The sequence below is a fragment of the Parasteatoda tepidariorum genome, chromosome 10 (genome assembly GCF_982258835.1).
Source record: "Parasteatoda tepidariorum strain Cologne lab strain chromosome 10, Ptep-v5.0, whole genome shotgun sequence".
Lineage (NCBI taxonomy): Eukaryota > Metazoa > Arthropoda > Arachnida > Araneae > Theridiidae > Parasteatoda > Parasteatoda tepidariorum.
The window spans coordinates 46,185,719-46,257,807 of NC_141764.1; the positions used below are offsets into that span (position 1 = coordinate 46,185,719).

Sequence of the window (72,089 nt, forward strand, 5' to 3'; positions counted from 1 at the left end):
AAGATATAGGGGGTAGCCTCAATCAGGGAAATATGGTCCCTATAGTTTGGTCAAGAGAGTAGTCGAAAATTTAATTGTTATTTTTTTCGTATTACGTTAAATCTCGAATTTTTTAAGCGAACTGAAAAAATACACACTTTGTTTAACCAATTATGCACTTTGTTTGTTTGTATACATGCAAAAAAAATTTATAATTATTTATTATTTTTATTATTTTATTTAATAATGATCGAAAGATTTCTGAGTTATAAGATATACGCAATTTCACATCATTTTAAAGAACGTAATTTATATGGGGAAATGCAAAATTTGTATGAAATCGGTCCCAAGAAATTGAATTTCAGAAATGTCAGATATTTAATAAACAAGATATAAAGATATTTAAGAAAGTGCCTGATTTCGTTACTTAAAATATATCATACATTAACTAGTTAGCATGCTTGAAGTTTTTTTCTACAATGGGAAAATCCGATCATTAGATCAAAAGTTATTCAAAATGTTTCGTTTACATTCTTGCACTTGGTGCAACTGCCACACTAACTATGACATAAATTAATACGGTTGACTCTAGGCATAAAGGGTACACGAAATTCAAAAAATATATGTTTTTTTTTCTTAGAATGTGACCATCATAATCGAAATTCTGCTAACAGTGAATTACAAATGTATATATTTTAGTAAATACATACAGATAAATTAGGTAAGCCAACCAGAAACTGAACATACCCCAGTGAATGAACAGTTAATGAATATTTATTTTAAAAAAAAGATTAAAATCTTTTTCAAAATTAATCAATTAATCAAAATTTTTTTCAAGAATTATTGGGAACTGTACTTTACAGCCTTTCTTTTGGAAGACACCTGACACTGTATTAAATTTTCTAGCCACGTGGCCTTCGCTTGAAAAAATTTTTAGTTTTTGTGTGAAGCATTTAGAACAACAAAATTATAAGCTGTACGTTATGTAGTTTCCTGTTTTAAGTACAATAGATAATTTTTTATAGATTTATTTTCTCATCATTTAAAAGAGAAATTAAACGGTTGCTAAAGCTAAGTTTTTCTTTTCAATTTTTAAGCATTACAGCTTATGTAAATTCTTAGTTTAGGGGGAGTCTATTAGCTAGTTTATCAAGTCGTGACAAATCAATAAATTGCTCAATCACTGGGATTATTCTATATTGTTGAAAATAAAAGGCAAATAATAAATTTAAGGTATTTTTACTCATAATAGGTATCAAAATTCAAGTAGATATGCAAAAAGCACCTCCTAACCACTGACTAGCCACTGTTGCTCCTAGTGAATGAACAATTTTTGATTATAACAATTTTATGCAAGTCAACATTGTTAGAAGTCAACAAGGCATCAAAGAGACTATAACGAAGAGATTATAAATAGAGACTATTAGTCAGGCTAAATTAGATTAAAAACTAAACTGCTACTTTTATAAGTTATCGCATTTTACTAATGAAATTTTAATTAAATTAATTATTCATCTTTCTTTCTTTTATATAAGTCACACGGGCTATTGGTGACGGTCTGAGAAACATTCCTGAGGATGATCCGGAGACAACATACATACTTCACATCCCGTTTTACAGGGAGGACACATTCATACACCATCCACCCGCAAATCGTAATTTTGACCTGAACCAGAGCACGAACTTGGAGGACTTTGCGACCACGACAGATTTAGCGTGCACCAGTAAATATTTTGTACACGGCCGGTGGAGATCGAACTCATGATGGCTCGAGCATGGGCCCAGCGCCCTACCAGCCTGGCTATCCCGGTCGCAATTTTATTATTCAAATGAACTATCTCAAAAGTAGTGTTGCTTCTGTTGTATTGATAATGCTTTCTTAACGTTCTTTATGTAATCAATGATTGAAGACTTCTGATTATATCTGGACAAAGCCAATTCTTGAAATAAGATATTTGATTTAGAATATAGATATGGATTTAGATAAAACATGATTTATCACGCTTAAAAATTATTAGTCTCTTTCAATTTAGCTATAAAAATTCCTTGGATAATTTAAGAAAAAGTACGCACTTCTGTTCCTAACGCATGTTCATAATACTCCCTTATGGTAAAAGGAGTAATGAGTCGTATAGTATATAGGAACAAATATTGATTCATTTAAAAATAATTAATGCAATGTATTGTGCAATTTCTGAGAGAGTAATGTTCTTTACAGCATCAAAACCCAATTTGTTAATCAGGGGAATGCTAATGAAGGCTCAATATTTAATCTTAATATGGCCTAGCACATTGTACATGCAAAACCAATGACAGATCTTTTTTTCCACAAGAAAACATTCTAAGCATCCCGTAAAAGCAACGCTCTTTACAACATTAAAATATCAATTAAATTAAATTCCTAAATAGGATTTCTCTTATTCCTTTGTTGCCAAGGCAACTAGAGTTTGTTTCTTAATGTCAAAATTTAATACGCTATGCAACGTAGGCTTTTAGTTTGTATTTTTAGATTAATAACACCCCTAAATCACAAAAAATAACATTTAGGTAATAAGCAAGTCTGTATACAGACAGTTATAATCAAGTTCAGCCTCGTTAATTCAATGCCGAGTTGTAGACAAGTATAAGTAATTTTAATACTTAAACAAAAGTAATTTTGATACTTATTTATACAGTACTTATTTATACAGTACTTATTTATACAGTACTTATTTATACAGTACTTATTTATACAGTATATTTTAGTAAATCCCTATATATTTTAAATACATAGAAATTTTGGTAACTCTTTTAACTAGTCATGTCATCGATAAGGCATTGGTTGCCTTTGATTCAACGTAAAAAAAATACCTCGGAAATAATATCACAATATCTAATATCTTGTCTGATATAAGTATGTAATTTTCACCCTTTTCATACTTCTCCCACTGTGAAGTCAAGAAAATGACCACCTTTGGGGAAAGGAAAAACACCAAATACAAGTATGGAATCTAACTCACAACTTAGGAAACTTTTTCCAGCTTTCTCCTCATTATTTCCGCTCTTAACTACTCAAGAATTGGACGCAAATTTAGAGCCTCATTAAGTAAAAGTTGATTAAGTTAATAGAGATCTGTAGAGTTTATTTTGTTTCAACTATACTTAAAACTTCATTTCCAGTTAATTTCATAACTGCTCACTTTTACTCATTGCAGTTAATTACTATTGGCACAATAGTTTTTCTTAAATTTATGGTCGCGCGAAAAGTACACCATACACATTTTGACTTTTATTAGTTATTACTCCCTTTGTTTGCGTTCTCTGAAATATATGAATTTTTGTGGTACGCTGTTGGCGCAAGTAGAGTTAGACGGTCAAAATTTAGGAAAAAAGCTTTATTTAGTTTTAAAAAAATTTATAACAGTCGTTGAACGAGCGGACCCAATTTTGAGTTTACGACTACCAATATTCAACTCGTGTCCTTGTAATTTTGCACCCAATCCAGAAGACAAGGAAACTTCTGGATCAAGTGAAATTTACCTTCATGAATTACTTTTTGAGGGAACTAACCCGCATTTGAAACACGAAAACTTCCCATGATTAGCCCGACGGTAAGGGGACTCTAACCCATGATTCGTATACCACTGAGGATATTATACGTCATCTCTGTGGTTGGTGCGAGCCGGATGCGGAATTCATGTCGACCAGTCACCGCTGGGATTCAAACCCGGTTCGACTCATTGGAAAGCACCGTGGGCCACCACATCTCTCTCATAAAATTTTGAATGAACTTTTGTGCTAAGAGCTGTCCATAGTAATTTATGTTCTAATAGTTTGCAGAAATAGTAATGTATAAAAATACCAAATCCGTGATTTAATTTTGCCACGAAAGGTATTATTATTAATTGATGGGTTTTTTTTATAAAATACCAAGAAACCTCCGGTCTCAATTCCTCAAAACTTTAAGGAATAAATTGTAAAAGCAAAACAAACACACGTCCATAAAGAAAAGTTTCTAAAAATGCCACGCATCTAAATTTGCCTGACTAAAGAAAACGGCTCTTGACTAAAATAAATAGTAATAGTATATTTATAGTACTATAACTTTTTTTAAAAATTTAGTCTCGTTTAATCATTTTTCTTAATATTTTTGTTGTTAAAATAAAATTATGTATATATATTTCTTTTTTAAAAAAATATGTGTTTGATAATACTTTAATTTACCACAGCATAATACAGTGTTTTCAATTTATGTATAAACATTTTAGTATATAAGATGTTTATTTTGCTGTTTCTCATACATTATTCAATAGCGTAATATATTTAAGATTCCTTACAAAACCAAATATTATTTTCATTAATTCCATTTACACTGTTATTGACTTCCAGTTTCCAAAGTACCATTCTTGTGTACGATACACATTGGCACTATTTTGAAAAATACCTCTTCCACTTCAAACATTTTTCTTTCATAGTCTTTTACAGAAAAACTCACCATGAATAACTTTTGGTATCTTTGTCATCTTAGACCTGAATAGGCGAAATTGAATTTGACTCGTTCATGAAAGAGGTTGTGATAACCTCATCGATGGAGTTATAGATGAAAGGCTTCTTTGACTCAAGAGTTTAAAAAGAGCTTATATTGAATTTATGAATAAAAGCTAACATTCCTTTATCTTCCATATGTAATAGGTTTTTAGATTAGACTGTTTTAAGAATGTTAGACATAAAGAATGTTAGAAAGAATGCTAGACTTAAATATAAAACTCAGTTTGTGAAGAAAATGCTTTTGTGTTCTTACAAATTCTAATTTATTATTGATTTATTGAAAAAAATGGCATAGAATAATACGTTATTCCTTTATTTAGTTAAGAATGGAGGACTTGGAATGAATAGTTAACTTAGTAGTAAATAGATCATGAAATATGAAGAAATGGAGAATCGATAGAAAACAATTTGCTATTCTATATGGAACTATAAAGCCTTTTATCTACGGAAAATAACTATTTTATACCTGTTAAATATTTTTCATTACTGTCAAATAAAGTTTTTGAATTATCTTATTTACACAGAAAATTTCGTAAAGACCACTCTTATTATATATTTCTAGAACCCAGATCAAATTTTAAATAAAAAAAATTAAACGCATTTGGGCTCGCTAATTTAAATATAGCAATTAAACGAATTAAAATAGAATAAGCTCTTGTGATGATGGCGGGGTTAAAAACGTAAAAATCTATTTGACTGCCTCGTAAAATTTTGAGATATTTTTAATAATTCCCTTTTAATTTCTCTTCCTTTTTTCCTACTATCAAATTGACTCAATTAGATAATAATTTGAAACACTTAGCATACATATTTTTTTCAAATCATTTTTTACAAGCCTTCGGAAAATAAGTATTAGAAATCGTAATAACCGAGCACTCTGAATAATTGATGAATAGTTATAAAACGTTTATATAATACATACATTATCTTCCATTAAATATTTGGACACCCATGTAAAGGAAGATAACTGTTGTCCTGATCTACGTCACGCTTTTTGAATTTCAATATCGTGTAAGATTCGTCGCGTACAAGATGCCTCTGAATTCAAAACTGTCTAACTTCAAGAAAGGCGTGTTTTTCTGATATCACAAAAATGGCCGATCCTTAAGGGACATATCTAGTGGACATATCTTACATTCCAAAACCGACATTTGCCTTTTGTGATAATGAAGTATGCTTCGACCCAGCATGCCTACAAAACTAACAGATAGAGGCTGGTGGTGAGTGCTGTACGTAGAAATTCGAAAGAAAACCATCCCAAACCGATGACCCACATACTCCAGAAGTTCCAAAAAGCATCCGGTATTGATGTTTCGAAAAATATCATCAGCATGGAAGCACATTTGCTTGGTTTCAATGGACGTGCGCTACCTATAAGCCTTTGATAACAAAATCCAACAGCGATGATTGGGTTGAGGTGGGGCAAGGCACGTCGAAATTGGACCGTAGATGACTGGAAACAGGTTCTCTGGAATGATGAATCAAGATTCAATCTCTAGTAATGGGAGAGTCTGGGTATGCCTGGAGAACGCCTTTTACCAGAATGTGCCTAGAAATTCGGAGGAGGAATTATGGAGTAGGGATGTTTTTCAAGGTATGGACTGCGACCTTTGATCCCAATTCTTGGTAAGCTCAATGCTGACTTCTACTCTACTATCCTAGGCAACAATGTGATTTCTATGATGTGGCAATTTTACAGATTGGATCATTGTTACAACGCCACTTGCCATGTTGCGAGATGGATTAATATGAGACAATTGGATGAACAGAATAAATTAGCCTGCCCAGATTCCGGACCTGAATCTTATAGAAAATCTATAGGATGCGTTGGAACACCGAGTTCAAAGTTAAATCTACTTACGTGTCTTCACCAAACCGAGTGGAAGAAAATACCACTGTCCATCTTCCGAACACTTGTGGAAAGCGTGTCCTAAAGAGTTATGTCTATAATTGCCTCGGGTGGAGGCTCTACTAACTATTGAATAAAAGTAAATTGTGTTTATCTCTTTTATCACATGCGCCCGATTACTTATTGGTAGATGTCCCGCAGTGGACTGATCGTTAAGACACGGTTTCCAGCAGATCACCGAAGTCAAGCATCACTGGCTGCGGTCAGTGTGCGGGTGGGTGACCACTTGGATCAGTCTGCGTAGGGACCGAGGGTGTGCTGTATTGGTCCTCGTTAAAGTGTTCTACCGTGAAGTGCTCGACTTCACGTACAGGTCGTCGGGCTACTGAAGCGGGTGTGCCATCCCCTCTGCAGAGGATCGAAATTATGATGGCATGTCTTCGGATCATCCTCAGGGATGTTTCCCAGACCGTTGCCAATAGCCCATCGTGCAGCTCTAGTGCTACGTAAATGAACTACAACTTATTGGTAGATAGTGTATAATAGTATAAGTAATATCATATATAATGTTATATATAATATTATAATCGTATTTATAATATGTTTTTATGAATATTAAATTGTTCATTGTTATAAATCATTTTTAGTTATTGTAACAACAAGTGTTCTAATAAACTTTTAAAAATTTTATTGTATGTGAAATTACAGAAAATAAATAATTTTGTATTATCGTATCCACTCCCATATAGAAAACAATAGAGTGATAGTATCAAACACATTACATATATTAATTATAGTAACTTAGGAGAACCTAAGTATTGAAAATACTTTAATTGTTCAACAATAAAAGAAATTAGTTTAATTATTACAATAAAATTCTGTTTATAATTATTGAAACTAGAAGCGAAACGGTTGCAATTCTTAATATAAAACAGGTTTTTATACCTAAAAATAACAAATGAAAACATCCTGATTGGTGGTACAAAACATAATCAAAATTTACACCCAAAATTGTTTAAAAACTGAGCTCACTGCGTGTTGCCAAAAGCTCATTAGAGTAACCCTATTTTCTACATTAACAATGAGAGAAACTATCTTGTATCCCAAACACGATTGACTGATTTTGAAAACCAATAAAAAAAAGAACAGAACATGATAAAAATGTATGATTTGAGGCATTATGCTTGGGAGGCTAGGCATTTCCAATACCCCACCAAATTGCACCTTTAATAAATTTTCTGCCACGCTACAGTCATGCGAGAACTGCAGAGAAATTGAAATCTCCAATCAAACTTTAACCCCACAATCAACTAGTGAGCGCTTGTAAAAGTTTTTGATGAGGATTCAACGTTAGAGGGGGGGGACAATTTTGGAGTGTCACTGCCTAGATTACAGCTGGGTAAAGACCACATTCTGGTTACACTTATTCTGCAACGCCACCTATTGGTGGAAAGTTTAACTAAAAGTAAAATTTGGTGCGAATGATTTCTCTAGCTTCAAAAGCACAGTGCCGCAAACAATACATTTTCAGAGCAGTCTGCTCTTTCCTTTCTTTAATTTTCAAAATCTAACAGTCATTTTGGGATCCCCGGTATATGCTCTGTACTACAAATACTACTTGTATAACCAAACCGGATAAAATATCTAATCCACGTGGTGCTATTTCATAAAAAAAGCATAAACTAATCTACTAGTTCAGAAGCAAAAGCAGAACGTTGAACATTTGTACGAAGTACATTGAAAAGTACATTGGCAGTTGCATAAAAAATTATCCCAAGATCGCAAAATCTGCATTTTTGGAAAAGATTTTACGTATACATCCTTACGTTATTGATTCAAGTCTATTGTGTAAAACCTGTAGATGCAATTATTCTTTAAAACAATGAACTGAATTTCTTCACCAAGCACTTAACTCCTTAACGATCGGTTAATTTTCAAGAAAACGGTCATAAAAGTGCCTATTTTTTCACATGTCACAAATACACGTATATGATTAGTGCTGACATCTAGTTTAAAATAAACTAACAATCTACAATTGCTTTAAAAATATCCTGGTACTGCCATCTAGTGTGTAAAATGAGAAATAAAATTTTTCCGGGCAAAAGAAATGAATTAGTTTTACTCTTATCGGCGCGTTACTACTAAACACTCCAGCCCGGAAATATCACGGGAGCGAGAAATAGAGGACGAAACCTCACTCCGTCATTTTCACGGGAGCGACAAGGACAACAAACTAAATCTCACCACCGAAATGATGATGTCATTATGCCATAAGTGTGTCTTAAAACTTCCTGTAGTAAAACAACAGTAAGTTCCAAACGCTATTGCTTATATAGATTTTTTAAAAATGCATTCATCACACAGCTTCTTTATTTATTTTAAAAAAATTCAAAAAACGATTCTCTAAATCGGATATAAAGAAGATGTCTATTGATATTTTTTGGATTACATCACTACTGATTCGACGAAAATTATCAACAAAATACAGATTCAAAAATCCTAGTGCTAAGTTTATATTAATGGTTGAAACATCGAGACGTCAACACATATATGGAGACACATTTTTTTGGAACTTAGTTCCATAGTGAGGTTGCAATTAATTTGAATGATATTATGGTACGCCCTGCTCAAAAATTTCGAAAATTGTAGCTTTTAAGGCTTATTAAGGTATTCTTGTCAAATTTTAGTTCTTATAATCATTCTTATTTTAAATTCATCTTAATTCTTAGGAAAAAAATAATTCAAAATATAAAAATCTAACAAAAGTAGAAAGATTTTTGATGCTGAATCAAAATATGCTAATTTCCTAAATTATATTAATCAAAGTTGTGAAATTCCTTTACTACAGACATTTTATGCATGTTGATTAGTTACTCTACAAATCAAACAATTCTCCTGGAATTTCCCTTCATTGCCAACTAAAGCAAATCCGCTTTACTTCTGATATTCATCAAAACTCACCTAAATTGGAGCTCTAACTTGAACAAACCAGGTTTCAACACCCCAAATAAGACCTTTAAATCATCTCATTTTCACTCCCCTTAACTCACAACATCGCCGAACTTCCCCATATGCATAATGAACAATCTAAATTTGTTTCACAAACCCTTCTATTAGAGAGAACCTATACTCCCATCTCTTGCCAACAAATATTCGTCAGACCGGATCGCCACGGCCCTATACATATTTATAATAGAGACAACTCTAGCCTGTGTAGGAATGAGAGTGTGTTCGAAGTTTCTATCTTCCCCTTTTCACCAATGAATGGATAACCCTAATGCAAAATTCTAGAACTCTCCTTCTAGAACACCATTATCAGCTAATCCCCTGACCGCCCACGCTCCAAATATCATTAAGTGCAGACAGAACTAGAGCACGTATTAAAAGCTCACGTAATCCTGCAGGGTCCCCTTTAGCAAAATTTATCGAAAAGATATAAAATCTTGATGAGTCCATCACCAATAAGTTAAAAGCTAAATGACGTCTTTATTAACAGCCTTGAAAGATAAATGGGATTTTAAATTCGAGTCAAATTAATAAAACCATAAGCATTTTGAAATAATGTGTATACGGGCTACGTGCCTAATGAAGCAACGCAACAAATAGTAAATGATTCCTTTTAAAAGCGTGAATTATGTATCGATGTATTATTTATTAATATTTCTCATTTTTAAGTAATTTTAAAATGTTATATATATATATATATATATATATATATATATATATATATATATATATATATATATATATATATATATATATATATATATATATATATATATATTCCGATGTTCTAATAATTGCATGTTGTATACGACATTTTCAGGCCTTAGCTCACCACCATATATGTGTTTAATTCTCTGAGATTGAAAGCAAGCAACGAGCATATGGAACCTCATTTGTAAATTATAAATAATAACTGTTTATTATTATAAAAAGTTATTCACTTGACTAATATGTATTTATTTAGTACACTTATTATGCTCGAAGCGCATAATTCCAGTATAGGCATTTTTTGGAACCATTTTTTTTTCTTCAAAAATTAAAAACCCACTTTTACTGAGTGCGTATGTCAATTTTTTTTAACATTCCGAATAGTACATTGCGTGTTATGGAGTTCTAAACACCTCACGTTATTTTATATGCATGCATCGTTCGTGTGTGTTTATATATATATATATATATATATATATATATATATATATATATATATATATATATATATATATATATATATATATATATATATATATAGATAGAAGAAAATATGTATATATATATATATATATATATATATATATATATATATATATATATATATATATAGAATAATATGAAATAAAAATAAGTTATTGCCTCATAAGAGAACTAAAAGTATCAACACCTGTAGAAGAAAACCGAAATCCTTAACACGAAATAACACGCTAAGAAACATACTTTATATCCCCTGGTGAAAGTTGTACAGGAACAAACAAAAAGGAAAAATATTAAAGAGAAATCAAAGTGGAAGCACTGACATACATGGCAACATCCTAAGGGGCATTACCATGCAGCCAGCGCAGGAGCAGTTTCAGCGGTTGGTTGTATAATACCGCAAACAGTCATGCCTCCTACTGCCCCAGGAGAAGGCAAAATAAACCGAAAGCAAGTCAGAATATTAACTGTTTCATTTTTTTCTTCAGAAATTAAAAACCCATTCTTTACTGAGTGCGCATGTCAATTTTTTTAACATTCCGATCACTACATTACGCATTATGGAGTTCTAAACACCTCACGTCATTTTTTATGCATGCATCGTGTGTGTGCTTTAATATTATATACTGCATATGGCTAAGTATATTGTATATATTTGTAATGATTTATACCTGCCTAGATTTATTTCTTATTTTTGTTCTGATCCATTAAACTCAAAACTAATATAATAGTTATGCGCTTAATGAATCAGAGTAAAAAATGAATTATAAATTCATATTATACGCATGTCTCATATTTTTATTTCGAGATAAGAAGGGTTTTATTCTCTTCCCGTCGCCGCTCATCAGTCTTCACAAATACTTTACAATAATTTTCTTCTTCACGATAGAAAGATTATCCTTTCTTCAATCAAATAAAATCAGAATCCACATAAAATAATCAAAATAAAATATTATCCAATTAAAAACTCCCAATATTTTTTGTTACTAACACACGTCTTATTATATAACCACTAATATATGTCCCGATTTTATTGGAATAGAATGTAAATTTAATTAATTTTAATCGCTTTCCATTCAACATAACAGTCTCAAATTTCAGTTTATTTTTTTAGTTTTCATATAGCGGTTCCAGGATTTTTTTTTACCTAACCATAGTTTAAAGAATTAGTCTCTGATTGGCTCAGCGGTAAAATTTACAGAAAAGCAACAAATAATAATTTCCTAAAAACGATAATAAATTTTTGTTCTGCTTCTTATCTATTATGCGGCAAAGCAAATCTTAATCCACAAATTCTTAAAATTATAGGTATGTATAATTTTTTCTTGATTTTAAAAATAATTGTAACTAATCAAGGAATCTATTATAAGCAAGAATTAGTGTTAAGTATCCATATATTCTGTGAAATAATTATATTTTAAAAAGTATGTTAGCTGTACTTTCATAAAGTTATTTATATTATTTTAGCCAAAAAAAACTGGAATTTTTTAAAAAAGAAATGAAGCTAAGAAGTTACTTCGATTTCAAAATAATTTTTACTCGCAATCCTGAATATAATTATTTTGAAGCTGTTTTTCAGAATTTGCTTGAGTAAACTCTGGGCGATTCTAGGAAAATAAACAGTTCCTTCCAGTTTTTTAATCATCAAAGATAAAAAATAAATAATTTAACATTTAGCAAGATTTTTCTTATTAAAATTCAAATATTGAAATCAACTTTTGATCTTTCCCAAGGAAAACTCCAAATACTAAAAAAGGGAAAAAACAGAATAAAGAGTTGAATCAAAAGTTGAAAAGAAGAATGTGAAAATAGTATTGTGTTACAAAATTCATGTCGAATCTCAGTAAAGCAAAATGCATACTCCTAATTAGAATGAAAATTACATCCTGGCATACCATTTCTAATTAAATATAGCACAAAAACGTTGCCAGAATATTGAGAATTATTATTAACGAAAAAAGTTTAAAAAGAATCCAAACAGATTTGATTATGAGAAGTAACTGAGGATGGGGAAATTTATCATTAGAAAAATCTTCAAACTTAATTTTGTTATTTATAATCGAATCTCTATCAAGAGTGAGTCTTCAGATTTTCCTTGCTTAAATATAAATTTTTGATTTTTTTTTCCTTCTTTTTTCAAAGATTCTAAAAGCATTAATCACAGAACATACTGCTAAAAAATACTAAAAATAAAAAATTCATAAGAAAAATTTTTATCCGGTAAATAAAATATAAAATATCTGATTAAATCATGAAAATTTCATAAAACAAATATACTTTATGACTACAACAGTACCCTTTTATCGATTTCATTTGACGTCATGCTAATAAATTTTTGATTTTTTCCTTATTTTTGTCAAAGATTCTAAGAGCATTAATCACAGAACATACTACTAAAAAATACTAAAAATAAAAAATTCATAAGAAAAAATTTTATCAGGTAAATAAGATATAAAATATCTGATTAAATTATGAAAATTTCATAAAACAAATGTACTTTATGGCTACAACAGCACACTTTTATCGATTTCATTTGACGTCATGCTAATAAATTTTTGATTTTTTTCCTTATTTTTGTCAAACATTCTAAGAGCATTAATCACAGAACATACTACTAAAAAATACTAAAAATAAGAAATTCATAAGAAAAATTTTTATCAGGTAAATAAAATATAAAATATCTGATTAAATTATGAAAATTTCATAAGACAAATATACTTTATGACTACAACAGTACCCTTTTATCGATTTCATTTGACGTCATGCTAATAAAAGATTCAATCACTTCTGAAAAACTCTCCAGACCATTTGCCAAAAATAGAAATCAAATCATTATTTTTCAACTAAAAAAAATCTTCTAAATCATTCCGTGGAAATTTTTACGTTCGTAAAGTACTTCTGCAGTGCATACTGCGTGTCAAACATGAATATAAATGCCATTACTTATCCCTTTCTGTGTAATATTGAATTTTCACAAAGCCAACTCAAAGAGACGAATAAATTATTCATGCTGGAGCAGAACTCAATTGAATTTTGACAGCCATTAATCAGACGGTCCGTGTCCAGTACAATGATAGTAGGGTTAATCGATTCAAGGACCATTGGATTTCATTTGATAGGAGCTTACTCACATGCTTGTATTTTGATATCGAAATGAAAGGCAATTTATTCTCGAAAACGCATAAAAGAATTCTCAATGTGTAACAATCAAAACGTGGTGTTATTGTCTGATAATCGATGTTAACCAAGTTTTCTTCGTTAGTTTTAAATCTATAAACTCACTCCGTATTTGTGTTCCATGGTTACTAAGAAGAAAATCCGGCAATGGTTTAATCAATTCTAATTAAATTGTTTTTCAATTAAGTTTTTTAGCATTCGTAAAGAGATTCGAGAGATAAGTTTTTTAACATTCGTAATTCGAGTTTACTTGTATTTTGTATTTATACGAGTTATTTTACTTTAGTTACTTTACTTGTATTTATACGAGTTTTTGAGTATGCTTGTATTTTGATATCGAAATGAAAGGCAATTTATTCTCAAAAACACATAAAAGAAATCTGAATGTATTGCAATCAAAACGTGGTATTATTGGCTGAAAATTGATGTTAACCAAGTTTTCTTCGTTAGTTTTGAATCTATTAACGTACTCAGCATTTGCGTTCCATGGTTACTAAAAGGAGAATCCTATAATGGGATAATCAATTCTAGTTATAGTTTCAGTTCTAGTTTGTAGTTCAATTAAGTTTTTTTTACATTCTAATGCCTAATACGCAAAAACACGCACACTTTATTTGTCACTCTTCTATAAATATCCTGATATAAACAACATCATTACTCGTTTGAAATGTTATATATGTCTATAGAAAGTTCAAATGAGTGTAAGGAATTATAGATTTCGCCATAAAAGTAAAAAATCTTTATTTTTCCAACATATCGTTTTTTTAAATAAAAAGCAAAATTCTAATTTTTTTCTCCATTATCAGGGAAGAAGTTGCTCGAAAAAATGTAGGTTCATTTAATAAAAAAACAAACTCTTGTGTCCGATTTCAAATTAATTAAGAATAATTCATTAAATTTGCACCTTGTTCCATGTTATATTACATGAAAATCCGATCAATATATATTAAGAAGGGAGCAAACATCAATTTGTTTACACTTTTTTCCTCTGGAAAACATAAGAGGACGTTAAAAACGCAAACAAATACAAACGGTTACGACAATAACAAACAAGATGTAAATTAGTGGAAAGCGAACTATGATTTTTGTTATCGATCACACAGAAATTATAATTGTATTTGATGTGATTCCAAATTAGCGCTTATTTTAAACGCAATTAATACTGTCTTAGAAACTTAAGTGAAGCGAACAGTGGGAAATTTAACTAAAAAATAACATTAATTTACTTTACCAAATCTTTGAATTTCGCAAATCGCAGTGAGTGATGTTAGTAACTGATAACACTGGAAAACAAAGTTCGTAGTTGCATATGTATAAATTTTTATGAGTGTCTGATTCAGGTCTAGGGATTTCAAACCTGAAATTAGGTCCACTTTTAAATCTACATATTTTTAAATGGCATTTTTAGTCTATTTTCTTTTCAAAATATACAAAATTAGAACGTTATATACGTTAGAAACGTTATAGCAGAGGATTGCGTAAGCGTTGATGTAAACTTTTAGGGCAGTTAGGGCACATCATGAGGATTAAATTCGCATTGGAATCCAAGTCTGGAAATGGCGTCTTAGATGGCTAGGATCGCTTCCCTACCATGACCTGTTCAGAAACACAGGAAAAAACAATACATAATAGGGAAAGCGCCCCTAGTGGCGTACTGTTGATATTTCTGGGCAGGGGTTCCTATGCAATTTTTGTGTCCTGATGATGTTCCTTAATTACCCTAAAAGTTTGTAGCAGCATTTATCTGATCCCTGTTATATATAAAGTTTCTTAATTTGCTCATTTTGACAAAAAAAAATTGGCAAAAAATGTTAGATTAAAAAAAACTGTAGCTTCGAGAGAAAAACTGTAGTTTTAAAATCTGCGGTACGTATATAAAGTCTATTTAATAAATATCATGCGACAGAAAACAAAAAAGAAAACTTGTTCCCCAGTGTAATCTTTAATATCTTAAAGTTGACGTGTGAAAGCTTATTCCTTGACAGTAAATTTTAACGCCAAACTTACAATCGTGATGAGATGGCGAAAATATTTCGAAAGATTTTACCAATTAGAATTTTGTGAACAGGAAATAAAGTTATGGCGGCATCTATTTTTTTTTTCATTAAATAAGCATTAAAGCTATCATTTACTCAAATTCACTAAAATGTTTTATAAGACCTTCTCAAATCTTTAAATCTCCGACAATCACTTTCACTAGTTCAAAGTATATAAAGAAAAATATTAAAAGAAGAAGCACTGTTAGGGAACAAATTAAAAATGGGAAAAATAAACTATATCTTTCTAAAACAATCCTGTCTACTAATGCAACTGTTTTTTTTTTTATTGTCTAAACTTTCATTTCATTTCGTAATTCGAGTTAGTAAATAGGCGGTTCATATAAGTGAACAACAGAGTAAATATCTGCTCCAGATCTATTGTAGGGCATAAATCTTCAGTCGCAAGCGCAAACAATGTCACAATTCCAAAGTACCCCTCATCCTTTTATTAGGAATGTTTTTTTGTTCTTCCCATTCCATTTGCATGCAGGAGATTCGAATGGATCTCTGGAGATTTTAACCTTTTTTTCAGTTCCGCTTTTCTCGAATCCTTTTTATCTCCGTTTTTCTTTTTCCTTGGATTTCTAGAGAGTGTTTCCACAGTGTTTTAATTTCCTGACTTTTCGCTTAAAAGAAAAATATTGCTTTCCACCTTACACCACCGCCTTTTGTTTGTTTTTCGTTTAGAAGAATTGGATGTACAAAAATAAGCTGTTAATTTAAACTGAAAATTTAGTTTTCGTTCTTTCCAGCAGAAAACGGAATGGTTCCTAATATCCTGCGGGATTACTCGGGTTCGTTAATGTGTAATTCAAGATGTGAGTCAAAAAGTGGCCGTTCGTAATTGTTTGCGCCTTTAACGTCCTCTTATGTTTTCCAAAGGAAAAAACAGGAAACAAATTAATGTTAGCCACGTTTCTCGATTTTCAATGCTCTGTTATGTCTGTTGTATTATAATTGCATGCAGAATTTGTAAAAACATGTTTTTCTAATGTGTTTATTTAAAACTAATAAAAAAACATCTTTTAAGTGGGCTAAAAAGTAAGAGTAATAAATCTGAAACAAAAGTTGATTGAAAAAAGAATATGCTTAAACTTTTATAAGTGCGTTTCTTTTATTGTCTGATTTTCAACATTTTTTAATGATCGTCGGTTTATATTCCCTAAGTTTATTGCTTCATTTAAAGTAGTTTCATAATTGCACATATGAGCTCTCGTTTGCCATATTTATATACAAATTTTTATTTAAAATTATTCACCAATATCTACAATACTCAAAATAAAAAATTTAGTACTCTGGATAATTTTTGATGTATTGATCGGCTTTTAATAAATAGAGTTTTTAAGTCGAACTATTAAAAAATTTCATATTTCTTAGTAGCTAGGCGAGTAAATTTTGAACCAGAACTACACTCAACTCCAGAAATCACTAGAAACTCCAATCAGTTCTCTACCACTTTTTGAAGCAGTTTAAACATTAAATAAAAGCGTAAATTCATCAATATTTTCTGTTTCATTTTCAGAAGTATCTCTAACTTAGTAGTTGTACTTAAAACAGTCGTGTGCGACAAAATCGGATTGAGAAAATTCTTTGGCGTTCAATTAAAATAATTAAAACCACGTTCTCTAAAATTTTACTTTCCAATTCTACACAAATAAAAGTGTTAAACCGAAGTAAATAATACAATAATAATTATTATTGAATGCTATATATTATGCAATAATTTCAAAAAATAAGATTTAAAGCCGTTGTTATTCTATCACCACGACATTTTTGTTTAAAGCAGCTAGTTTTTCATACTTTTGCATACTAAATAAGCTAACCATAAGAATGCTAAGTAAGCTAACCGTAACATTAACTTAGCGGCTTGATGTAGAATGCGCCAAAAAAACGGACCCCCCTAATGACTTTTGATCTAATGATTAGATCTGCACATTCTAGGACTTAATCTTAATGGTTTGATAACTTCAAATATGCTAATTAGTAAGTGCAGCCAATGTTTTAAGTTACGAAATCCGACGCAAAAACGTACTTTCTCTGAATGAAACTACATTTTTCCCACGGATTTCGATTTCTGTCTCCCAAATGTAGGGGTAGCCGCAATCTGGGAAATATGATCCAATTAGTTTGGTCAAGAGAGCGCTCCAAAGTTTGGACACCTTAATGTTAATTTTACTTTTTGTGTATTTCGCCATATCTCGAGACCTTTTTAAGCGAATTTAAAAAATTTTACACACAACACTAAAATTCATTTTTCCAAAGATAATTCAATATAAAAATAAATTTTAGCAAAAAGTTTTTATTTTTTATTATTTTATTAAATAATAGTCGGAAAATAGAGCGTTAGCGAGCAGGGGGCGCAGCCCACTAGTATAACTAATTAGACTTAAGCTTAAAATAAACAATTTAGCTTTAAAAAAAACTACAAGATATACAACTTCAGCGTTACTTTGAACATCTGAAAGTAGTTCCAGCTCGTTTTGAACTTTACGCATGTTGTTCAACGGGGAAATAATCCGTTGCAAGGAAACTTTATCCTTGTGCACAGTGGGCCAGCATCCAAGGTTTCTTGGCCGAAATTAGTATTTCGATAAAAAAAAGTTTCAAAATTTGTATTTGGGGTTTTTAATTTGTTGGTAAATTGAATTCATAGTTGAAATTGTGAAATACACTAAAAATACCAAAAAAAAAAAAAAAATGGCGGTTGAAATATGACAAGCAAAAATAAAAAAATAATATAGTGCGTTTAAATAATTAAATATAGCAATGAAAATATAATAATTCTCATAATTTTATATTAAAAATGAAAAGCAAAGTATATTTCCGAAGTAATATTACAAAATAACCCGAATTAATTACAAAATAACGCGAAAACATGAAGAAAAAAAACATAATTTTTGTTTTTCGGTGTATTTAGTCCACCTTTGCAATGCGGGCAAAATGGGGGAGGTTTTTTTTTTATTTGAAAGAAGAAACATCAAAGAAGACAACGAAAAAAGTTCAGCTGATTACCTCGTGGAACTTTTTGGAACTAATTTTCGAAATTCATTCAAACATTGTAAAAAGTCAAATGATAAGATATAAACTATAAGTTTGTAAAGAGTATTAACTAATCCAACAAATTGAAAAATTGTACTGTAATTTAACACTAATTACTCTGATAAAAATGTAACAGTAAGGTGAAACTTCTATATATATTTCTGAAATAAAAATTTAAAAGTTATATTTAAAACAATTTTTTAAACATATTTTTCATAAAATTGTACTCTCGTCGGTCCAAAAATTAAGTCAGAATGTTTGGAATGATTATGAATACTTAATTTGGGATATATTAAAACTGCCTACATACATTTTAGTTGAAAAATTAATTTTTTACTTTTTGCCAAAGATCATAGTCTTCTGGCCCACAGTGATTGTGACGTAACATTTAGAGCAGTGTTTCCCAACGTGGGGCCCACGCCCCACCGGGGGGGGGGGCAATTTAATTGCAAAGGAGGGCAATTCAAAAATGTACTCGACATGAGTTTAAACCTTTTGCTCTGGGCCATTTAAATGCAATGCGAGATTTCGGTGACAAAATCGAAAGAAAAAAGCAAATTCTTAAATAATTGCGGTCAATAAATATTACGTGACTGAGGGATTTTTTAAGTGACAAACCTGAAATGAAGTATCTGTTTACAGTCGATGGTAAAGCATTTGTGAGTTATTTAGTCAATATCTTTGAAAAACTGAATATATTAAATAAGAAACTTCAAGGAACAAATAAAACCTTGTTGATGCAAAAGCGAAGATATATTGCTTCATTACCCTTATTGAGTTATGCCAGAAATATATTAACAACAAAAACTTTGAACAGTTTCATTGGCTCCAAAAATGTGAAGTAAATGATACCCTTTTACTTGTTATTGTCTATCATCTGAAAATTCTATCGGCTGAATTAAAAGAAAGATATTCTGATTTAAAACAAATTTATTTTCCAACATGGATGTTGCAGTCCATGTTAGTGGATTTGTCTGATATATCAAATATATCAAGAACTTGCAGAAATGCAAAATGATGAGCCAGTTAAAACCTTATTTAATATGAAAGGAGTGATGGCATGGCTTCGTGAGGAAACAGAAAACAAATACCCAAATTCAATCAAATGTGCAAGAAAACTATTGTTACCGATTCCATCTTCATATTTAGCTGAATGTGGATTTAGTGCTGTAAATGATTTTATTGGTAAAAAAAAAATCTTCTAGATATAACACAACGGGGAGACTTGAGACTGAAGCTAACCAAATTGGAACCTAAGATAAAATCTACGTGCAGCAAGCATCAAGGGCAAGAATCTCACTTAATTAAAATATTAAATTATTATAGAAAAATATTTATTAAAATTATTTCGAATTTGAATTTTAGTTCTTCATTGTATGTTCTGAAAATTTACTTACTTTGTTTCGCTAACAATTTCCTAAGTTTCTTAAGAGAACAATTCGATTTTTTTAATATTAAAAATTATGTATATGTTACATAGGGGGGCATAAGAATTTTAGAAAGGCTTAGGTGGGGCATGGTACAAAAAAGGTTGGGAAACACTGATTTAGAGGGTTAAAGAAACTGTTTTAAATAATTTAAGGTATAGAGAAAAGTGCTAAAATGTAGCCTCGAAAAACTTAATTCTTGAAACATATTTTTCACTTAACTCGTACATTTATATGAACTTTGAAATACGCTTACATTGAAGACTATCCATTGCATCCACGGTGTTCAAAAATGTCCCCCGCCTATATTATAGGCTTTCAGAATCTTTATGAAAAGTAAAGCCGAAAAAGAATGCACATAAGGGATCTCAAATTAATATTTAAACAAAGAAAATGGAGAGAAAAAAACACTTCTAAAATCTGAGTAATCACTAATGAGAAGGCTTGAGTAGACACTTATTTGGAAAGAACAGAGAAGAATTAGAAGACGAACATTAACCATCAACAATCGTTAAAAATCAATTCCAAGTTTCATTTTGCAATGAAACTGTCTTAGATATTTTTCATTTCGCCTTTCTCACCAATGATTTGACAGATATCGAAAATGCATTCATTTCTGTTTAGTTTAAATACCCCTTTGCGACTCCTAATGTTTTGTGCTCTTATAACTTCTTTTTTAAAAAGGATTGTAAAAATATTTATTATTAAAGGTAGGGGAGAGTGGGGTCGATTGTAACAGGGTACGATTGTAACAGAGCAAAAATTTCGAGTGTCGGGTTCTAGATTTGGTTCCTAGGTGGCGCACAAGGTGTATTTAATAAATCTACATGTACACCCCTGCTGGCAACCATTTATATGTACTTTTGAAAGAGTTACATCACAAAAGATATTTTCACGCTACGTGAGTACTTTTTTTGGTATTAGAATATTATATTGTAACGAAGTAATTTTGTTTAAACAAATAAAAATTGTTAACCGAATATGTAACTGGACACCTTAATTAACATTTCAAAAAAAAGATTTGTTTTGTTAATTAACTAGCATTGTTTTTAACAAATGAAGCTGAAATGGCGTCTTGGGGACGATTGTAACAATAAGTAAAGGGACGATTGTAACAGCTGAGAATAAATAATCTTATGTTTACAAACCATTACTTAACTCTTTAAGAACCACCAATAATTTCCTATATCATTTATATTATGTAGCATGTGCATAATTTTATTTGTCACCTTTCACCGCATAAATTAAAATTTTTAACCCCTTAAAGTTAAAAGTTTAACCCTTTAGGTCTCTGCTCATTATTATTTTTACTCCTAAAATATCACTACTATTTGATCAATAAAAAAAAAATATCACAACTATGATAATATGTATAATTAACTACGTTTTAGTTGAATTTATGAACTGTTACAATTGACCCCGTAAATCGGGACAATTGTAACAAGTGCACGACTGTCAAAAATTTTTAATAACTAATATAATGACATTTAAAATGAGGGGGTTTTTTTCTAGTAGAGGATAGTCTACTTTACTCGTTTGTCAATTAATACTAATAATATATTGGATTTTTTGTTAGTTAAAAATAGTTAAGCAAAAAATTTTACAATTGACCCCACTCTCCCCTACTCAACTGAGTTTTACAAAATACCAACAACAATGTAATTTTGCCATTTTATTTATAATTTCAATTCGAATTCCTTTATACTAAAAGATCAATTAAAATGCTTAATTTATGAAATATAATTAAAGAAATATTTTAATTCTTCTTAGAGATAAATTTCTTAAATTTTGAAAAAGACATTTCTGCTACAATAAAACAAGCTGTAGCTATAGCTTCATCAGTTCATTTCTTTTTCCTCCTTGATTGTTTCGCAGTTTTAGCCTCAAAGAAAGCAACTTGCTCTGAAATATCGATAGCTGGGCAGTGAATAGATTTCTTATTTCTGCTTCTTAAATGGTGTACAACTTGAGCAGGGACTTCTTCACTGTTAAAATTACATAAAGTGTCAGAGAAAAATTGAAAGACAGAGTATTTCCTAATACAGAGGAGACAGTAATAACAGAGTGTTTCCTTCCCTTTATAATACAGTTTTAGAATCCTGGCCAAAAATTAAAAATCAAGAAATGTACACATTATATGGATCTCAAATTGATATGTGAGCAAGGAAAAGATGGAAAACAAATAATATGGAAATATTTTGAATCACTAGTGGAGAAGGGGAGATGATAAACATTAAAACCAGTTCGTCTGTCTCTTACTGAAACTTAAAGATGTTTGTCATTATCGCTTTCAACAATCTTTTATTCACTTCGGAAATTAAAAGAGTTATAATGTTTTATCGAACCTTCAATAGGGATTAACTGAATTTCAATTGCTTTTTATTTGCAATCAGTTTTGTGCATACTCTTCTCCCTTCCTTCTTGATAAGAATCCCAAAAATACGAAACACGCTGTAAAGTATTTTATTTTATTTTGTAACCGTAGTTGAACAGCCGATCCAATTTTGGGTTTACGACTACTAATGTTCAATTCCTTAGCCTTGTAATTTTAAACCCCATCCGGAAGACAAGAGAACTCCTAGATCAAATATTGGGAAAAATTTGCCTTGATGGAGGACTTTTTTATGGAACTAATCCTCATTTGCGTTACATAAAGAGGAAACCCACGAAAAGCTCCCGCGTTTAGCCTGGGGGCAAAGGGACTCTAACCCGTGATCCGTCTACCACTGATGATATTTTACGTCAGGACTGTGGTCGGTGCCAGAAGGGTGCGGAATTCGTATCGACCAGCCATCGCTGGTATACGTGCTTGTAAAATCTGTGAAACCGAAAATCCTGAAGTCGATCACTGAGCAGTACCATAGGTACAGGGACCTGGAAAAAATTTCCTTTCCCTTCCGACCTATGTCTAAAGTGAAAAAATTGTCCTCACGAATGAGTGGTGCTGCCATCTATCCGTGGGTTTCTGAGCCAAGACGTACTTTCCCTCTACTAGTGCTCTCTTTCCAAAAGAAAGGCGCACCTTCCTGGCTTAATTCGCAAAAGACCAATAGCTGGCAAACTTGGCTAGGCCAAGAGATATAAAAACAACAACTTTTTTTAAAAATTTTAGTTTTAGTATTTTTTATTAAGGGCGCATTACAAATTGCTGACTTTATTGTTAGCAAGCACTGGACGAAATAATAAGTTAGATTAGTTCTCTATAATAGCTAAAATTACTCCTATCTCCCTCTAGAACAATATGAATTTTTTAAAAAAGTCAATAGGCACAACCCCAGTTTGCCATTGAACTAACTATAAAAGGTCTTTCAGATTCAACTCTCTTCAAAAATTTAGTTTTGAATTTTTTTTTTATTCTCAACACTACGAAGTATTACATTGAATAATAATGCTCTGGTAATTATGAAGGTTAAAAAAAACTTCTACAACTGAAAAGCTTAGTGGATAATACTTTTAGAGGAAATCTTTGCAAAAAATTAAGCATTCTCAGGAAAAAATCTTATTTTAGTCTTACTTTACTTTTCAACATCGGTATATTTTATCAATCCTTCAAATTTTAGAAATCTAATTGGATCAAGGCAAATAAGTAACAATGGGTTTTCTAAATAGATGAAATTTCTAAGTACATTTGGCAATAAACAGTCGACAAGCAACCTTAAAAATCTCTTTTGACTTCTTTTTTTGTATCCGAGAGACCTTAAAAAAATCACAAATCAAAAAAAAAGTTAGTTTCTATCTTGACATCGAAGACACCATAGGAAAGCCAACACTCAAAAAAATGCATAAATTATTTAAGCAATTATTGAATTTTCCATTTAAAGCAGTTACATAAAAAAAATCACTGCCATTCTTCACAAAAATATGTTAATGCAATTACGAAGAATACGGCAGTATGTCCATCGAATTAAAATAAATTTATTTGAAACATTTTTATTTCAAATTTACCTGCATCATTGTTTGCATGCAGCTTAACTTAATAAATACGCGTAGTAAATTAAACAAAATTAGTTGATAGATGACTATGAAAAGTTAATAATTAAACAAAAATAGTTTTATTTTTAAGCATTTAACTTGATAACTTTCATTCTTATTCTTTGATTCATTCTTATTATCCATTGCTCATTTAATTAAACAAAAGCAAATATTTCCTCAACAACAGAGAAAAAAAATTTTAATCTCAAATTCTTCACAATTAAACTTCTCAGAGAATATTAAACATATTCACCATATTTGTTTTCCGAATTCAAAAGTAAAGTCTATCTGATACTCTCACGATAATTTAAAAGTTAGCAAAGCTAATTGTAAAGTTAAATATATAAAAGTGCTAATTTTTTGTGAGAAAATTTTTTTTTCCAGAACTGAGCATTGAATTTTAATACACACTCTAATGTTTACGCCTCTGGGTAAAACTCGTAGATTTTATAAATAAATGTTTGATATTCAAGAATTGTTAAAGCAATCTCAAATAATATAAAATCAATTACAATAAAAATTCGATATTTCATGTGTTTTGATCTATTCCGTGATCTGATAAAGAATCCCAAAGTTAAAGTTAAACAAAAAAAAACATTGCACCATTTTATTTTTCAATAATATTTTACGTAATATTTATTTTTATAATTATTGAATATTTTACGAGTACGATATTGGATTTTCTTAGTCATATTTTTTTTTAAATGATATGTTAGAAAGCCCGCTTTAATTAATGTCTTATGTTAATAAAGCAAATAGCTTTTAATGATAAAGTAGATAGCTTTTAATAAGAAATAACTTGGATTTTAATGATTATTAAGGGCACTACTTAATGTTTATTGCACAAAAATCTCAATCATGAAAATCAATTTTTACTTTATAATTAACTTTAGATTCTAACAAAATCTAAATTAGATTTTATTTTTATTCTAGCTTCATTAGAAATATATTTTGATCTGACTTTCAAAGTCATAGTGATACTTGTTAACATTGCTACCATTTCAAAATAGAAAAGTTAAACATAAAAAAATATTTTTTTAACTCTCCAGGATTGATTAAATGATTGATAGAAATTTTTGAAGCAAGAGCCATGGTTTGGCTATATCGTGCCCAAAGCTAGCCTAAAATTACTGTAACTTGGTTCAAATCAGAAAAACTAGGTTAAAATTAGCTACTTGTCCAAAATAATAATACCTAGTTTAAAATTTGTCGTAACTGAAACATGGAATTCATAACGATAAAGTAAACACCTGAATCTACTTATTATTAGTTTATATATATATATATATATATATATATATATATATATATATATATATATATATATATATATATATATATATATATATATATATATATATATATATATATATATATATATATATATATATATATATATATATATATATATATATATATATATATATATATATATATATAGTATATATATATATATATATATATATATATATATATATATATATATATATATATATATATATATATATATATATATAAATATATATATATATATATATATATATATATATATATATATATATATATATATATATATATATATATATATATATATATATATATATATATATATATATATATATATATATATATATATATATATATATATATATATATATATATATATATATATATATATAAAAAAATATATATATATATATATATATATATATATATATATATATATATATATATATATATATATATATATATATATATATACTTCAAGATGACCACAGATACCCACACATGTCGTCAGCGCTAGCTGATCGCATATAAGCGAAATGGCGAGGTAAAGTTGAACTAAGTTTCTCCACATAAGTTAGAATGTTAATTACTGTGAAGTTAATTAAATACATTGTCGTATCGTACATCGAATTTCTTGAAATGTAATTCATTCTATTCGACGTCTTTTACCTAATTTTTTTTATTTGTTTATAAATTTTACTGTAACCATGATATATTTATGTTTTGTGTACCTGGCAACTTCGATGAATAATTAGTTTGTTTGTGTGCTACGTGGCTTTTTTCCTGGCTAGGTGACTTGTACCTTAGTGTTAAGTACGAAACATATAGTGAGAGAATTGAAATATTTGTGAAAGAATATAGAATGTGTCACTTAAGAGAATTGATACTTGGCAGGCTTGTCTTACTCGAAATAGAATGGAAAGAACGGTTGATAACGTAAACAAATACCACATTTAAACAACCAATCAGAATCGATCTACCCACACTACGTCACCTGCAAGCATCCCATTCAAGAAAGAAGGTTATCAGGAAACATTTACCTGTTACTCGGCGAACTTGGTGATTTACAGTCACCTCCTTCAAAATTACCAGGATTTGGTTCAGTTTGAGATTCGCTTGAGCTAAATATAAAGGAAACGTACATTAATGTATTAACCAACTCATACTCATGGAATGACATTAAAAAAAATAAAAAAAGATGAAGATAAAAAAGTTTTCTAAGCTTCTAGTAGAGAGCCAAATACATAAAATGCAACTTTTATTACTCATCGGAACATTTTATCATTCTTAAAAAATACCAAATGAAGTTTTTGCACATTCATTAGTTTAGTTAGTGCTCCTTTTTTAGTTTATCATTACCATTCTTTCAAATTATTTGAGAAAATATTTTTTTAACTTCTACATTATTCAACACCATTGCTTCTCACCACATAACTACCTAGCACTTTTTTTTTCATTTGATCTTGTTCCTCAACCGACTGATCTCTTTTTCCTTTGTTGCAACCTATTTGTAATTCATTTGCATCCCTAAGTTTCTCTCTTTTCTTCCTGTGGTTAATTGTATTTATAAAAATGTATTTTTTTGAAATAAACATACAATTTTTCACCATTTGGACTTTTCGGATTTTGGGAATAAAAATTTAAGCAGAAATATGGGAGGAAAAAAAATTCAAATAGAACCAATATTTTATGTAGCAGTCCATGAAAAATTATGTGTCTTCTGCTATCACTTATCCTGCTTATTTTCCCATTTGCAATCCTATTCCGCAAATCAAAGAGTCTTGGCATTCATTTAAACACTCTGTTTTCTTAAAAACAACTTCTTGCAAAAAATTTCCTTTTTCTCAAAAAAAAAAAAATATTATTATTTATAATTTTTTAAGAAAGGTTCATTGAAAATGCTTTAAAATTATCAGTTAATGTCTCTCTAACAGTCCATGTTCGTCACCCCCATAAAAGGCTTTTAAGGGAACAGTTGAGACAAAATGTAGTAAAATGGTATTTTGCCTAAACATAGTTAAGCTTAAATTAGTTCTTAGAAGGATTATTAACAATAAATACTAAACTATAATTGTAAAATAAAGTTTAGAGTGATGGGCAGTAGTGTTGACTAATAAAAATATTCTAACATACTTTAGCCCTTTAGTTGTCAATTTAATGATATTTATGGCAAGGTCCAATAGTGAAAAGTTAATTGAATAGCAGCGCTATTCCGGTGAATTGGGAAAATATATGATTAGAAAAAATATAAAGATCACTTCTAATAAACTTAATGTGTAGCAATAAAAGTTTGTACGGTATATATTTGACGTACTTACATTTAAAATTTATTTTTAAAATATTACTATAAAGGTATGGAACGGGATAGTCGTTATGTCTTACAATTTCGAATTGAGCTGTTAGTCTTAATGTTTAAGATACAACAAAAGTTAATGCTTTTAAAATGGTAATCTGAAAGTTTTAATTGTTTAAAAACAACGAAAGACCCCTGTATCAAAAAATTAAAATCTAATATAAACAAGAGACACAAATATACATTTTCAGGGGGGGAAAGTTTATTTAGATCATTGTTTCTCAACGGGGGCGATACCGCCCCCCGGAGGGCGGTAGGAGCATGCTGAGGGGCGGTGAACATGTTTTGGGCAGTAGGGGGCGTTGGATATGTTTTGGGCTTTAGGGGGGCGATGAGCATGTTTTGTCATTCAAATTTAATTTTGAAACTTCCAAATAAAATTATTAAATTACTATTGATTTAATAAATAAAATTAATATACAACTAATGTTAAAAGAAAGATAAAATCTATATATTAAATAAGGATCATCCGATTCACCATTTGTACTAGCAATAAAACAAACTTATGTGCGCAAAGCATGATCTTACAAAACTATCGAAAGGTCGCTAAACCCAATATGTTTTTAAACCAATGTATTTTATATTTTCATGATGTGTGGGATATGGGCAGCTGCGCGGCCCAGGAGCCCAGTTTTTGATAAATAAAGCAAAGCGCAAAGCATGAGTCAGTTTTTTTGCCTCTGACTCATACGAGCCATTTTTCGAAAATTGAAATGCATGTGCTTTCAGTATGAATGTTTGGTTTGACTCATGTTTCCTATGAAGGTTTTCGTTAGCTTCCTTTCAGTCTTTCCCCCCAGTTTCAATTCAATTTCACAGTTTATTTGGCTAGATTCGTGCGTGAATTAGTTCTTTATTGAAAATTATTTATTAATTTTGAAAAATAGGAGATTTTCTTTCACCGTTTGTATTTTGCTGTCTCTAACAATGTCGAAAAACAAAAATAATTGTCGTCAATACAGTGTCGCGTACTTGAAGTTCGGATTTATCCTATCGCCGTTAAACTCTCAACTACGCATGTGTTTACTTTGTTAGAAAGTTTTATCTAATGAGGCAATGAAACCTTCCCGTTGGCAGGAACATTTGCAAAAAATTCATCCTGACAAACCAAATAAAGATCTGTCATTTTCACGAACATCAAGCACTAGTTTCTGATGGCACCTTCGGTCTCTGGCTTACTAGCAACCTCATCACAAAAATGCGATGATGGTTTGATAGCCTCTTATAATATATCAAAATTAATTGCTAAATCTGAAAATCTTTCATACCATTGGTGAAGAGTTAATACTGCCGGCTGTCAAGGAAATTTTAGAAACAATTTTGCACCATCCAGCTGCTTCCAATGTAATAAAAAATATCCCATTAAGCAACGATAAAGTGCAGCGACAAAATAATGAGATGGATGAGACATTGAAGTTTCTTTATGCTAACTTTTGATATCCAACGTATTTTCCCCTCAAGTTTATGAGTCAACCTATTGCCAAGTAATGAGGCTTTACTGTTGGCGTACGTCCGGTTTGTTAAAGAAAGAAAAATTATTCAAGAGATGCTTTTTGCAAGAAGCTTGTTTGTAGAAACTCAATGTGAATCTATTTTTAATTCTACCAAAGACTATTTTAAACAGAATATTCCTCTTGCGAATATTATCTCTTGCTATTGATGAAACTCCTGCAATGGTGGCACCACATCGTGGGTTTATTGCCTTTTTGAAGAGGGATTCATTGACAGAAAATCTCAGTAGTCGTTTACATCAGTCATTGCAATATGTCAAGCTCTCTGCTGTGAACAAAATTCGCAGTAATGCTCTCAACGATTGATTATTCATAAGCTGTGCAAAAAAATACAAACAATGAATTCAATCGTTTGCTACTACACACTGAGATTCGCTGGCTTTCCTAAGTCGCCTGTCTCAATAAGTTTCAGAATCTTTTCGACTTTGTATTTGCTAGAATTTAAGATAGAAGTTGCACACATGTTCGATTTATTTGCAAAATTTAATGGTGTTAATTTACAACTTCAAGGCTACAAGCTCAATTTGACCGCTACAAAATTAGCTTTTTCTGCCTTTCTAAAAAAAAACATTTTGTGGAAACAAAATTTTGATCGGAATTAGTTTAGCCAATTTCTAATCTTATCGGATCTTAAAAAGAATAGTTAAATTCCCTCTGACGATACACAAGAATATTGCTAACACCTTGAGTCTTGACACATGGACTTTTCCGACCGTTACAAAGATGTTTTGTCCCTGGAAGTCCCTCAATGGGTAATGAATCTTGTGAATATTGAAACAGCAGAGGTTCAGATTTAGGAGAAATCGGCCGAACTTTAAAGGGATGAAACGAAACCTTGAAATGGTGATGATCTCACTGAATTTTGTTTGGATTCAAGGTAACACCACTCGCCAGGGCTATAAATTATCATTAAAAAAAATTTAAATTGCCTTCCCTTCCTCCTACCTTGTCGAACAAAGATTCAGTGCTGTGACGGATATAGTCGCAAAAAAAGAGGGTTCTTACGACTTTACCTCACTAAAAGTATTAAACCGAATGTTAAGAAACTGGTTCTGAACCATCAAGCACATTCATTCCACTATCATAGTTACTTGATTGTTTCGTTGATAATAATTTCTAGAGTAAAAATGATTTTTGGGTATTTTTTTCATCATCGAATTAAGAATTAATTACTCATTTTAATTATAGGTTTCTTTGTTGTATTTTTTTTCCAACACTGTATTTATTTTTATCATTACAAATAGACTGCGATTACCTGACGGGGGAAAAATATTGAGCTAACGTGCACATTAATTTTTTTTTTAAAAAAAACCAAGCAAATTTACTTCTAAAGAAATTGCTTAAAAATGTTGCTCCTTATAATTCAGCACCCCCTCAACCCCCTTTCTCAAAATAACTAGATTTTCGCAAAAAGGGTGGGGGCGTAGCAATTTTTTTTTCTCCATAGGGGGGCGGTAACGCTAAAAAGGTTGAGAATCTATGATCTAGATCATTGTTTGCAATGCGCACTTACCTTTATTTCATAAATCATCTCCATATTGCGAAACAAAAATTCAAACCATAAGTAAAAAATCAAATTAATGATCATAAACTAACATTTAAGCAAGGGGGAAAAAAGTTGTCAAAACAAGACAAATAGTTAATTAAGAGGGCGATATTAAAAAAATAAAATATAAAATTAAATGAACTATTTAATTGCAGGGAAAAAATGAGAATTGGTACTATGCTACTCTTAGAAAGACCCTCTAACAGCAAAAATGTTTTTTTAAGTTTTTAACCCCGCTTTCTCTAATAACAATTCGCCATATTTTAGTAGCATTTTTGTCTTTTCTATGTTTAAATATTGATTTGCTGACTTATTGGAAGTAAAATTAATGGGTTTTTTTACTTCATTTTTAACAAAGTATTATGAGTAAATAAAACAGAACACCATGCATATAGTATTTTTGATTGCGCATCTCGTTAAATTGAATTAAAATAAAAATTCGGTTTCTTTAAATTTCACATTAGTTATCCTTCAAGAGTTGCTTAAATTTAACTTCTATTACATGATTATTCGTAAATTGTTTTTACTCCCAATTAAAATTAGTTACGATTAATTGTGTAGCCACAATGGCTCAATGATTAAGGCGTTGAGCTGTCATTGTAAAATATCGGAAATCTATCTCCAGTGGCGGCTTAAAGCTAACCCAACTTCAAATCTATGAATACCAGCTTACCTGGGAGTAAACATGATCAGTGCTGAATTCTTACGACTTTGCCGCCATCGACATGATAGTTGAAAAGTCGTAAACATTGAGCATCGATCTCAATGGTCTAGAAACTAGGAAGCCTTAACTTCCCTAATCCCCTTGCCCACAACGGGCTGTCGCGGAAGTGCTTTAAAGTTAATTATAATTTAATTAATTACTTCTAATTTACTACTCAGCATCAGTTAGTTCTGAAACTAAATCAAATCAGTATGATTTTTTTTTATTTAATGACTTCTAAACACCCCTTATAAAGTTTTTGTAGTGACGGTCGTAAAAGTACATGGACAGATGAAATCTGTTCTTTACGCTGCTGAAAAATGGACCAAATTTAGCTCACATTTCAAGGTTCAGTAGATTAAAGTAGTTAGTTATAATAATTTAATTGATATTCCCCTGAAATATCACCAAACATATAACACTTTCTTTATGCAATCCAGATCAATTTCTGCATTTTTGAGTCAGCACCATAGTCTAAGGTAGAAAAACCCAATGCGGTACATAACCTGGCAATACATAATTTACATAAACCTGAATATGTAAATCGAATTTCATTAATTTATCTATGAATTTAATCTATTCTCATAGAATCCCTCATGAGATATTTCTTAAAACTGATTTAGTAAAAAAGAACAAAATTAAAAAATAATTCTTTAAAAGAAATACTAATATTAGCACCTAGCACATGTTAAGTCCATTTGTCCCAAGTCTCTTCCTTCTTCGGCAACAGAATTGATGACTGGAGGTTGGACATTTCTTTCTCCGACAACAGAATATGTGAATTGAGGAAGAACATTTTCTTCTACGACAACAGGAGTAGCGAATGGAGAGAAGACATTTCTTTCACCAACTGAATATGCCACTTGATTGAGGACATTTCCTTCTCCGACAGCAGGATTTACGGATGGGGAGAAGACATTTCTTTCTCCAACTGAATATGTCATTTGATTTAGGATATTTCCTTCTCCGACAGCAGGATTTATGAACGGAGAAAAGATGTTTCCTTCTCCAACAGCAGAATTTTTGAATGGTGGGAAAACATTTCCTTCCCCCACGACACAGTTTGTGACTGTAGACCTTGGAATTTGAGAAAGAGTTTCGCTAATAATAGAAAGAATGCTTAAAAATTATGAGTCCAAAAAAAGTGAGACATTTTTAAACAACTATGGCAAATTTATAATGATTAACTTTTACAATTAAACTTGTTATATGGAAGTAAAACAACAAGCTTGGTAATTCCAGGCACATTACTGTGACTTTCGTTATTCTTATAAGTTTTGACTTCAAAGAAGAGTACAGAATACCTTATAGAAATATAGGGATATTTTTCCTATAAGTCTCGAGAATATGCTCCCCAGGTTATGTTTTTAAAAATTTAACGGTACTGTCATTCCTTATTAAACATTTCATATTCTTTCTTTTGTGAATACAGGGTGTTCGGAATAGAATATTTATTTTTATATGTCTAAAATCAGAAGAAAATATGTTATTCACAATAGAGATTGCAAATTCATATTTAATAGAGCACAAAACAAAACGTAATCGAAATCCATCTATTTCACTAGTAAATAAATAAAGGAAGGCATAATGAATAGAAAGCATGATGACGTAAATGTATATGCAAGGTAGGAAAAAATACTATAAAAATATAATGAATCTCATGTGATGATGGCATCACAGAAAATATCAAAACTTGTTTGATTGCATGAAGAAAGTTGGAGCTTTGTTTTAAAAGCTCTATTAAACTCTTTTCTGTTTCTTCTGTCTCCCAAAAATATTTTGATGTTTTTAATCAAGACTTTCGCAAAAGTGATTCGCTAAATTTCGGTAATGTTATTCTTTTTTACTCTTTTGAGTATTAATTTGCAACATCTAACGTGTATAATTGTTTCTTCCAACTTTCGATAAGGTTTCTAAAAATATTTTTAAGTAATGGGACGCTCTCTATGCCATATAACACCATTCCCAATAGTTCACCATCCAGCAAAAGAAAAATTTTGTTAATTTCATAATTTCAGTAATTTTAGTTGCCTTTTAAAACAGCACCTAGCAATCTAAAATAGCTTAAAACCTATTTCAAAATAACCTATTCAAAACCTATTTCAAAATAGTACTTGCACTCACGATAAAGCTAACCTTTCAGCATTGCATAAAATATAATATGTTACGTTCCATGGCTATAAAATAGCTCACATTAATATTGCTTGTAATACATTTAAAGAGAGAAATAGCAAACAAATACCGATTCTATTGATAAGAATGGTACTAATTACGAAGAATTTACCTGAAAGAACAAGAGCTTATATTTATATTATGAAAAATCTTTAAAAATGCATGGCGGTGAAGGAGAAAAACTAAAGAAGAACTTTTGTTAAGTACATCCTAGGCTAAACTTGACTATAACCATTTGAATGCGTGCTTACCTCTTACATAAATTTAACATGGCAGAACATCTCAACTGTAGTGACCCAGGGACGCTACTAACCAAAAAAAATATTTAAAAAAAACTACTCGTTTACGTTACATTATAAAAAGATGCTCCCTTTCTACGCTTTTTGGGGAATATTTCTTCCAAAGTAGCTAACTTTATGTCCTAATGTATGATTCGTTTTGTAAATTTGATTTTATAACCGTCTTTGAGCAGCTGATCCAATTTCGTGCACACCTCCACCAAAGCTCAACTACGTAGCCTTGTAATTTTCAACCCAATCCGAAAGGCAAGAGAACTCCTGGATCAAGTTTTGGGAGAATTTTGCCTTCATTTAGGGACTTTTGGATGGAACTAACACGCATTTGCGTTACATGGAGAAGAAAGCCACGGAAACCGCCCACGGTTAGCCTAACGGTAAGGAGATTCGATTGGATCGAATGTAGGGTTTAGTGGTACAAAGTCCAAACGAGCACACGCTGCGCCAAACAATACAGGTAAAACAGTTCAAAAGACAAAGTTCATGCAACACTTTAAGTGTTGTACAATTATAACGGATAAAATGGTATAAGTTGGTGAATAGAATCAAATAAAAGGTATGAATAAAATCAGATAAAAAGGTATGAACAAAATCTGATAAAAAATTACGATTCCGGTATAAAATAAATGAAGTAAGTAAAATGTTTGCGAAAGTGAATACTGACGGTAAGGGGATTAACGCTTAAACAATAAACCAATGAGGGTATTTTACGTCAACACAGGGATAGGTGCAAGCAGGTTTGGAATTCGTATCGATCAGCCATCGCTGGGATTCGAACTCGGATCACTTCTTTGGGAGGCGAATGATCTATTTCATGAGCTACCACTGCTCAGTAAATTTGATTTAAAGATTTTTTTCAACGCCATTACATGTAAATGAATCAAAATCATATGAAACGCCCTTTTCTTCCATCTCCTTTCGTAGTGGGGCCTTTAAAATGTTGGTAAGATTGTCAAACACTTTTAATTATCTACCACTCTGTAAAACATTTTGAAAAAAGCGTAATGGTTGTTCGTAGCTTTTTATTATACATAAAATCTCCACATAAAGAAAGGTGTTCTAGTTGCCTTGGCAACAAAGGAATAGGATAAAAACTTGGTTTTAGCATTTAACTTAACTGACATTTTAAGATTGTACAGAACGTTGTTTTCTCTGTGTGTTTCGGATGTCATCTTGTAGAGAAAAAAATTGGCAATCATTTATTTTGCACGAACGATGTTCTAAGGCATATTAAGATTAGATTTTAAACAACATTTACAGCTTTGTATCAGCAAACTAGATTTTGATATTCTGTACCTCAAATTATTCAATGCAATACAACTATTTTTAAATAAAACAATATTTGTTTCAAACTCTCTTAACCGCTTTAAATGTTTCCATTGATTTTATTATTATAAAAGAGAAGTAAAGATCCATAAAGAGCATCTCAAACTTTTTTAAATATTATCACTTTAGGTTCCAAATTCTCTTGAGAGCTTAGCTTTAGAGCTAAATTGAAAGATATTAATTATTGAACGTGATAAATCATATTTTATATTTTAAAGTAAATAAACTCATTTCATGCACTGATTTTGTTTCAGATATAACCGGAACAAATGTCAAAGGTTATCAGACAGCATCAGTTATTGTTTTCAGATCAGGAGTTAGAGTTACAAACCTATAAGAAGCAAAATTGCTTTTGTGTCGATCGTTTCTAGTATATTGATACAGCCTTATATGCAAAAATTCAAAAATATGTTAGTTTTAATTTTAGAATATTTATCAAATTTAACAATAAAAAAGTGTTATTAGGTAAAGATCAGAAAATTATATAAATAACCTTGGTAATGCTTAAAGGTGTGTTAATTATGATAACTATAAAAAATTTATGCAGAAATTGTAGAATTTAATTGCAAAAGTTTCCAAAAGATGGCGCTTTAAGATTTCGATGATAAAACCGTTCAATGTTTGTATTAAAACATGAAAGAAGCTTTTTGCATCGTATCATGATTTTTAAACATGCATTTTATGGAACATCTTGTTTTTCTGGTACTAAATTATAACAATTTTAATCATATTTCTACGGCATTTGTATTATTTTTAAGATTTCTGTACAGCGTATAGTTCCCTCTGCTGGCAACTTTTGTAACTGAATTCCAAAATTTCAGTTTAATATTTTTACAGCATTCACAATAGACATTTATTTCATTCACGCTTTGTTCCCACAAGTTTTTATTTTCTGAAACCAGTCAGTTCTCCGCTGGAGGGGCCTAACCTTAATTGATTTATTTGTGCAAACAATATTTTAAGTTAGAAAATGTTATACGAAGCATACTTCTCTGAATATTGGCTTACATTTTTTCGACAAATTTAGATTTTTAACTTTCAAAAATTGGCAGCAGTTTAGATCTGAAAAACTTTAAATATTTATTAAATGCCAGATCCATGAGTCCAGCTCATTAGACCACGGGCTCTATAATATTTTTTAACTGTGCCTTTTCAATCATTTAGTTCAACAAAACAGAAGAACAAGGTGATAAATTTTAAAAATTTAACATACAACTTTTAAATGAAAATTTTATTCTGATTAAAAACTAAATGCTATTAATTAAAATCAAGTTTTACTTAATTAGACAATTCTTAATTTACGTATCTGCTTAAATTTAAATTATGTTCCGTTTTAAAATCTTACTGATTGATAGATAAATCCAATGGTTGGTCAGAACTGGTTCCTTGAGAATTTATATTTCCCCATAAAGCATCTTCAGAATGTTTTTGCCTATATAAAATAGAATAATTCTGTGACTAGATTTTAAGAAAAGTATAGACGCTCAAAATTGTAAGTTAAGAATACAGTTATTTGCTTTTACGTGGATTTTATTTATTATTAAGTGAAATGCCATGTAACCAATCAGCTGTAGCGTGAAATGAGGCATAGCGTCAAGTTCACAAGGATGACAAAGCTAGTCGACAAGGCTACCATTCGGCTTAGAAAACTTAAGGATAGTATGGAAAAAAATATAAACCATGATAATTTAGCATATGCAATCTCCACTGAATGTTTCTTTGTTAAGAAAATATATCGATATGAATTCTATATCTTATACCAGACCTATATAAGCATTAAAGTTTATATCTTAACAACGTAAATTTCTACTATCATTTACGTAAATTTACCACCATTACATAGAAACCTTACTTGTTGCATTAAGTGACTACCATTTTTAAATAACAATTTTGATGTTTTATACAACAAAAAAAAACGGAAATTGTTTCAATGTTTCAGAATAATTGTAAGGAAACTGGGAAATGTGAGAAACTTTGTAAATACACTTTCGGATTCCCCACCTTAACTTCCCGTAACTTTTCACAATCCCTTAGTTTGTGACCAAATATTATTTAATACTACTCACTCTCGGAAAAATCAGCTCGTTTAACAATTATCAGAACGTTTAAATGCAGTAAGGTTCAAACTTCTTGCAACCTAAAAAAGTGCAAAATTGAACCATATTTCTGTCCAAATTTAAGCGTGGAATCGTGCAATCAATGAGACATTGATTGCACGACTATAGCACGAGAAGCATGTTATTATAGTTCAACACAGCACCAAATTAAATTTGAATGATATCAAGGTTCAAAACGCTCCAAAATTTCTTTACGTAGCATATTTTACATTAAACTTACTTTCTGAAAATCATAGCTTGAAATTAATAACAAAAAACAATTTAAACATCGCTTACTAGATTCTAATAAAACATTGCATTTTCAAAAAACTTTAAAACAAAAAATAGCTAATATTTTAGCAGTTTAATTATTAGTAGTAGTATTTGATAATATTTTATCAGCAATGGAGAAAAATATCTTACTTATTTTGTGCCATTGCCGCCAACTAGGCACTTGCAGCTCGAGAAGAAGACGATCACAGATACACAAACACGTGACCTATGACCTCAGCGCCAGCTGATCGCTTATAAACAAGATGGTGTGTTAAAGTCCAGCTAAATTTCACCGCATAAGTTAAAATGTTAATTAACGGGGAGTTAATTAAATACAACGCCGTATCGCGCATGGAATACATTAAAATATAACTCCTTCTCGTCTGCATCTTTAACTTAGATTTAGTATTTGTTTATGTATTTTATTGTAACCATGATGTATTTTTGTCTTGTGTACCTAGTAACTTCAATTCATTATTAGTTTGCTTATGCTCTACCTGTTCCTGTCTTTTTGCTAAGTAAGTAATCTATAGTAGGATAATTGAAATCTTTGTCAAAGAATATTTGAAACATATAGAATCTGTCACTTAAGAGAATTGATACATTACGGTCTTGCCTTACTTAAAATAGAATGGAAAGAACAGTTCTAATCAAGAGCAAATACCCACATTACGTTGCTTGAAGTTATCCCATTCCATCTCTGTCTGTAGATCAGATTGGGGACTTTAAATGTTAATTGCAATACATAAAACGTGTTTTTTCTGCATTTTGCGGCGTAGCAAAGTAATCTGTTCACCGACTTTATAGTCAAAATGTCAATATTTGTTTCATTCTAGTTATACATAACAAAAAAAACGCTTTAGACCACTAGAGTTTTTTTTTCTACAAGCTGGGACTGTGATGTCCCTCTTCAAGTGTTAACATTACTCTGATAGGCATACATATTGTTTGACCATGATTTGATTACATTTTCTTATGCAATAAAACTCTAATAATCATTCTCTCATGTAAATATCTGAGATAAATTGTATGAAAAGTTTAAATTTCTTCCAAAAAAAGGTGCCAGGTATCTTCGCACGAAAGAAATCAAGTCATGGTGAGATTACAAACAAGACTTTTTACACAAATATAATTAAAAGGTAACAGATATTATCCTGAACTTACAACAAAGGTTGTGGCAGCTCTAAGTTTTCCTTTTCTAATGCAGGGAAGCTCACTGATCCTGAAGGCAAAGTCAATGCACTTCTCCTAAAAATTATTTTCACCGTAAGAACATTTAACTACTTTAAAAGAATAATTAAGAGGGGGAGAATACAACCACCAGATGACAATCATTTCATTCAATTTCTTGCTTTTGTCAGCCTTACTAACTTTTATTTTTAAAAGTTCTGACAAGCATTTTCACTTCACTGTGAAAATGGTCTTCGATCATGGACAAATTCATGTCATGACTTTTTGAAAGATAAGGAATTGATTTTAATTCTCTTAATAAGGATTAATTATCAAAGGATCTATTTAAATAAAAAGAACATGCTTTTCATATTGATAAGCACAATTTTTGATACTTGTAATATCGGTTCTTTTATTTGCTACATTGTATTGAATTACAAAAATGGAAGACTTTTATGAGTCCTTCTCTTAAACGTATGTACCACCATCTGCATTCAAAATTATGAATATAGTCTAGTCCCTATATAGTCTAGTGCCCACATTTTGGTCAGGTTTCTTTAAACTAAATAAGCAAAATTAATATTTAACTTCCTGCTTAGTTAAGAGGATTTAGTTTTCATCATTAAATTGTATAATTTTATGCTACTTCTATACCAAATCCATCACAGGGCCAGTGACATCAAAAACATTTCTATGATTCAAATGCTCTGTTGCATACTCAACAAGACTCCTCCGTAAAATATTAGCGAATAAAAATTTTTAACGTCCAGTTGAGTCATAAAAACAAGGCTTTCGAATAAGATCATCTATTTTACTGTTTCATGAAATCTACGGTTGTCTCTATCAATCAGCCACTTAGTAAAATCACTACACCTCAAACAATTCTTAGCAATTACAACAAGCCATCACATATTTAAAAATAATTATAAACGGTGGTAATGAGGTTTTATCCGGGTTTAAAACTTTATTTTACTACCTCTCTCAACTGCTCTTCTGCTTCACGAGGTCATGAAAGTTCTTATTATCTTGTATATACTTCTCAGTTGGACTAAACTATGCAATACTTAAAACATAACATTTTTAACTACTCACTGAGACCAGGATGGATGGTCTTTCCGATTTCCGTGTGCTTCTCTGTCAACTTCAATCAAACTCTCCTGAATCCTGTAAAATAAGTATCAAAAATCTATCGATATTTAAATATTGGAATCATCAGGTGAAAGATCTGCTATTTTGCTCAGTGTTTCCGAGAGAAAAAATTATTTTTTGCTATTTCAAAATTATCACTGGATGTAGATACTTGTTAGATGAACCATTAAACATGTATTTTCGTTTCTTAAAAAATTAATTAGAAGTCATCTTGATACAATGTTTCTTGACAAAAAATAATTAAATGTTAGTATGATCCATTTTAACATCCGGAATCGTCATTTCTAATGACACTAAGGAGAGCCAAGTTCGCCAACCATTGGCCTTTTGAGAATTTAGTCAGGAAGGTGAGCCTTACGTTTGACAAAGAGAGCGCTGCGAAAATGAAAGTACGTTTTAGCTCAGAACTCCCGGATAGATGGCAGCATCTTTCATTTGTGATGCCATTTCCTCAATTTAGACAGGGATCTGAAGGGAAAGGAAATTTTTTTTCCAGAGACCCATGTACCCTGTGAATTAAATTCTACTGTATTCTTGGTACTGCTCAGCTACCGACCAAAGGACTTTCGATTCCAGAGATTTTACGAGCTCATATATAGCGTGTCTCTTAGCGGAGTCGAGGATTGAACCCCAGCCCATCCAGACAGGAGACCGTTTCTCTAATCACTGGAGTACCCATTTTAATTACTAATATGATACATCGGACACCCAACAAATTTCTAACAAATACATATGATTTGAAAGTTTTGTTTGAATAGCTTCCATACTAAAATTTTCAGATAACACTGTTGCCATGATTTTGGCATGACAAACACCAACTGTCAAAATATTAACCTTGTACGAAACTCTTAATATATTTTTAAATTATAGTTTGATAATTTCAATATAAAGCAATATTTTTTCCTACTACGTTTAGTTGTGATAAAAATATTTTGAAAAAATGGCTGTAACATTTTATTAAAGTTATTTATGATCTAATGACTGGGTTTTCAAGCATAAATATGGATTCTTAATAATTCATGAGGTAAACTTTAAAAACCTAATAAATGGAAATGATATTTTAAATTTTAAAAATACTTACAAAACACACTTTTTCTGAAAAATGAAAATGACAATTTGAAAAATATGATCTCAATAGCTTTATCAAAAAAGTGATAGAAATGTTTATTATCCTTTTCGTTTACTTCGTAATATTTCTTAAACCATTAAAGCCTATTATAAAACTTTAATAAAACTCGTTTATCCAGATATACTGCTTAAAGATAGTTTTGAAATTATTTTTTGTTAATTACGATCAAAAAAACTTTTGAAGTGTAAAGTATACAAAATGTTACATCAGTTTAAATTATGACATTTAACCTATTTTTCCCTTAAGATTTATGAAATACATATTGAGCTGATTCATAAAACGAATCGCTGACTTCATGAAACTTCGAAAACTGAAGGAAAAAAATATATATTTAAATACTTACTCATAATTGATTTCGCGTCGATATCTCCTGTACAAAATAAAAGCCACTAGAAGGATAAGAATTGTTAAAACATTGATCATTTCCATGTTGACCACTTATCCTAAGAAAAATAAAAATACATAAATGTGTAACAAAACCTTTACAATAACTAGTTATAATCAACAATAATACATTACTTGCATGCCTCTAAACCTAAATGACTTTAAATTAACAGCAGTCATGCAGTAACTATAATAACATGTCAAGTACAAGACGATATTATCGTACTAATTTTTATCCTCCTTAAACTTGAATATATGATACCACACTTTCATGAAATGAATTCACGGTACCATAATATCAAGCAAACTTGCTGCAACCAATAAGGAGCTACACTGAATAATATTTTCAATCAAGTTGGACCATAATATCGTATAAGCAAATTTAAGTAAGATTGACTTGCGTGGTAATATAATTCAGTCTGACTTAGTAAATTTACATGATATCATGTTTCAGTGTGTATTTAAAAGATTTTTACCAGTGCACCTTTCAGCTTGAACAAAAAAAAGGGTTCACTTCATAAAAATCGCTCAAAATTTATATGATATTCTGGTTCAATGAGCTCCAAAAATTTTAAGCAGTTCCAACTTGTACTGAAACAAGGTTCAAATTATCACTTTATTAAGGTTTCACGAAATGCGTACGATTATATGATTCAATGTGCTCTAAAAGTTATTTAAAAGCATTCACTCTAACTAAAACAGAAGCAAGATTCAACTTGCTTTTTAAAGTTACAACAAATTTATACGATTTTATGATTTCAAAATTTCAAACAATGTTAGTTCAAACGTGAACAGAAACAATGTTCAAATTAACATTTTATTAACGCTTTAGCAAATTTATACGATATTATGATTTCGAGTTCTTCAAACTTATGAAGAATAATCGCTTCAATCTGAAAAGAAACAAGGTTTAACTTAACACTTCATTAAGGTTGTAGCCAATATCACAATTTAAATCTTTATTTATAATAATATGTAAATTTAACTAACACCGGGAAATAAACTTTTCAAAATAAAAAGTTCATTATCAATTTTTCACTTTTAATCATCCCATCGAATACGCCAATACAAATTTTTGGAGGAAATAGAAAGCTCATTTTAATCAAATCAACATTGCCAGTAGACTATCATTATTAGGAGATTGCAATAAAAGCCTCACAGTAATATTCTCATTTAATAAACTCTATCTAATAGTCTTACACATGCTCATTATCTATCTTAGAGATAATGAGCACAGATATCAGATGAGAAGGCACAAAGATATCTTCTCAACATGGCTACCACCTGATTGAAACATTTCATTGATGTATGCAACGAAGCTTAATGATGAGATTTTCAAGATTGATGGCTTTGCTTACTCAAATAGCATTCCCGTTTTAAGGGCTAAGAAGGAATTGTTTAGATGATATATTATTCTGTATCACATGTTGATACTGAGTCTTGTATCTTGTACGTGAGGTTTTGCCACACTGTTTGGAAACTCAATGTGATCACGAAGGAAACATTCATGAAGGAAACATTCGAAAACTATTGGAAGTATTAGTTCAATGAGCATTCAAATGATTATTATGATCTGGTTGTTTCAGTTAGTTATTAATGCTTTTCACTGTTCTTAATGTTGAAGAGAATTCTACATTCGGATAATTCGAAAATAGGTAAAATTCGAAGTTCCAAATTTTCCAGATAAAATATAATTTTACATTGGAAACAATTCGTTAAAAAAAGTAATTTTTTTATTTGTCGTTCTCAATGATAGATTTCTTATGAATGAATTTGCTTTTTATTACATAATTTATAATTAATTTTTCTTTTCCTTTTTTAATTAATCGATTGTAAGCTTATATAAGCAAATGACTCTACACTGAAGTGGACACATAATTGTACGGCTACAATCCTAAGCATTCTGAGATTGTAAAATTGTAAGTTTAAATCGTTTTATATATAAATTAAATATTGCTTTACATATTATATTTATTAAATCTAGGTTTCTTTCTAGAAAAACAAAGTTCTTAATCTACAAAACACTTGTCCGCCCAGTCTTGACATACGCTTCTGAGGCTTGGACAATGACAAAATTGGACGAAAATTGTATCGCAATATTTGAGAGAAAGATTTTGCTGGGTATACTTGGTGGTGCAAATGAAAACAATAACTGGAGAAGGAGATTTAACTTTGAACTGTACAAGATTTATAAGCAACCTGATATTATTAAATACATAAAAATAAATAGAATGAATTGGATCACCCACGTGATTCGAATGAGTGACGACAGCACAATAAAAAAGATACTGCTTTTTAGACCCACTGGAACAAGAAAGCGGGGAAGGCAGCGGTTGAGATGGGCTCACTCAGTGGAGTCTGATTTTCTCGCAATTAATGAAAAAATTGGAGATCAAAGATAAATCGGAAGTCGTCGTGGAGAAATCTTCAGAGGAAGGCATTGGCTCACATTGGGCTGTCGGGCCAACTATGATGATGATGATTACATATTATATTAGATGGTTAGTTAAAGTTTATTGGTACAAGAACCAGAAATGGCTATACTGTGCCAATCACTAGGAAAAAGAATCGCACTTTTATTTATATTAATGAATACAGTCATATTGTGTTTTGATGAACTTGATGAGATTGTGATGTATAGGATCACTAAGTAGGGATGAAAGATTGGGATAAAATCTGCCAAAAAGTTTCTTCCTCAAATATTTGAATCGTCTGCAGTCGGTTAATGTGTGTTTAATGAAAATATCGACTCGACATTGAGTACAGCTGGGTGTAGATTCAGCTTTCAGTAAATGCATATGGGTAAAACGAGTGTGACCAATATGTAGTCTATTAATCAAAGTCTGGGTTTTGCAATCAACAGTTAATGTCTTATAAATTTCATGTAATTTATTAATATTTTGAGTATTCCAATGCTTTTTTTCCAAGCCTGGTGAACTGAAAATTTGCAAATTTTGTTAACTATATAGTTTGTTAAAAGTTTTTTCAATATTTTATTTCCTAATTTAATTTAAGATTGTGAAATGAAAATTTAGAAAAATTATGCTTTAACCTATTTTAAAATTTGACTTAAATAAAGATATAAATTGCCACTGGAGTAACTGCATTTATTATTTATACAGGGATTACAAAATGTGAGTTAGAAATTTTTATTAATACTTCTGCCTTACAGCTGATATTTAAAATTGATTTGTTAAACTAGATTTTAAAATAAAAACCAAATTAGACTTAAAATATTTTTTTCAAGAAATAAATATCAAAAATATTCTTTTAATGGAGTATCTCGTCTTTAAGACAGTTTTTTATATAACTGGAATATAATACGGTTGTTTATCATAGGTTAATATTTAAGAGGTTTTAAGATTAATTAAAATAAACATTCGTACGCTTTATACTCGAGAGTCTCAAGACACTGCATTTTTAAATTAATTTTAGCTCAATTTTTATTTTGTTTGATATTTTATAAATAGCATTAGAATAAAAAAGTATTTTTATGACTTGTTCAAACTACAAGTGTGAACAGTAAAAAGCGTCTTCCTTTTAAATAAAATTATTTCATATTAATTTATGTATCATTCACAATTAAAGCCAAATTTTTCAAAAAATATATTGAAATATTAGAGGGATACATATCAAAATACTTTTTTCAGTTACATGTTACGCTTCATTTATTCATTTATTTATTTATTTATTTTCATTTATTCCTTTAATTTTATTTATTTTTATTTATTTATTTATTTTCATTTATTTATTTAAGTTTATTTATTTTTATTTATTTATTTATTTATGTATTTTTGATTAATTCCATACAAATTTTAACGAAAGATACAGTTCAGAATGACAGTTACTTAAAATATTATTAAAAAATAAGCAGCGCCATCACGAAAAATCTTGACAAGTCCTACAGAATTAAAAATGCAAAAAAAATTGTCCATACTATAGCACGAATTAAATTATACAACTGCTTTATATTAGCAAACAGTTTGGTACTCCATAATTAAAATGCAAATATTTCATCAAAAATAGATCTAAAAGCAATTGTATATTTAAAATTCAAGGTGACATAAGATCTAAAAGACGGACTTCTTTTAATACTAGATATCTAATTTTATTATGTGGCAACTATACATATACTAAAATGCCAATTTTCATAATTACATGAAATAAAAATATATCTACTCTATAATTTTTAAAATAATTCTAATACTTTTTTTCATTTTGGAAGCAAATACGATTCTAATCATACAGTGTAGGCTATTTATATCTGGGGAAGTTTAATTAAATTTACAAGCCGTACTTATCCGTTCGCAAAGTACCAGAAGTTTTGAGAAAATTGTCAAGCTTCCTGTCAATTAGCGATATAACAGTCAGTTATTTATTTGATTCTGGTGGGTTTAATTGTGGAAGGTTAATTCTGATGGGAAACCATGTAAAAAAATTTAAGTACATGTAGAAAATTTTACTTATCCTATTCTGCTACCGTTAAAAAAATTATTTGCCACCGCACCTATATTAGTATAATAAGTACCTATTAATCCATTTAATCAAGCATTACAGGCATCAGTATTAATTTCATGATTTTTTCTCAAAATCCCGGAAACGGATAGGTACTGAGAAAATAAAGCAATTTATACGGCAAGCATGAAATTGTAAGTCTCTTTTACAGTTGCTAAAAATTAACTTCTTAATAATTTAGAAGCTTAGCGATCATTTCATATTTTATTTTATAACCGTCGTTGAACAGCCGATCCAATTTTTGACTTTATGACTGCTAATGTTCAACTCCGTAGCCTTGTAATTTTGAACCCAATCCAGAAGACAAGGGAGCTCCTGGATCAAGTATTGGGAGAAATTTGAACTAATCCGCATTTGCGTTACATGGAGAGGAAGAGCACGAGTACCTCCCACGGTTAGCCTGATGGCAAGGGGACTCTATCCCATAATCCGTCTACCACTGAGGATATTTCACGTCAGCACTGTGGTCAGTGCAAGCCGGATGCGGAATTCGTATCGACCAGCCATCGCCGGGATCGAACCCCGGCTCACCTCATTGGAAGGCGAACGCTCTATCCCCTGAGCCATCGTGGCTGTTAGCAATCATTTTGACTATTTTTTTAATAATTTTTTGCTTGAAACTTGACTTCTGATGCTTTCTCATAAATTTTATCGTTATATAGTTGTTCTTAATGGTTCGAAGGGGTGATCTCAAATACCCTAATTAGTGCGGATATTTTAAGTTACTAAATCAGATACAAGAACGCACTTTCTCTGAATAAACATGCCTTTTTTCCGACGGATTCGTATTTCTGACCCCCAAAATATAAGGGCAACCGCAATCTGGGAATTATGGTCCTCATAGTTTGATCAGCGGAGAGGTTCTAAGTTTGAAACCCTTAATGTTAATTTTATTTTATGCATGTTTCGCCGTATCTCGAGAATCTTTTAAGTTGTGGGGAGAGTAGTTACAGACCATGTCAACCGTCATCTATGAAAAGGTACCCCGACATAGAGTCGAGTTAACATGTCTTATATACTAGTGAATTGTAGTTGTAATTTTGTAGTGGTAGATACGCTACAGTACTCTCCCACTAGAATTATATCTCTGATAGAATTCGATGTACGAATACCACTAGTTGATTCATTGCTGTTTTGTGAGAAGCCGGGAGAGCTGTATTAAGATCACCGTATTTTGTGAGTGCTGAATGTGAGAGGTGTATTAACTTCACGGTCGTAGTCTCTCCTCTGTTGCCGTTAGCAGTCGAGTAATCAGGGAGGACCGTTTTTTTTATGCACTATACATAGTTGACTTATTAACGATTACAGCAATGCATTATTTTTGTAAACGAAGCTGGTTCGGATGGTAAATAAAATAAAATATAATTTTGCTCTTTTACAATACTGATAAATATTCATAGTTCCTTACTGTAGCACATCTAACTGTTCACAGTAAACAAAACTTGTTTGGACTATAGAACTCCCTGATTTTTATTTATTTATTTTAGTTGTTTCAAATCAATTGCAATTTAGATCTTTGAATAACTGACAAAAATAATCTCTTCACATTCGAAAAAAAGTTATTATAAATTGCTTATGCTTTAAGCCACAGATTAAAATTAAAAACTCAAATATTTCCCTACGTTTATTTTTACATGATTTTTAAACAAATTCATTTCACATAAGGATAAAAACTTACCGAATTTCACGAATAAATAGAAAAATTTATCATTAAATTAAAACTCCTCGTTTAAAAATATTAATAACTATTTTTTTTTTAAAAAAAACTGCCCATGCTAGCCTTTAACATTTGAATTAATTTAAAAACGAAATGAAAAACTTTTGAGACACTGTAACAACAATGTTGTGATGAATTGTGCTACAACTGTTGTAAGTGTATTTTGGAGATTATCGTCCTGTTCGTGCTTGCTAAATGATAAACTATACTTCGCGGCAAGCTGACGTGCGTCAGTACTGCAAAACTTCTGTATGAAGCTGTCTGCTTACTTTCCGTTTAAAGTATTTTACGCGATATCGGGTGGGGAAATGAGAGCTCATGTATCTGGCAAATGTAAGTTATAAAGTATGATAAGCGAATAACAGTCTGTGATTGGCTGACTGCAAAAATTAAAGGGAAAAAAAGAAACAAAAAAAACTCTGTCTCAGAGATGATAAAATATCTTTACCCGTCAAAACTTGAGAATTATTTATATGCATCCTGTACATAAATTAAACTTAACTATTTAAAATATCCATATTATGTTCTGCCTTAGTGTGCGATAAGCAGCATATTTTGTAAAATAATTAACTTCGAAAAATATGATAATCACAGTTAGTGCTTTTTTTTTATCGTGTCGATGGACAATTAAATGGCCTCGTGTGTCTTCAAAACGGCATCCGCAAGCTCCAATACATCATTACTGTAGAGGATCTCACGAAGTTCTGAAGCCAATGGCACCATACCCAGTTGTAAAACATATGGGGTAAGGGCTGGGCACTCGAGAATGTGATCCGGGGTAATTTGGATATCGGTGCAGTAGTTGAAGAGACTGTGCCAGTAATAATTTTTGCTGCATGATGTTGAACTAAATCTAATTTCAGTTTGAAAGTGGCGGAAGCCGGAGACCAGATTGGGGCAGCATATTCAAGTACTGGTCTAATAATGGAGCAATACGCACTTTTTAGGGTCTGTCCATGGAAAAGGAGGGTTGCCAGAGCCTCGAAAGGCTGGATTTCTACCTGTTGGTCCGCGGAAGGTATTTTATTACTTAGTACTTTAAAGTTATTTATGAAATTATATGCCAAATAAACGATTTTTCTGAAAATATTTATTTTTTTTTTCGCTCAGAAGTTTCTAGTAAAAAATTATGCAAATATTTTACTAGATATAAAAAATTATAAAAATAAAGTTATTTACTGATCAGTAATCAGTAAAGTTATTTATTGATCAAATCACTGATCAGTAATTTACGCCGATTCAGTGTTAATTACGTGGAAACTTCTTGGTACATTTTACTATTACACAAATTATTCATTAAAAATGCAACTTTTAGCTAGAGAAAAAGCATATTATTTTCCTCTATTTTATTCTCTCCTATTTTATTTCTTACATTTCAAAATTAGTTTTACCCAACCATAGTATTTGTTTTTTCATGATGAGTGTACGGCAGGTTTTGTAAAAAAAATACGTAGAGCACGAAGTTTGTAATTATATAAATAACAGCAGCTGGCAAAAGTCAGAAAAAGCATGCCCTCTCCTAGAGAAGTTGACATTTTATTACAGTTCTCAGAAACTAGAATTTCAGTGCGCAAAAAATTATTACGTAGACAATCTCTAGAAATAGATTGTTTTAAAATTGTTATTACTCAAAGTTATAATGATTAGGCTTCCAAAAATTTAGGGAAAAGAATTTATGCTCCTAAAAAAGCCGACATCATATATACATGTTTGGCATTTTTCCCTACGTTGTGTTGGCGTAAAATAATTGGTTTAAAGTTCGATTAATAGCCAGTACCAGAATATTAGAATACCAATTTCAAAAACTGAAGATACAAAATAAGAACTTCTATAATATTTTCTAATTTCAGCAAATATATCAAACTGTTAATAAAAAATATTAAATGTTAAAATAGCCAAATTGTCTAGAAAAATTATATGTTTTACATTTATTTCTAATTTTAAAAATAATACAAACTATTGTCCAATTTCGTTATGAAGTGTTGCATGAAGAGTATAATAAACTATAAATAATAGACTGAATATGAAATGATCTGCAAAGCAAAAACCAATACAATATTGAAATAATAAATAATGCAAAAATTGTCCTATTGCGTGAATAAAAGCTTAAACTGAACACATAAAGCGAACTTAGAAAATTGATTCTCACAAAAATACTTTGAGGGAACAATAGATTTTATGCAAGCTGATTCCTAATTTTGATCGAATAAATAATAAAATAATAAGCGTGACGTGAAATTGTTTTAGAAACTTTTATTTGTTTGAAAAGTTAATGTTTTCACAAAAACAACTCCTAAAACTGATTTTAAAAATAACTTGTATTTTGTACTAGAAGTCTTCGTCCCCTGCTAATTCCGCTCGCCAACCTCCTAACTTCTCATTCATCATTGAATTTTCTATGAGCATCAATTATTTTCCACAAAACACAGTAAATTTTGTTTTAAAATTCTACAATAATGTTAGCTTTTTTAATATGTTAATCGAAACGAAATGGACGATTTCCTAGATTTCAAAAATAATCATCTGTGCTTGAAAATAAAGATTCTCTAAGGAATACAGATTGTAAACCTCAATAAGATTAAATACGAAGCGCATCCAGAAAATAAATTTCCCTAATTTATTAAATAAAAGAGCTCACACTTTCAGGAGCATATTTATTGGCAACAAGTACAGCTCTTTTTTTTTAAACCTCATCTGTTTTTAGACTTTCTAGACATTTTTGGACTTATGGAATTGGTCTAATTAGGATGGACCTCTTGGGGGTTAGAAACAACAACACAGCAATGTTCCAGCTATTTTTCAACATAGCCACCACCAGAATTGAGACACTTGTCGCATCGTGGGATCACTTTTGCATACCTCTGTCGTTGAACTCTGCCGCCTGTGAATGGAACCAGCGTGTGACAGACGTCTACCGTTACTGTGTGAAACACTGCGGAAATTGTGACATGCCATTCAAAACAAGAGTCGTGGGATGCTTACTGCAATTGTTGCGCTCCTCCATGGCAATGCTTCTCCACATACGGCACGACGCACAGCAGCTATTTTGACGGAATTTGGCTAGGAGTTGCTTGATCATCCATCCTACAGCCCTGATATTGCTCCCAATGATTTTCATGGTTTCTTGCACCTCTACACTCTAAAAACTGTGCCTCTGATTTCAGAGGCACATTTGAATCATTTGTGCCTCTGAATTTTAAGGGCACAACGTACCTTTAAAAATGAAAGGCACAATGTACCTCTGATTTCAGAGGCACATTTGGATCGTTTGTGCCTCTGAATTTTAAGGGCACAACGTACCTTTAAAAATGAAAGGCACAATGTACCTCTGATTTCAGAGGCACATTTGGATCGTTTGTGCCTCTGAATTTTAAGGGCACAACGTACCCTTAAAATGATATCTAATCAGATGTACCTCTTAACTTGGAAGGTACATTGTACCTTAGATTTTGCTTTCATATACCGCTCATTGAAACAAGCATTTAGTGGTACCAAAACCTGTTATTTACCAGATTTGAACACATTTTTTTTTTACCTATTTGTAATTTGCTAGCACTTTATATAAAAAGGGACTTTCTGTTTGGTTTACACTATTACCAAGATATTAATTATAATAATTCTTAAAGAAAAATATTTCTCAATTATTTGAATATTGGCCACTTGAAAGTGATCATTTCAAGGGATTCCATCTAAGGCTTTTTCATAGACAATTATAAAATATGTAAATTTATATCATTTCTTTAATTATGTAGCGTTTAATGATACTTCGACAACTACAATGATGCTTTTCTAATCAGATATAGGTACAAAAAGATAATATTTATTTCTGTTAAGCCAAGTCAATATAATTCCTGGATTTTTTTTCTTTTCCAAAAAGCATCCTCAAAATGGAAATTTATTATAAATTTAGATATTTTTTAAATATTTAGAGATTTCATAAAATAGTTTTATAAGGATCAAAAATTAAACACTAAATATCATGAAATCTAATATCTTTTATTTTCACACATAAAGAACAATGTATACAGCTGCACAAATTTGGAAAAACATAGAATATTTTAAAATGATAGATGCAGATTTTGACAACTTGGATATTTTATGACATGAAATATGCTTAAACAAATGACTTAACAAGTGTAAAATAAAAGATTTCTTTCCATTGAAATGAATTTTTTTAAAATCCAGATTTTGGCGAAGCATATTAACCCGTTAGGCTCCATCATTCCCATTTTGGGAACATTAGCTTTCAATTTTTTTAGAACTAACTGTACTTAATATTATTTAATCGATGATTTTATTTGAGCTCAGAATATATGAAAAGCCTTCTGCAATTTTTTTGGAAAGCTTGTTTCAGAATTTTTTTTTAATTGTATTTTAAAAAACGTGAAATTCTGCATTTTTGCCCCAACCAAAACATGCATTTGTTTTATAAATATTATTCAAATAAAAATTACTTTCGTGCTTAAACTTGATTACAACAATCGGATATAATTCTCTTTTCTATAATCCGAATTTCGATGTCTACAGTATTTCTTAAAATGTCCTATTTCACCACAATAGAAACATTCACGTTCAGATCTAAATTTCTTCACAATACTTGGCGAATTCCATTTCTCATTAAAATGTTCTTTCTGGCGATCGTTATTACACGGAATAGCTTGTGGATCATACTGAAAATTGGCAATGAGATTTTCGTTAAAGTAATAATAATTATCATCATAAATTTCTGACCTCTCAGCAGGAATAAGCTGTAAAGCACACGAAAACCAAAGATCGAAATTCACACTAAATCTCTTCGCTTTCTGTTCAAAGAGTTCGAAGCACCGTCGAATTCCACACTTCTTGGCATCAATTTTAAACATCTCATTCACTAATTTTTTCTAAAGTAGGAAATCCTTAATAACAATAATATTTGTCACCAATTCTTTCAAAAACTTAATAAAACATTTCTGGAACGGATCCCACCGCTGCCACCAATTAATACATGGCTGTAGCGTATCAAGCTATATTAAAAAACTGTTGAGTTTTTTTATAAAAACATTTATTTCACACCACAACAAATACAATAACAAATATAAAGTACCCGTAACGGGATAGTTAAATCTTATAAAGGAAACTAGAAAAAGTGCCCGTAGCGGGATATATGAAAACTCACCCGTAACGGGATAGATATAATATCATAAAACAAACTAGATAAACCCGTAACGGGTAATATGAAAACTCAAATTCCACACAAAACTAATTCTAAAAAATCAACAACTTTCTGGTGTTCTAATTTTATCGTCTGCTTTTATTATTTGTATTTCGTCATAAAATATTTCATTGATGTGCGCATGCGCTTCTTCTCCGTTACATCGTACCGAAGAAAAAAAAGGAAGCCCATTTGAGAGGCACAGGGAACCGGTAAAATCCTTTCGTACCGCGCATTGACTCGCGTTTGCTTTGGTGCCTTTCATTTCTTGTGGTGCCTCTCATTTTTAAAGGCACATTACTTATGTGCCTCTAACGCGAGAAAATAAAGGGTACATTTAGCTTGTGCCTTTTATTTAAGAGGTACAGTTTTTAGAGTGTAGAAATTCCTGTCCTCCGGTGAACGTTTTGGCAACGACGAAGAGCTGAAGACGTCTGTCACACGCCGGTTCCATTCACAGGCGGCAGAGTTCTACGGCAGAGGGATAGAAAAGTTGATCCCCCGATATGACAAGTGTCTCAGTTCTGGTGGTGGCTATGTTGAAAAATAACTGAAACATTGATGTGCTTGTTGCCAATAAATATGTTCCTGAAAGTGTGAGTTCTTTTTTTTCATAAATTAGGGAAACTTACTTTCTGGATGCGCCTCGTAAATGAGAAGTAATTTTACTTTACTCATTTGCGAGACTTATAAAATTTCAAGTCAATAATATTGTTAAAAAGAATTTTGTAGCTCTCACGCTTGCGGATGCAATGACAAACTTTCAAAGTTTCCAAATAGAAACACCTAATTTGTTTTTTATCGAAATTTAACCCTCACAGTAAAAAATTTGAAATGGACACGACCTATTAGAAAAATTACTTTATTGTATAAAGAATTATACTGATTTTTGAAGCTCCGGCTCCTGTACGATACTAGAATCGATATCATACCGGATCCGATATCAGACTGGAACTAGTGTTTCATAAGCTGGAATAATACCGTAACCTGTGTTTCATAAACCGGTATGACACTGAATCAAATACAATATCGATTCGAGTATGATACTGGATCCGGTACTATACCAATTGGATTTGAGTATGATACTGGATCCGGTACTATACCAACTGGATTTGAGTATGATACTGGATCCGGTACTATACCAACTGGATCCGGTACTATACCTACTGGATTCGAGTATGATACTGGATCCGGTACTATACCAACTGGATTCGAGTATGATACTGGATCCGGTACTATACCAACTGGATTCGAGTATGATACTGGATCCGGTACTATACCAACTGGATTCGAGTATGATACTGGATCCGGTACTATGCCAACTGGATTCGAGTATGATACTGGATCCGGTTCTATACCAACTGGAAACGAGTATGATACTGGAACGAAGCCGGTATATACTATTATTGGTATTGTACTGGTTCCAGTGTCATATTACATGGGGCCATTATTTCATAACCGGATAACCGGTTCAGTGAGCTGTTATTTCATGACCAGATAACTGGTTCATAACTGGATATCATTATTACCGGATATTATAAGTGCAGTTGGACGTTTTTTCATGTTTCATACTGGTAGAATGATATTTTTTTCCAAAAATAGTTTCGACTCTAGGTAGTTATGAAATAAACGCAAGTAAGAGGCAGCGATGTTCCGTCATCAATAAACAGTTAGTTTTAATAATTGTTTTAAATCGTCTGCCGATATAATAACTGCAACTCCAGCTGGTTGCTAGGCAACCAAACGACTTTTTCTTATTATTAATGTTTTGTTTATCGTTCGTCTCTGTATGTCTGTGGAAATAAAAGAATGTAAAAGCTAACAAGCACTGTGTCTTTATCATCCTTCTCGATTTTGTCAATTCGTGTTCAATATAATTTAATGTGATCACGTCAAAAACTTTTTTTTAGTGTTTTTAATATATTACCCAAAGATAAAGTAAAAAACATACGATATTAGACTCTAGGAAGAATTATAATTAAATAACAAATTCATATCGAAGTATGAGGAAAAATATTTCCCTCAATAAGGTGAATGCGCCCTCTGAGATTCAAACTAGTTCAGTCCATGCGATATTTTCCAAAACCAAAAGAAATCAAACCAAAATAAACCTCTAGATCTCCTCCTGTGCAATGTGATCAAACATTTGAAACTTCATTTGTCTTTTAATCAAACAAACATCAAGAACGAACCTTGGAATTAATTGGACAGGGGAAAGTCGGAAACGTGACTTCTTTTAATTAAAGATCCAGTATGACTTTGCATTAATCAATACATTCTTTTTAGCATTCACACCAGACCACTTCTGCACCCAAAGAAAAATTCCTCCCCACACCATTACTCACCCATCCCCCCAAAAAAAATAATAAAAGAAAGAAAAGAAGAAAATTCCATCTTAAAGCCTCTAATCTAGAAAATCCATGAAAACCCATAGTTAATTAACATTTGGTACGCATTTGTTTCTAACTTTTAGCACCCTTAAAAGATAGTAAGTAAGTTAATTGGATTAGCTAAGTAATACCAGAATCAAGTAATTTCTTATTTAGTTGCCCCACCTTCTTCTTTACCTCTCTTCAGTTTTTTTTTATTCTTGGGGTTTCTTCAAACGCCATCTTCGAGTACTTTGAAGAATTTCGGATAGAAAAAAAATGCATAATTAGTTGGTGGCTTTTCCAATAATTAAATGCAATAAGTAGGACGCCTCAGTAGTTAAATTTTGTCTGATTTCCAGCTATGTACCGTACTACTACCTTAAAGCACTTTTCTCCTTCTTAAGCTAGGTTGTAATTTCGATACCACAAATTTTGCCCTCTTAAGGTAAAATCTGATTAATAAAAATCTGTAATGATGTGCATTAATATGTGTACTTAACATGCATAGTTAAATGAATAAACTTTGTAAGTACTATTATCTCATTTTTTTTCTTCTGAAACTGATAGGATTTTTCATACACGTAGCAGTACTCCTTCTGGTTTCTTAATGAGGATTAACATAAGTCGCTTTTTCAAGCGCTTGACTAATATTCATGATACATAAATTAATAAATTCTGCTTAGATATTTTTAAGATTACGTATTTCTTAACAGAAAGTCTGTATTGTAAGGTCGTCATTAAATATCATATAATATTTTGCCCACTTAAATCCCTCAGGAAAATTTGCCATAGGCTTGCCATAAAAAATTGCCATAGGATATTCCTATGGGGTTTTGCCTATGGCAAAATTTTGCCATAGATTTTTGCCATACATGTATGGCAAAACCACATAGGAATATCCAATGGCATTTTCTATGGCAAATTGTTGCCACACATGTATGGCATAATTTTGCCTTACGTATATGGCAAAAGTGTATGGCAAAATTTTACCATAGGCAAAACTCCATAGGAATATCCTATGGCATTTTTTATATGGCAAATTTTTGCCATAAAACTAAGATGTGCTACAGTTTATGACGAAATATTTTTCCATAGGCTATGGTACACCTTTGCCATACAGCATATGGCAACATGTCTCGTTGATATTTTACCATACATCAAAAAATAATTACTTACAAGAATCTTTCGCAATGGATATTAAAAATGCAAAACTTAATAATTGTAGAATAAATAAATATCCAGAAAGCTTTTTTTTAAATTTCTTTGATAAACTTCCCCTGTTTTACTTGCAGAATCCTTTCTGAATGCTGTTCTTATTCAAATAAATTTTAAGCGGTTAATACTAACCGTTAGAAAATGGGTCCGGTGGTCGGAGCGAGTGGGAAAAATATTGGTTATGTTGATTAGGAACAAAATATATTGAGTGCAGGCAACCACTATTTGTTAAATCTGTAAGAAACAAGAAAATAGAAAATGGGTCAGGAGGTCGGAGCGAGTATAAAAAACGTTAATCTGATTGATTGGTATCATAATTAGTTTGATAAGCGTCAGATATTAGAGGAACTTAAAAGAAAGCAAAGTAAAATAATGGTCCGATGGTCGGAGCGAGTATGAAAATTTTTAAAATTTTGATATGTGATACTAAACTAAAAATTAAACAGACTACTAAAACAATAAAATATTATGAAAATTCAAAAGATAAAGAGTGGGGCCGGGGGTCGAAGTGGAATTAGTTTAAAATAGACCAAACGGGACAAAAGCCGAATATGTAACGGTGCAACCAGTGGTGGCATGTAAACAAAATTTTATCTATAAAAAAGATGGTATTAGACTATGAAAAGCTAAGAATAGAAAACAGGCTAAATTAGTTGATCCCCTACTAATGAGGGATAAAAAAAACTCAGAAAATTTATGTTGAGTTGTGATAAGCACAGTTAGAAAAGAGAACGCAATATAGAAACATTGGAAAATACAAAGCGTGTTTAAGACATGATTAAAATTGGTAAAATTAATAATTGCTATTGACAATTGGTCAGGGATAGTAAATAAAAATTAATTGGGTATAGAGCATCGCTATGACGAAAAAGTTGCAAACTTAAGGAAAGATTAAATTGTTAAAAGCATTTTTGGTTACAGCAACAGATGATATGGCCAGGGACTGTCCAGTTGATGATATTGAAGCAAAACAATTGTCAACCAGTAATCCAGCAAATCTAGTTAAGTGATGACCCTAAGGTATGTATAAACATGTAACAGAACATTGTACAAATATATGTGGATACTTAAGAAATATTAGTTGTAAAATAGTAAAACACAAAGACATGATAAAAAACAATTTAATGGCAAGCAAAAATTAAACACAAAATATAAATATAAAGCCCTAACACATGTAAGATAATGTAAAAAAGCATTGCAAGAACCTAAGTGGAATTAAAATAAAAAACTAATGAGAATGTAAACACTGATAAAAGTACCAGACAGCCGGAAATTAAAAAACTTAATAAATTCAGATAGATAATTGCATAGGCGTTTGCAATAAAATGTTTTTGACCAAGAATGAGATCGAAAAAATATTAAAATAAGTAGCCAAAGTTAGCGAATGATTGCACTTGTAGTGGATGACACGTTAATATGGCGATCTGATACACTAAGCCTAAATCAATGGAACATCGGATTTTAAACACTCAAAAATGGAAAAATTGGCCACCCGGAGGCCGGAAAAGACTCACCAGGAATGCCTTGTGGGTTTACATGTTGAATTTAATTAACTTCGGGGTGAAATAATGGATATTTATTTCTTTTAGAAGATGTTTTTGAGGACTCCATAGAAATTGTTGTTTTGTTGGTGGAGATCTAGATCAGCTTTTCTCTATGGTATACTGCCATACAAATCTTTAAGGTTACCATTGGCCTATGGTATACTGCCATACAAATTTCTGTGGCTGCCATAGGTAGCCTGTAAGTCTATTTTTATAAAGTTGTCGTTAAGTATCATGTGCAATATTTCACCTGTTTAAATACTAGAATAATAAAAATTACTTTCAATAAATTTACACCGAAGGGCCATTACATTATGACCACCCTCCATCTATAACAATGGACTCACCCAGGTTTTCATGGTTTCTCGCCCAGGAACAATGTTTTCATGGGACACATTAGGACCCATAATCCTCATAGAACAGTCCCTGACATCTGTAAGCTACTTGAACATAGTTTCAGACCAGGTTCACCCATTCATGGCAACTGTTTTTCCTGCGGGGGATGGTGCTTACCAATAGGATAATACACCATGTCAAAAGGGTCGAATCGTCATGGGTTGGTTCGAGGAGCATTCCAGTGACTTTCAAGTCATGTCTTGGCCCCCAAATTCACCTGACCTTAATCCAATAGAGCATTTGTGATCCTACTTGGAAAACCAAATTCGTGCTGCTACGCTACCCCCTCGCAATGTGAGGGAATTGCAGTACCAGTAGGTGAGCGCTTGGTACCAGATCCCTCAGACTACCTATCAGCACCTTGTGGAATCAATGCCACTGCGGCTGCTAGCAGCTTTGATGGCTAAAGGTGGTCCTACATGTTATTAGCAGGGTGGTCATAATGTAATGGCTCTTCGGTGTATATTATAAGGTTGTCGTTAAATGTGATGCAAAACATTTTACCTGCTTAAATATTAGAATAATGAAAATTACTTTCAGTAAGTCTATATTTATAAGGTTGTCGTTTAGTATCATACACAATATTTTACCTGTTTAAATAAATACTAGAATAATAAAAATTACTTTCGATAAGTCTATATTATAAGGTTGTCGCTAAATATCATACAAAATATTTTACCTGCTTCAATATCAGAATAATGAAAATTACTTGTAGCATTTAACTAATTGTCAGAAAATAAGACTATGGAATTGTTAGTTACAATTTTGTTTGGTAATTTACAGGGATTTGCAACCGAAAACATAAGGAACGTATATATTTAATTACAGTTTTTAATATTACATGAGTTATTCTCTTTCAGTATTCTCTTTCAGTGATTAGTTTTCCGAATCACAGGCAATTATCGGAAAAGAAATTGGGTACTCTTTGTGTTTACTTTTAATTTACTAAGAAACAGCGTAGAAAGTTGAAAATAAACCAGCTTAAGATAGATCATTTCTGTATTCTAAGCTAGTATCATTATCAATGCAACAGCACAAAAGAAATTTACATGCATCAATTTTCGCGTAATAAAACTAACATGATAATTGTCAATTTTGATGCATGAAACGAAAATGAATATATTTAAGTAATTAATATGTATATTTATAAAATTTGTATATTTTCATATTAAAAAAGTCATTCGTATGACAGCAATCACTATGCACAGTAGCAATCAAATAAATAATCTAAATCTAAGAGTCTTAGAAATTAAACCATGTCATTAAGAAAAAATATTTTCATTCATAAAAAGTCGTGCAAAATTATTAAAAATACCAAACTAACACGCAATTATTAGTTTAATTTTTTAAAATAATTAAACTAATTTAAAATAAATTGCAATTAAGATGTCTGTATTTCAAACAAATATACTACAGTTTGACTCAAGCATAATGTACTCGAATTAAAGTTCAATCTAGATCCTTTTCTTACTTGGTGTCATTTTATTTGCGAATTATACAATATGAACTAGCGTCAATTTGTGAACTAGCTTCAAAAGAGTGAAAGCATTATTTTTGTCTTTTTTCTCATAAATAAATAGCACGGTATTTTTTTTTAAATTGTTATTTTTTGTTATTTATATTTGTATTGTTCTTTTTTTTTATTTATGAAACGACACTGGTCACGTTTTCTACTGTCAACTTCAACAATTTAATTATACTGTTTTAAATTTTCCAAGTAACAATAGTTAACTTTTCATTAAAAAATATTTTAATATATTTAAACACGTTCGCTTGGGTATATCAAATCATGATTACCTTTAGAACTGGATTGAATAAATCGTGTAAAAACCTTACAATTTGACTCAACATTTTCAATGAGATGTAAAAAAAAAGAGCAGAATCAACAGCCAGTCTTCTTTTTTTAGATGCTCGAAGGACCTTTCATTACTTTTTCTTTAAAAACTACTTTTTCGGGAAGCCGGCCAGGTGGCCGAGAGGTTAGCGCGTCTGACTGCGAAGCCAATGGCTGCTGGTTCGAATCCCGCTCTGGGCATGGATGTTTCTTTCTTTGTGTTGTCCTCTGTTGTGTGTGATGTGTGAGTGTGGCCCACCCTATGAACGGGTTTGTGGCAATGTGGTGTGGGTAATGTTGCTCGCCTCCGTGACTTTGGTTCACAGGTGCCCACTGGGTAACGTAAAATGAGTAACAATTCCGGCATCTTCTAAAGCGAAGAATAAAGTTCAGTGCCTGCCATTTGAAGAAAAAGAAAAAACTTTTTCGAGAAAGTTGGAATAGATATTCTTCACGTAGCAACATCAGATGTAACACGTATCTGCCTTCCATGTCATGATACAGACGATAGACAGAGAAAAATAACAACACTGACATTAAAAATGGTTCAAAAAGAATTACATTTATAAATTAAAAGTTTAGGAAAAGAACTCATAGGTAAAAAAAAGAATAACAAAAAAGTTTTTTAACATATTTAAACATGTTAGTCTTGGTTTATCAAATCATGATTATCAATAGAACTGGGTTGAATGAATTGTTTAAAAATCTTACAATTAGAAACAACATTTTCAATGAGATGTAAAAAAAAGGAATAGAATCAACAGCCTGTCTTCTTTTTTTGGATGCTCGAAAGACCTTTCATTACTCTTCTTTCAAAAACTACTTTTTCGAGAAAGTTGGAATGGATATTCTTCACGTAGCAACATCAGATGTAACACGTATCTGTCTTCCATGTCATGATACGGACGACAGAGAAAAAAAATAACAACACTAACATTGAAAATGGTTCAAAAAGAATAACATTCATAAATAAAAAGAAGTGTAGAAGAAAAAGAACTCATAGGTAAAAAAAAAGAATAAGAAAAAACTTTGACAAAATAATGATCGACAGTTTTATCCGTGGAACTTTTTTTTTATCGTTTGCTTTACAGAGGCGCCATGATGGATGGTAGACAATGGGATATGATACGGAAAAATAACTTCAAAACAAAATCATTAAAGTGAAATGGAGGATGAATGAAATTTCGAAAAGGGATCTAGAATCGAACGGGAAAAAAAAGTTATTTGATAGAAGTGGGGGGAAATAAAAAGAAATTGATAAGGATCATTGTTACCTTGGTCTCTACTTTTCTGGCTAGGCGGTTTCATTTTTGAAATGAAGTGAAATAAATGTAGCGATACGGTGGGTTTATTTCATGTCCGTTCGTGTTTTAAAATGTTTATGTGGATGCATTGTAGCAGAGACATTCATGAATATTTTGCTATGGATTCGGATGTTTGTTTGTTGAAAATAGTCATTTGTTTCAATCTACAGTAGTTGTTCGCTTGAGTTTAACATTTCCATTGAAAGATAAATACACCCAATAAATGCACTGAATTGCCTAGTATTGAAATAAATATCTTTCTTTTTGGTACTTGTATCGTTCAAAAGAAATGTTTAATGATGCTGAACGATCAAAACTGCAATGCGATGTATACCTTTAGTAGTTTTCATCGGTTTATGAAACAGTATCAGTTTTTATCATATATGAATGTATCATATATACCATGGTGTATTTATGCGGAAAATAGGTATTCGTGTTTGATACTTCTGTATCGAATCGAGATCGTTTGGAATATTTTTAGCTGCTCATTTAAATGGAATAAAAACATTTGAATTCAGATTCGTGACTTTAGAACACGAATTTTAACTCGCCTTTATTCAACCCCTTTTAAATTTGAAAAAAAAAATCAAATTTCAGTTATTATTTTTCGTTGTTCTATGTTTGAAACATTTTGGATTATGATATCTTCGTATTAGAAATTTTTTTTTTAAAATTGATATCTACCTTTCTGGGTACTTAAGCAGGTAAAGTTATTACTTAGAGCATTTTGAATGTAATTTCAGAAGAAAAATGCTTATAAAGTTCAATTTATCAGCTTTAATGTTTAGACAAAAAATTTCAACTGTTTCTTAGTATTTATCATAAATCTTTTAGAATAGTTATTTGTAGTTTCTGTCTATTGCGAATAAAGCTTTCTATTAGTTACGGAAAAGATGAAAACAAGCAAGATTCCGAAATGATATTAAACTTCAATTGTGAATTTTAGAGCAAATATAAACAAAAAGTTAGATCATTTGTTTGGTTCGAAGCATTATTGGGTGAGTTCAGCTGCATTACATCGAACACGCAAACAAGCACTAAAAAGCTTCCGGGGATTTCTTTTATTAATATATGTATAACATTTATGTATAGCAATTTTTAATTTCCTATTGTAACCACCAAATATGATCATTTTCACAAATTTCAACAATGACTCTTTGTAATTGGGAGAAAAGATATTTTTTTGGCAATGATTTAGAGCTTTCAGTTTATTGAATAAAATAGTCAATTTCTGATGTTACGGAATTTTAGGAAATTGTATTTATTAGATTTCTTGTCAATTGCGGCTACCTCCCATATTTTAAGTTAAGAATCAGTCGGAAAAAAACATATTTATTTAGAATAAGCATATTTTTGTGTCTAATTTCGTAAATTAACTGACATATAAAAAGTTAGGCCCTTGACCTATCAAGAATGAGTCCTATTACGTAAAAATTTGTCCTTATTTCCCTTTTCTCTTTTCAAATTGTACAAACATCATACGTCTGCGGCAATTTTTATTAGAATACATTTTTCTTTTTCTAATAACATGAAGCATGTGTGGAATTGCTCTTTATTTGAATGATTTAGAATTTAGTCTAATAGTGCAGCAACAATATTTTCGTGTTTATATAACAGACAAACTTTGCTTTGACCATTTAAATGAAGAAATCCTTTTTCGTTAAATAACAAGCATCTAAATGAAAACGCATTACTGAAAAAACGCAGAATACTGAATATTTAGTTTGTTTTTGCTTCTCGAATATAAAAAATATATATATTCACATTTTTCATATTATTTTATTCAAGAGAAGTTAAAGTCTAACTTATGTTCAGGAAGAAATAAGAAAAGATATATTTTCAATTTATTGAAGCGTTTCTTGAAATATATATTCGAAGTATATAATATATTCTATTATATACATGTACTAGATTCATTTTTTTAGATTATGTTTTTATTCATTGGGAATAAAATCTTTTCATCTTTTTTCTAAAATTTCTATTTATCATAAAAATAAATTTGTTGTCTTGCTGCTTCGTTCAATCTCATTTAACATTGGCAAAGAATATTCAGATATCATCAGTTATCATCAACATAAAATTAAAAAAAGCTTTTCATTATTATTCTAATTCAAAAGTTTAAAACTAAAATTGGTTTCCTTTATTTTGTAGGGTCCTTCAGAGAGAAGGATCGAATTCAATTAATTTGTATTTCACGAAATGCAAATTGAATTTGAACAAAATCTACATATCGAAAGAACGAGGAAGTTTCAAAGTTTTGTATACCACTTTTGGATGGTGATAGTTGCATTAAAGACCGCTAGGGTGCGATGGTTTCGTAAACAGCCGCTAAGGCAGTGATTGCGTAGACTACTTCTTAAACATCATGGGACTAGTTAATTCCTTCGATAGATAGATGTATATTTTTGGCGCCTGAGATATATTTTGGCTATACCACGCTTAAAACTGGGTTTAAATAGTTAACTTACTTGATAATAGTTAAATAACTTGGTTAAAACTGAAATGTCTTGTTTAAAATCATCTTAGTAATGTTAGAATTATTATTAAAACTAAAGCGTGCTAAATAATTAGTTAAAAGTTAATTAACAGTAAAATCAAATTTTTGTAACAAGTCCAATGTCTTTAATATTCTGGTGAGGAGGACAGAGATAAACAGATCAGGGATGTCGATATTGAAATTGCTTTGAGTTTCAGCTTCATTTTAATAATATCTTAATTCATTTTTTTCAGCATCTAATATTCTTCAGTTTATGAGGAAGTATCTTTGTTTGACCAGTATCTTTGGCACTAGGTCCCATGAAGCTGTAAGAGTTCTTTGGTGAACTGATTTAAATTATTGCTCACATAAAGTTCATGTTGGTTACCACCTAGATATTAGCTAGAAAAAGGGAAAAATCATTGAATATTCATAACCTTTGTTTAAAAATAAAAGAAAGCTTCAAAACATTATCTTTTCATTAGTATGTTGATTGCTCAGATCCAATTTATACTCTCGTTTAATACAAATTAATTAAATTGGGTCCCTCTTTTTGTATTACCCAGTATTATAAAGTAGTTCATTGATATTACCTTGCTACACAACATTTTCAAAATATATTATTAGTTACCGCTCTACAATTATTAAACAGTAAGTAAGTTGCATCGATAAAATTTAAGTGAATAGATGTCCAGTCAATTAGAATAATACACACAAAATAACTATTTAAAATTCTAGAGCAATATTAAGAAATAATTTTTCGTACTATTGCTAAAAAATGTCTGTAATGAAAAATATTTTATAAATTTTTATTGAAGTAAAAAATTAAATAAAACTTTAAAAAACAGGTTTGGTGGAAGTTTAAATGGTAACTGAGAAGAAAATGATTAGGCTTAAATTTTATCCTAATACAATTCTAAAATAAATCTGTGAAACCAAGCCAGGGTTAATACAATAAAAAGTTCGGGATATTTTAAGCGAATAATTTTTAATTTCGATGCTACAATTTACTTGTCTTTAAGGAACAAAAATTTTCGGAAAAACAATCGTGGGGATTGGTAAAAGGAGCGATTGTAGTTACAAGAAAGTTTTCAAAAAAAAAAAAATTTTTTTTTCTTTGAACTTATTATCATTCATATCATAAAATCGAGATAAATATATAATAAATAGTTGTATTTAACATTTTAATGCCGTCAAAATATAAGTTTTCTAAGTCGTCATTTGAATACTTATTAATAACAATGGATTCCTTTTCAGTATTTAAATTAATTGAATATTCATTAGTTTTTATTACTTTGCATGGTGTCCTATATTCTATTACTATGAAAAACAAAATGAAAAAACTGATAAAAACGTAATGGAAGAAAAAAATAGTAATTCACGCACTCTCTTTCCTTGTCTAAGTTACTCAAGCAAAATCTAAACAAATTATAAGAACCTGGTATTTGATTATTATTCATAAAGCAATTACCATCACTTGTTAATTTCTTAAGTGAAAAAAAAAGTTATTATTCATGAGATTATGTAACTAGATCGATAGCGCCATACCTAGGCTCTGAAACGCTTCCTTATTTATAAGCGTCATTAACGGCATCCCACTCACTAGTAATTGAAGCCAAATTGAAATATACTCGAAATAACCTTTGGGCATGAGGGAAAAAAATTTGCAACTTGCACTATTTTTTCCCATACAATTTCCCCCAATCGACGTACATTAAATGCCTAAATCAATTCTAGTGTGGTATCTTCTAACTCCTGGGGGCAAACATGTTATTTCTTATCCAAAAAATATATGCTCTCTCAAAAAATCTGCATATTTCTTATTTTCTCAAGGTTTTTTTTTATTTTAAATGAACTCCGGGGATTGCATATTGATTTGGTGCAGAAGGATATTGACTGAGTAGGAAGAAAATTACTGAGTAGTATTAATTTTGCATAAGGGCCAAGTTTTTTTTATCTATTTTACTTTTTCTTTTAGTGCTTGACTCGCTTGACGTATCTCTTTTTGATTGCCTCAAGGCGCGAGTTTTTGCTTGTCTTCTGGAGCTCTTTATCGATTAAATTCTGAGATGCTGGAACGGAAAATAATAATAAAAAAAAAGAGAGTATAGATTATCCTCGGCGCGAACATATTTATCGATGTTATAATCTCGCCTGTAATAGAAAAGTAGTGATTGGAAAAAGCGGGTGTTATTATTGACGAAATCTTCTACCAACTGCAGAAATTACCGTCTACAAAATTTCGTTTTAAACCTGATATTTTACTTGGAATGTTTCTTTTTTTTGGCATTGCTCTTATAATGAAATGGAATGAAGTTATAATTACTAAAGTATTAATCAGTAAATTCTAGAGCATATTTTGAATTTTAAGTATAAAAAATGTCCAGTAAATAAACAAACTTAACAGTTTAATTCCCATGATGCAATTTTTTAATAATTTGTACATTAATATTAAATTTCTTAATAAACAAATTCTACCTTTAAATCCCTACCACCAAAAAAAACATAAAATCGAAATTAGGAACTATCAAAATCTAATCATATAATGTAATAATCCATGGGGAAAAAATATTGCTTTCATTGGACACCAGTATGTGTCCATCGCAGGGAAATCGTTGCATTTTTCAATTCAGAAAGCCAATCAGGTTCAACACACACGCGTGACGTCGCTTACAGGTATCCAATTCAATCTGATTTAAATTGCACGATTAGGCATAATCACTTCACTTCTTCGCGAGTTGCAAGTACTCAAATGGAATCTTTGCGTTTTATATATATATATATATATATATATATATATATATATATATATATATATATATATATATATATATATATATAGTGAATTCGCGATAACTCGAATCTGATACGACTGACGAAAAACTTCGACATATCGGAAGTTCGACTTACCGTTAGTTTCGGTTTTGGACTTTCAAAATATTGTCTGATTATTTAATTAATGCTTATTAATTACAAATCTTCTAATTGCTTACAATATTTAAGATAATTTTTCTGACAAGTCATTTACGATAATACTTTTTGAAGCACTTTATGATACCCTGGTCCATCGGCTTCAACTTTGCTGTTGTGTTTGGCGGGAGAAACTGCAAGTTTACTGCTTTCAAATTAGGAAGATCACTATGTGCTATGCATTTATCCATAAAGAGTATCACTTTTCTTTTTTTTTTTGCGAAGAATTTCCGATCTAATTTTCTTACATAGTCTTCAAATAAAACTGATGTCATCCAAAACTTTTTGTTAGATTTGTAATCCAAAGGATACGTTTTTACATTCTTGAAACATCGGGGATTTCGGTATTTTCCGATAACAAGTAAGGGCAATTTATCTGTCCCAGATGCATTTCCTTCAACTAGGACAGTCAAACGTTCCTTGCACATTTTACCCCCCGAACAATTTTCATCCATAAACATCATAGTCTCATTTGGAAAACATTTAAAAAATAAACCCATTTCATCAATATTCAAAACATCATTTTAACTGTATCCTTGAAGTAAATTTGGTAACGTTTCATTTAACCACTGTTCACAAACTTCAAGAGGGACAGCCTTAGCTTCTCCATGAAGAGTGCGAAAGACATTGTGTGTGTGTTGCAAAGGAAGGAGCAAGATATCAGCTCCTAGGTTTTTTTTCTTTCTTTAAAAGATCCAAAAAAAATCGCGTTAAAGGGAGTAAAATTCGAGTAATCGAGAATAATTAACAAGAAATTGAAGATGAAAGGGTCGGGACCTCATAAAAAATATTCGAGTTATCGTACTTCGAGTTATAGCGAATTGACTGTATATATAATCTATCGTTCTTAGTATGGTTCTGATTTAAAAGTTCCTGCACAGTTCTGCCTATTACAAATAATTTTTACGATAATAATTTATAAATATAAATAAAATTCTAACGACAAATAATTTGGAATAATTTTTATTGGTATCTTAACGTGTTTTTCAAGTTTTTAAGGCCTGAAAATTAAATTATGAGTCATGCAATCACACATGCAAGACTTAAATTGATGCCTGTTAATCAGTTTCCATTGATAAACAAATAAACTAAAACAGTTTTCTTTTGATAAATATTTTTTTTATTAAAAAAAACCTATCTTATTCGCATACTTACTAAATTTTTATATTCACTACTTTCTTTGTATTATTATAATAATTTTTAATTCATTATCAGTTTTAATTTATTATCATTTTTAATTTATTATCACGTTTGTGTAGTTATTTAAATCTTAAATTCATTATTTTCATATTTGCATTATTATTATCATTCCATATTTATTATTTCAGATTTAAATAGCTTTATAATTTATTAATTTATAACATATTAAATGAAATATATTTTTATCATTGTCCAAACTAAAGCTAAATGGAAGAAACTAAAGTTAAAAATGAAAAAAAAGTCATAGATTTTACTAATGCCTTAAAAATAAACACAGCTAAAAAAGTAGATTCAAGCTGGAAAATTTTTTAAATTTATAAGCATAATCAGCTACTGCTATAAAAGCATTTGGATGTGACATTTCTCGCACCTTTTTCTGTATTTTAAACGTTGAGGATGGTTCTTTAAGGACGAAAAGTCTGCTATTTGCTCTAGAAAGCACGTTTTTAAAGGTGCACGAATCACGACATTTTACTTTAACAGTTTCTTTATGGAGACAAAAATCGCTCGAATCGAGGAACTTAAACTCCCGGAGGGTTTTACAAGAGCAGTCTATATGCAAAAGAATCGTGTCACGAATATTTTCTTCTTTTTTTTTTTTTCAAGATTCTATTCGCTTAAATCTTGTTATGTTAACCTGGAGAAATAAACTTAAAAAAATATTCGAAATCAATATGATATACCTTATCTAAAAGCACTGAAGCATAAATTGAGTCACGGTAATATTTAAAACGAGAAACGTGTACTCATTAAAGGTAGTATATTAAAAAATAGTGGATACGGAAAAGTGGATTAACGGAATTTCCTTCTTTTGGACGAAACTGTTTCCTAGGAAATGCTTCGAGCAAACACATTCTCAAATCCAGGATTTGGGATCTTCACTTGTTGATGGAGACAAATTTCTTAAAAAGCATTAGTTATTTGCTGTTTTTGGCGCAAGAGCCAGAAATGGCTATACTGCACCATGAACTTTGTCTAAAAAACGATTACTTTGTTTAAATAAGAGATATTAATAATTTAAAAAATAAAAGCATAAGTATTAGAAAATATATAACGTAAAATGAAACAGAATAAGTTCTCTGTTATTAACATGTTTTTGAATCCAAGAAGCGACACGGTTCCCAGCAGATCACCAAAGTCAACCACCACTGGCTGCGGTCAGTGTGCGGGTGGGTGACCACTTGGATCAGTCTGCGTAGGGACCGAGGGTGTGCGGTATTGGTACTCGTTGAACTGTTCTACCGTAAAGTGCTCAACTTCGCATGCAAGTCGTCGGGCTACCAAAGCGGGGGTGCCATCCCCTCTGCAGAGGATCAAAATTGTGATGGCATGTCCTCGGATCATCTTCAAGGATGTTTCCCTGACCGTCGCCAATAGCCCATTATGCAGCTCTAGTGCGACGTAAATGAACAACAACAACAATCCAAGAAGCCTGCTTGATAAGTGATCACACAAACCTTTGTTCCAATGAATCAATTAGTGCAAACTGTTTGAAAATTGGATAAAGAGTGTCAAATATCAGTGATATTCTAGCTCAGGGGTTTCCAACTTACAAGAGGCCGGGGGCCACAATTAAAAACACCAGTCAAATGGCGGGCCGCAGTTTTATCAAAATTTTATATAGGACTCTTTTATGTTTGAAGGAACATTAAATATTACTGTCAGATTTTTGTCAGTTGTACAAAACAAAAGTATTGAATTACAAATTAAAATAAGAAGTATATTTTTAAAAATATTTAATTGCATATTAAAAAATTCTGGCTGCAATAACTTTAGTGTGCACCTGTATATTAAACAATTAATGTGCAACAGATATCTAATTGTTAAGACATAAAACTTTAAAAAGTTTGATATTAAAACTTACATAGTAGCACACAAAATGCTCAATGAGAGAATTGAGGTTTGTCTGCCGCAACTAACAGAGAATAGATATTTTCATTTCAAATTTAAAGTTTACGGATGTAAATAATTTTTTCCAAAATGAGTGGTTTCAAAAAGCTAAATCGGAGAATTTCTTCGAGAAAATTTCTGATGCGCACATGCTAAATTATATTCACAAAAAAAAAAGAAGAAAAAAAAAGAAATTAAAAAAGATTAACACACACGAATATTTTTGTATTTGAATAAATATTTTCTTGGATGCAAAACCAGAGAAATAAATTTTTTTGCACCGTTGGCATGTTAAATTTCACAGAAACAAAAAAATTTAGGGTTTTTTTTAACGAGAAAAGTATTTTAAACCGATATAGATTTTTTACGAAAATTGTCCGCAAAAAAATGACTACTAATATATTTTAGTTCGCGGGCCACAAAAAAAAGTCTTCGTGGGCCACCAGTGGGTAACCACTGTTCTAGCTTATAACTAATTAAAAATGAGTTTCATTGGAAGATTTTTATAACATCTTTGTTAAATACACAGCGTGAACATCTTTGTCGGCGATTGTCTTGTCTCTGACAATCTTAAAATAAGATGGAAGTGTTCAAATTGTATATAACACACAATTTTAAAAAATGTTGTAAGAGCTAATCATTAAAGCTATGCAATTAATGAACAAATTAACAAAGGATAACTAACAAAAATTAAGCTAACAATTAATAATTAGCAAAAAAACTATTTAACAAGAAATCACAAAAAAAATAACAGTTAATGCAAAAAAAAAAACAGTTAATAACTATAGAAAACAAGCTAACAATTAATAACTCGCAAAAAAATAAATAACTGTTACTAACTAATAGAAAATTGGTCGAAAGAAATAATTAATCCCTTAATAAACGTGCTTTTGTAGTGCATATTATTTTATTTCACATTCACAATTATTATCACAAACTATTTAACACAGTGTAAAATAGGTAATTAAACAACTTTTAATTTAATTTTTTTCTTTGTGTGCCGTCGAATTTCGAAATCGTTAAAAGTGTGCCGCAACAAAAAAAAAGGTTGAGAATCACTATTTTAGACTATTACGACAATTGCATCATCCAACGCTAGATAGAAATATTTTTCTTTACAACTCATTATTAAAACAACTTTTTTTCAAAGAAATTTAATATGATTTCAGAAAAGTTTTCAACTCACACAATCAAAGTTCTAACGAATAAAATTGTAATTGTTTAAACGAAAAAGAAAAACAATATCAATCTTTTTTCCAGGATCATTTTTAAAATGCCCCAATGGACGCACAGAAAACACCATCAATAACACTAGCCATGCTTATTTAAATATGGAGCAATTTTCAAATGCAAAATGCATCAAATATCGAGACCAAAAAGCTTACATTAAAAAAGTTGGCGGAAAAAAAATCCGTCATAAATTTTCGTAACACCTTCGCAGGAGAGGGCAACTGTGAAAAAGAAAAAAACAATAGAAGCACTTAACTCTTTTGTTTTTCATCGACAAGCTCTAAAACTTTTCGATCTTTTCACAAATGAGTATCAATTAGTGAAAAAAGGTTCCACAATATCAATCACCAGGTTTGGCCTTAATTTCGTTTTTGGCGAGAAAATATCAGCGGTATGAATTGAGGAAAAAAAGGAAAAGAAATTATACATTAAAAACAAAGCCGGATAAAAGATTCAACAAAAGAAGAGAGAAAAGAGTAAGAAAAAATTATTTTGATGCTATAGAAAAATATTCTTTTTCGCCAAACTGAAGCCATTCGAGTAATTACAGGAGACATATTATCCATTTAAAGTGCCGGACGTGTATTCTTCTAGATGCTAAGGGGAGATCCGTGGCATAGCACTAATGGCTTCTCCG

General features: G+C 30.8%; 1 protein-coding gene across 1 annotated transcript; it reads right to left on the reverse strand.

Annotated features, from left to right (window-relative positions):
• Positions 1-21,897: 21,897 nt before the first annotated feature.
• On the reverse strand, positions 21,898-47,825 carry LOC107438600 (uncharacterized). Its single transcript, XM_071184454.2, has 8 exons — positions 47,792-47,825; positions 41,558-41,657; positions 40,029-40,100; positions 38,931-39,014; positions 36,743-36,829; positions 32,282-32,704; positions 26,531-26,611; positions 21,898-22,216 (listed from the first exon to the last, which is right to left on the reverse strand). The coding sequence occupies exons 2-8, from the start codon at positions 41,641-41,643 to the stop codon at positions 22,075-22,077; spliced, it is 975 nt and encodes a 324-aa protein (XP_071040555.2). The 5' UTR covers positions 41,644-41,657; positions 47,792-47,825; the 3' UTR covers positions 21,898-22,074.
• Positions 47,826-72,089: the final 24,264 nt, after the last annotated feature.

Excerpts from the sequence above, each read along its gene's own strand:
- LOC107438600 (XM_071184454.2), bottom strand. The coding sequence starts at position 41,643 with ATGGAAATGATCAATGTTTTAACAATTCTTATCCTTCTAGTGGCTTTT. Across the intron at positions 32,705-36,742 it reads TTGGATTTATCTATCAATCA|CGAAACTCTTTCTCAAATTC; the intron begins GTAAGATTTTAA and ends TTCTATTATTAG. Across the intron at positions 22,217-26,530 it reads CCAAGTTCGCCGAGTAACAG|TGAAGAAGTCCCTGCTCAAG; the intron begins GTAAATGTTTCC and ends TAATTTTAACAG.